General features: G+C 29.1%; 4 protein-coding genes and 1 pseudogene across 5 annotated transcripts in view; all 5 read left to right on the top strand.

The window, feature by feature from the left end:
- LOC124912884 overlaps positions 1 to 13,188 on the top strand; it is a 15,471-nt gene extending 2,283 nt beyond the window's left edge. Inside the window, exon 2 of the mRNA XM_047453520.1 lies at positions 13,124 to 13,188. Within this exon, the coding sequence (XP_047309476.1) occupies positions 13,124 to 13,188 (65 nt within the window). The remainder of the gene's footprint in view (positions 1 to 13,123) is intronic.
- Positions 13,189 to 17,556: 4,368 nt separating this feature from the next.
- Positions 17,557 to 21,234, top strand: LOC124912650 (receptor-like protein kinase). 2 transcript variants are annotated; one of them, XM_047453296.1, is made up of 3 exons: positions 18,123 to 18,297; positions 18,681 to 20,743; positions 20,830 to 21,234. In XM_047453296.1, exons 1-3 carry the CDS (start codon positions 18,272 to 18,274, stop codon positions 21,192 to 21,194), a joined length of 2,454 nt encoding a protein of 817 aa, XP_047309252.1. In that variant the 5' UTR covers positions 18,123 to 18,271; the 3' UTR covers positions 21,195 to 21,234. The 2 variants fall into 2 exon arrangements, with proteins under 2 accessions (XP_047309251.1, XP_047309252.1); XM_047453295.1 differs by having other exon boundaries at positions 17,557 to 20,743.
- A 9,395-nt stretch (positions 21,235 to 30,629) lies between these two features.
- On the top strand, positions 30,630 to 34,297 carry LOC124912883 (receptor-like protein kinase). The gene is made up of 2 exons (XM_047453519.1): positions 30,630 to 33,806; positions 33,884 to 34,297. The coding sequence occupies exons 1-2, from the start codon at positions 30,755 to 30,757 to the stop codon at positions 34,243 to 34,245; spliced, it is 3,414 nt and encodes a 1,137-aa protein (XP_047309475.1). The 5' UTR covers positions 30,630 to 30,754; the 3' UTR covers positions 34,246 to 34,297.
- Positions 34,298 to 46,364: 12,067 nt separating this feature from the next.
- LOC124912882 (receptor-like protein kinase) lies at positions 46,365 to 49,432 on the top strand. The gene is made up of 6 exons (XM_047453518.1): positions 46,365 to 46,404; positions 46,597 to 46,790; positions 47,065 to 48,515; positions 48,553 to 48,776; positions 48,863 to 49,285; positions 49,343 to 49,432. Exons 1-5 carry the CDS (start codon positions 46,365 to 46,367, stop codon positions 49,222 to 49,224), a joined length of 2,271 nt encoding a protein of 756 aa, XP_047309474.1. The 3' UTR covers positions 49,225 to 49,285; positions 49,343 to 49,432.
- Positions 49,433 to 52,600: 3,168 nt separating this feature from the next.
- Positions 52,601 to 71,855, top strand: LOC124912880 (annotated as a pseudogene).
- Positions 71,856 to 72,089: the final 234 nt, after the last annotated feature.

Genomic DNA, 72,089 nt, shown 5'->3' with positions numbered 1-72,089 from the left:
AAGATTAAATTAATGTTTACAGATATAAATGTTAGGTTTTGTAATAATGTGAGTCTGTATGTATTGCATATATTGTTTTCTATTTAAAATATTTTAATATTAAATAATAATTTATTATATTCATATGCAAATAAAGAAGTTCTTGGCCCAAATCAAGAAACCCTGATAATAAAAAACTCATTGCACCTCAATTTCATACTTTCTTGGCCCAAATCAAGAAATCCTAATAACAAAAGACTCATTTAGCCTCCATTTCTTACATTCATCTATAAATAAAGAACTTATTTTCTTTGATCAAATCAAGAAACCCTAACAAAAGAGTCATTGCGCCTCCATTTCATTTCTTAATTCAATTATTTCATTTCTAAGTGCTTCATTCTTATATCGATTTAATCTCACCATCAAATCTTGAGTTTTTTTTATACATATTAATTTTTTGTTGATTGTTTCTCGATAAAAAATTTCTTTTCCATCCGATGGCGTAAAAAAACATTCGATTTTGACAAAGAGAACCTCTTATCTTTGTACTTGTTCACATTCTTCACGTCACGATGCACTATCATCGATTTTTTAAGTCTTTGATTCTAAACTATCGATCATGGATCAAATTGGACCTATTCCTGAGTGAAATTATTATTTATCATTTTGTCCATAACCAGGTCTTAAGTTTGATTTTCATTGAAAAACACTCCGATAGGGAAAGAAACCTGAGGGATTATAATTTTAAAATAAAAACCCACTTGAAGGTAAATAAATAAAATTAAGTTATTCTACCTATTTGAATGTTGATTTTGAAAAAATTTTTTTATGAATGAAGTTTGCGCAGTAGTCATTTCTTAAAACTATATATTTATTTTTATGTAAAATAATTTGACCATTTATTTATTGTGAATGCAGAATTAACCTATATAATTCAAACACAAGAAGACTGATACCATAAATGTAATCAACCATTCAAGCTTATCAGCATAGGTGGATATCTTCATCCTCCCAAGATGTTGTGTTCGAGCTCGTTAAACAAAACAAAAAACATCAATATAACAGTAAAAATTATAAAATTGTATTTTTCTTATTCTAATATATTCCAATATATTTAATGATCTTTGAGTGAAGCTTTTAATATATTAAGTTCAGTACTGTATATAAAAAATCTTCAAATTGTTCTTCATGTTTGAGAATTTTTAATAACACACATCGATTGATCAGACTTTATTTTAAATCAAATTACAGACAAGTCACTATCATTATCAATGTTATCGAGCTCGTTGGTCTTCAAGAAGAGCGATTAACTCCCCGACCTATTTCATCATATTTCTGGAACAAATATCAGAAAGTGTCATAATAATATCATTATCAATTATACGCATCGAATGACTACAATCATTGAAAATTCAATGATTTTTCTCCAACCAGATAGTTCACCAAAAAATAATTTTGATGGTAACCAAAATATGTAGGTCTGTCATATCAGTTGCATCAATCAAAATTTACAACAACTACTCAAAGACTCGAACATTACATAGGTAATCTCAGTAATCACTAGTAAAAAAAGGTAAATGGTGACCATCTCTAGCAATTTGTTATAATATAACAAAATTGGTATTGAGCTAATAATAACGATTGATTATAATACAAATCAGTATTATTAGCTTAATACCGATTGATTATAATACCAATCGGTATAGCCCAGGGAAAATATTGATTGGTATTATAACAAATCGGTATAGACCCTAATAATATATAGGAAAAATGGGCAATAATCTTCCGCGTTTATTAAGTTATAGTACCGATTGGTAGAAACATCAATCGGTATTTCTCAATTAATTAACATAACCTAAGAGATCCTCTTCTTTCCCCATTTTTTAAATTTGTTTCTGAAATCCCTTGCGACCGTCGACCCCTACTAATGCGACGATCATCGTACATGCTGATGCGACGAAGGCTTTGTTTACTCGTCGTCTTCGTTGCCTTTGTCGTCTGACTTCATTTCGTTCACTCCAGTGATTTCCTCTAGGTAAGATCATACAACCTCTTCCGTTGATGTAGTAGATCCCCAAATTGATATATGTTTAGGTTTAAGTTTAAGTTTAGGTTTTGATATTTTTTTTTGATATGGATTAAGTTTAGATTTTGATATGACTTTTTGATATGAATTAGGTTTAGGTTTTGATATGGATTATGTTTAGGTTTAGATTTTGATATAGATATAGATTTTTATTATAGAAATTAATATAAATCTTGTATTAGATTGTCATTATTGATCTTGTATTTTTTCAATATATATAATGGATATCCCTAATAAAAAATGGATGATCTATACGGAAAATGATCGACATCTTTCTGAATATATTCAAGGAGTCAATTATTTTCTTACTTTTGCTATGAGTTCTGATCGAATTACCAACATTGCATCTTTCAAAAAATGATCGACATCTTTCTGAATATTTTGAAAAAAAAGCGTAAAAAAACATTTCATTTTGTAATGATAGTATTGTTGTACAGATTGATACTAGTACTAATGTACAAACTGAAAAAATAATTTGGGACAACTTCATACTGACACTATAGTGGATGTGAACTCGGAGCGCAATAATTTTGATGGGGATGATTGTATGAGAAATATCATAATGATTTCTATCCACATTGTATTGATGCATCAAATGTGGGTCTTACGGATAATATTGATTCGAATGAGGATGGGGCAAATGAGGATGTTAAAAAATTCTACACGGTCTTAAATGAATATAATGAAATGTTATATGAAGACTCCAGAATTATAGAGCTACAAACGTTAGGAAGCCGTCCCACACAATATGCGTCAAATTTTATTTGGTGTAAAATAAATGGATATAAATTCAACACTAGAAGACATGACCATGGATTGAAGACTCAAAATAGTGGGATACTCGTGATTGGTTGTCATGACACGAAAACACAAAATTATTATGGTGTTCTTATAGATATAATTGAAATGCAATACCTTAATGGTAATGAATTGTGGTATGTGCATTTGGTATGATGTACATTCTGGAGCTACAAGACTTCAAATTGATAAATACAAATTTGTTAACATAGATCGTAAACGGAAGTGTCAATACCAAAATGAGCCATTTATATTTCCAACCCAAGAAAAACAAGTTTTATATGTTAAAGACATTGGTAATAAACCGGGTTAGGATATTGTAACAAAGACAAATTATAAACATTCAAATGTATGATATTACTATTGTTTAGTATTGTTCAAATGTTGATGTTTAAATATTTTTTGTTATTGTTTCTTTCAGGTATAAATGTCACCTCCGAAGTGTTTTCAGCTAGGATTTTTGCAGTCACAACTCAATTTCTTCAAGAAGAAAAAAAATACGAGTGACTATTCATCACAGACTCTAGTGGAGGATCAGCTTGAGGATTACATGTCTACACCTAAGGATGTGTATAATCATGTTGAGGCGCACAATCCATTAATGAAGGCACAAATATAGGGTCTTCCAACTCCCAAAGAAGGCAAGAAAGCAACAACAACTTTGAATTGGACAAATTAACGGATAGTGGAGAAAAAGTGTGGGTCATATTCGACTCAATTGAAAGGAAGTCGTGCTGCAAGAATAGGGGTTTATGGAGTCGACATTTGGGGGCCACTATTTTAGAGAATACTATTAACCCCCATTGCAAAGTTCATTGGCGCCACCTCATCCCCACCACCTTAGATCATTTATGACAGTCCGTAATCGTAAATTAATCGTTTTTAATATAAATTTCCGTTTGAAATTAATCATTTGTTTCTTATAAATCGTTTATATTTCATGATAAATTTGATTTAGAGGATATTGAGATATCGAGACGACACTTTGAGACACATGAAGACAAAGTGATATGATTGGAGGTACAAAATAAATACCAACAAGATAAGGCCCTACGAGAGAAATGTGGACACAATCAGGGCTGGTAGGCCCAATGAAATGACCCAACAAGATTGTGAGTGACTGCTTAAGAACCATTATTTTACCGATAAATTTTAAGTTTATTCTTTCAAATTTTGTAATTAATATAAAATTTTAATTTAACATTATATTGATTGCAGAAAGGAAGCGCTACCAACATAGAAAACAAAAAAAATTAAAATATGTACAATAGTCTAGTAACAAAGCATTCACATAGATGTAGTGAAAATGATAAGACTTATTTTTTAACTTTATTTTTAAATAAATTAAAATTGAACTTTCAATCTTAGAAAGTAAAAGGAGTAGCTTCAAGTTAGGAAGATTTATTTTTGAAAATGAGGAACAAAAAGGATAAATATGTTGATCCGGACGTACTGGAGAAAGTGGTAAGTATATAACATGTTTAATTTACATTTTGTCTATTATTGGCATTAACATATTTTGTTGTAGGATGAGCTGAGATATATGTGAATTGAATGTCCCGACATTTCTAATGTGAATTTGATTGGAGAAGTTTTTGGCCCTCAAGACAAGAGAACAATTCTTGGGATGAAATTAGTTTTAGCTTCCCAAGTTCGAGGGTTAGCATAGTCTAAAAAATAACTCCGTCGGAATAATTTGACAATGCAACGAAGGCTCGATGATTTGAAAGACAAGATGAGTGCTCAACAAAGGACGTCGAAAATAAACCAGCTGAGAAGAAAGAACAGAAAGATATAGAACACAGTATGAGGTAGAAGAGGGTCGAGATGATGCGGATTATGTTGCAGTTTACTAATGTTGGTCAATAATCGGGCAAAAATTCATCAACGACAATTCCACCCGTGCAACCTCAATAACAACAACAAGACGACGATGATTTTAGGGAAGAAGACACAGATTAAATAAGGTAATTATGATTATAATTTTGTGTTTATTTAAGAATATTTGTTATGTATAATTAGAATTTAAATTTGGGTGTAGTATTGAAAAATTAATGTTATAAGATTTTTAATATGGTTCAATTTCATATTTTATTTTGATTTATAATTTAATTATATTTATATTAAAATTTATAATTTAATTAAAATATATATTTTTAATTACATTTCTATTTAAAAATATATATACCGATGGGTTAAAGTCCAATCCGTGTTTTTCTTTTCCCTATACCGATTGGTTAAAGTCCAATCGGTATTTCCTTATACCAATTGTTAAAGTCTAATAGATATGTCTTGAATTCGTATTACCGAGAGAGCTTTTAACGACCGGTGACGACTGTATTAAATTCAATCGGTATTTTCCTAAACCGATTGAAAATCAAGATATTACCGAGTGAAAAATCGGACAATATTGAGACTTTTTTACTAATGAATACTACACACAAGACTCTAAATACTAGTCATATCTCAATAATATAAAAATAAATGAGTTGTTTATTCAATCTTCTCATTACATATACGACAACGATCTAACCACTATTTTTTCATAAAAAAGTGTAAATTTTATATATCTTAATTCTCCTGTCACTCTTATTTGCTATTTATATCAAGTTTTGCTGATCGGTAAAAATTGTATATATCCTTGTCTAACAAATTAAATAGTGGAATCCTTCCTCTACTACAATGACTTTATTTTGTTTAGATAGGTGAGTGCGTTTCATTGATTATGTTACTGTTCCAACGGTTTCCACTAATAAAGTCCAAATAATTATTCATCTATATAATAAACAATTAGGGTGTATTTGACTCTCTTTAAAATTAAAATTAAAATTAAAATTAAAATTAGAATTAAAATTAAAATTAGAATTAAAATTAAAATTAAAATTAAGAGGTTTACTTTTAATTTTTAAGTTTAATACATCATTTAAGACTAAAAATTAAAATTTCAATGAAATTCAAAACAAATATAATTTAATTATACATTCTAGTCTATTAAGCTCAAAATTGTAATTTCAATATTTTTTTTATGTTTTTCTAAATAAAATATTTTATTATTTTATCATTTACAACATGAGAATCGTTCTCAATGGATCATTTTTTTTTATTTTAGAATATTAAAATTGATATTATTTTTAAATTTTAGTAAGTTCATATTTTGAATTTAAATAATATAATATAATAATATAATTAAATTATTTTTATTATATTTTTTTATAATAAGAATTTAAATTTAATTATAATTTAATATTAATTATTATAGAATTTGTTCTATTCTATTTTATTTTATACATACAATCACTAAATATACCCTTAACCTAAATTCTTAGGTCTATTTTGTAGGTCTATTTTGTGGGTATGTTTATTTTATTTTTTATTAATTTTTAATATACTTGTATCATTAAAACAAAATATTTATTCTCAATATTTGTGATTTTAAGGGCATAGTTCTATTAAAAAAAAAAACATTTTTCCATATGTTAATATATCGTTTAATTACCCTTGGAAGCTATTTATGCAAATAAGCGCTACATTGTAGATAAAATCATGTAGTGTATTATATTTGCACTAAAATTTTGAATTTGTTATATATCTTTTTTACTGAAATTTAAATTATTATTTATTATAATTTAAATTTGATATTATATATTATCTATTTTAAAATAATTAAATATAAGTTATTATTTTAGTAGGCATGGAACCACTATATATTAAAAATAACCTATAAAAGATAAAATCTTAATAAATTTGTTGTTAGAGATTTTAAAATGTGATTTTTATGTTTGAATAAAAGATATAAAGTATTAACATATAATAATAAAAAAATATTATTTTAATTAATAAATTAAATTCTGTAATTGATGATAATGAATTTTTAATAATTAATTTAAATAAATCCTACCCAAAACTTTTGACTAGATAATCTTCCAATAAATTTAAAATTATAAGATTTTTCAAATCTTCTTTACTTTATATATATATATATATATATATATATATATAATAATAATAATATATGATAATCATCAATCTTACCTTTATATTAACTATTTGCTTATTTTTAAATATTTCTTTATCACTTCCTTACTTTAATTCTTTTTTTCACATTTGTTTTTATCTCATTTATCTTTATTTTAAGAGATTATATTGTCACAATCTTCATTCTAATTCTTGGAATTTATTGTATTTATTTTGATAAAATAATATTTTTAAGTTTTTAAATTAATTTTGTTTATTTGTCTCATATTTTAAATAATTAATTCGATAATGAATTGATATAAAATTAGTCATGATTAAATTAATTGTCAATTTTATGCAATAAACTCATAAAAAATATTTTTTTTTATTTGAAACTACAGTATATAAATACTAAAAAATTAATTTTATTAGTTCAGAATTTAAAAAATATATAAATCTGAAAGATTAAATTAATGTTTAAAGATATAAATGTTAGGTTTTGTAATAATGTAAGTCTCTATGTATTACATATATTGTTTTCTATTTAAAATATTTTAATATTAAATATTAAATAGCCAAAAAATATTATAACAATATTATCATTATTATGCAATCTCAATAATTTATTACATTCATATTGTAAATAAAGAATTTCTTGGTCCAAATAAAAGAAAAATTAATAACAAAAGACTCATTATGCCTCCATTTCATACATTCATGGGTAAATAAAGAACTTCTTGACCCAAATCAAGAAAACACTAATAACAAAAGACTCAAATAAAGAACTTCTTGGCCCAAATCAAGAAACCCTAATAACAAGACTCATTGCGCCTCCATTTCATACCTTCATCTATAAATAAAGAGCTTATTTGCTCAAATCAAGAAATCCCAACAAAAATTCATTGCGCCTCCATTTCATTTCTTAATTCAATAATATCGTTTCTAAGGACTTCCTTCTTATATCGATTTAATCTCACCATCAAATCTTGAGTTTTTTATACATATTATTTTTTTGTTGATTGTCTCTCGATAAAAGAGTTCTTTTCCATCTGATCGCGTATAAAAACGTTCGATTTTAACAAAGAGAACCTCCTAGCTTTCACATTCTTCACGTCACGATGCGCTATTATCGATTTTTTAAGTCTTTGATTCTATACTATGGATCATGGATCAAATTGGCCTATTCCCGAGTAGAATTATTATTTATCATTTTGTTTATAACCAGGTCTCAAGTTTGATTTTCATTGAAAAACATTCCGATGGGGGAAGAAACGTGAGGGATTATAATTTTAAAATAAAAACTCATGTGAAGGTAAATAAATAAAATTAAGTTATTCTAACTATTTGAATGTTGATTTTGAATAATAAACCATGGTTTGATGAGTAGTCATTTCTTAAAATTAAATAAATTATTTTATGTAAATTAATTTGACCATTTATTTATTTTGAATGCAGAATTAACCGACATAATTCAGACACAAGAACGACTGATACCATAAATGTAATCGACCATTCAAACTTGTCGACAACATTGGATATCTCCAGCCTCCGTGAGATGTTGTGTTCGAGATCGTTAAACACAAAAAATCAATGTAACAGTAAAAATTGTAAAATTGTAATTTTGTTATTCTAATATATGTTTTCACCTTTTAAGTGATGATATGATTTTTTTCATATAAAATAAGATATTCCAATATATTTAGTGATCTTTGAGTGAAGCTTTCAATATATGTTCAATACTGTATATTCTTCATTGTCACTGTTTTTTCAAAAAAAAGTCTTCAAATTGTTCTTAATGTTGACAATTTTTAATAATACACATCGATCGATCAGACTTTATTTTAAATCAAATTACAGACAACTCACTATTATAAGCACGAGTGGGACATCACCTAACTCAGAGTGGACGAAACACTTGAAATAAAGAATCTCGCATGAAAGAAACACTAAACAAAGTGTTAAAAGATGTTGACAATTAAAATATTAGTCTATGTTTGGTAAAAAGTTATTATTATAATTTATAACTTTATTATTATTATAATAATCTGTCTCTATTTAATTTTCATTATAAACATTTAAAAATGAAGTTGTTGAAAAATTGAGACATCTTAACAAAACTTTGGATTAGAATTATTTTAATTTTTTAATTTGTAAACATTCTTTATATAATTTGAATAAAATATATATATATATATATATATATATATATATATTTAAATAATTTATGTATAACAACAAATTATGAGAGTTGTCTAAATATAATCGTTTATTTATCATGATGAAGAATATGACATAAAAGAAAAATTAAAAAATATAAAATATAAAAGAAAAATTAAAAAATACATTATAAAACAAATGTAATTCTTTAAAAAAATGTTCAAGATATATAAAAAAGATGAAAAATCGTTTAAGCACAACGACAAAACATGACATAAAAAAGTACAATATACAACCATATTACCCAATAGGTTATCGAGCTCGGTGGTATTCAAGAAGAGCGATTAATTACCCGACCAATTTCATCGTATTTTCGGAACAAATCTCAGAAAGTATCATAATAATATATTATCAATTATACGCACTGGACGACTAGAATCATTGAAAGTTCGATGATTTTTCTCCAACCAGATAGTCCACCAAAAAATAATTTGGATGGTAACCAAAATATGTAGTTATGTTATATTAGATGCATCAATCAAAATTTACAACAACTAACCAATGACTCGAACATTACCTAAGGAATTTCAGTAATCACTAGTAAAAAGGGTAAATGACGACCATATATAGCAATTTGTTATAATACCAATCGGTATAGCCCAGGAAAAATACGGATTGGTATTATAACAAATCGGTATAGACCCTAATAATATATAGGAAAAATGGGCGGTAATCTTCCGCGTTTATTAAGTTATATTATCGATTGGTAGAAACACCAATCATTATTGCTCAATTAATTAACAAAACCTAAGAGCAATTAACAAAACCTAAGAGCTCCTCTTCTTTCCCCATTTTTGTAATCTCTTTATGAAATCCCTTGTGACCGTCAACCCCTACTACTACGACGATCGTCATCCTTACTGATGCGACGAAGGCTTTGTTCGATCGCCATCTTCGTTGCCGTTGTCGTCTGACTTCATTTCATTCACTCCAGCGATCTTTCTCCAGGTAAGATCATACAACCTCTTCCGTTGATGTAGTAGAGCCCCAAATTGATATATATGTTTAGGTTTTGATATTGCTTTTTGATATGGATTAAGTTTAGATTTTAATATGACTTTTTGATATGGATTAGGTTTATGTTTTGATATAGATTATGTTTAGGTTTTGATATAGATTATGTTTAGGTTTAGATTTTGATATAGATATAGATATAGATTTTGATTACAGAAATGAATATAAATCTTGTATTAGATGGTCATTAATTATAGATCTTGTATTTTTTTTCAATAGATATAATGGATATCCTTGATAAAAAAAATGGATGATCTATACGGAAAATGATGGACATCTTTCTGAATATATTCAAGGAGTCAATTATTTTCTTAGCTTTACTGTAAGTTCTGACCGAATTTTCAACATTGCATGTCAATGCGTTAAATGTGGTAAAATATTTTGACAAAAGGCGCAAAAAACATTTAATTTTGTATGAATAAGGAAAAACTATACATTTTGGAATTGTCATGAGAAAAAATGACTACGTAATGACAGTATTGCTGTACAGATTGATACTAGTACTAATGTACAAACTGAAAAAGATAATCTGGGACAACTTCATACTGATGCTAGATGCTACAGTGGATGTGAACTCAGAGCGTAATGATTTTGATGGGATGATTTTATGAGAAATATCATAAATGATTTTTATCCACATTGTGTTGATGCATCAAATGTGTGTCTTATGAGTAATATTGATTCGAATCAGGATGAGGCAAATGAGGATGCTAAAAAGTTCTACAGGCTCTTAAATGAATATAATGAAACATTATATGAAGGCTCCATAATTATAGAGCTACAAACGTTAGGAAGCGGTCCCACACAATATGTGTCAAATTTTATTTGGTGTAGAATAAATGGATATAAATTATCAACACTAGAAAACATGACCATGGATTGAAGACTCAAAATAGTGGGATACTCATGATTAGTTGTCATGGAACGGACATACAAAATTATTATGATGTTCTTACAGATATAATTGAAATGCAATACTTTAGTGGTAAATGAATTGTGGTATTTAAGTGCATTTGGTATGATGTACATTCTGGAGCTACAAGACTTCAAATTGATAAATACAAATTTGTTAGCATAAATCGTAAACGGAAGTGTCAATATCAAAATGAATCGTTTATATTTCCAACCCAAGCAAAACAAGTATTATATGTCAAAGAAATTGGTAATAAACTGAGTTATGATTAGGGGTGAGCAAACGGGTAAACCCAACCCGTATTACCTAACCCATATTCAACCCAAATTAAATTCACCGAACCCATAATTCAACCCATATTATTTACTAATATGGGTTGGGTAACCCAAATTATTTAATTTTTATTTTTTCATTTAACATGCATTTGACTCATTTAACACATTTTTATTCGTTTAACACGTTATTGACATGTTTAACACGTTTTTCACACGTTTTTGAGGCGTTTAACATGTTTTTGACACGTTTAACACAATTTTGACACGTTTAACACGTTTTTCATATTTTTGGCATGTTCAACACGTTTTTAACACGTTTAACACGTTTGACACGTTTTTCACGATTATGACACATTTAACATATTTTGATACATTTTTCACGTTTTTGGCACGTTTAACATATTTTCCACATTCTTAACAAGTTTAACACGTTTTCACAAGTTTTTCATGTTTTTGACATGTTTAACACGTTTTGACACGTTTAACACATTTTCCACGTTTTTGACACGTTTTGACATGTTTAATACGTTTTTGACACATTTTCACGTTTTCGACACGTTTAATATGTTTTTCAAACGTTTAACACGTTTAACACATTTTGACACACTAGACACTGTTTTCATGTTTTGATATGTTTAACACGTTTTTGACACGTTTGACACATTTTTCACGATTATGACACATTTAACACATTTTGACACGTTTTTCACGTTTTTGGCACGTTTAACATGTTTATCACGTTTTTCACATTCTTGACATGTTTAACACGTTTTTGGCATGTTTAACACGTTTTCCATGTTTTTGGCACATTTTGACACATTTAATATGTTTTTGACACATTTAACATGTTTCTCACATTTTTGACACGTTTAATACGTTTTTCACACGTTTGATATGCCAAAACGTGTTCAATGTGCCAAAAACATGGTAACGTGTTAAACATGTCAAAAACATGTTAAACATGACACAAATGTGTTAAAACTTATCAAAACGTGTTAACGTGCAAAAAACATGTTAACATGTCAAAAATATGTTAAATGTGCAAAAACGTGTTAAACATGTTAAAATGTCAAAAACATATTAAATGTACTAAAAATGTGTTAAATGTACTAAAAATGTGTTAAATGAGCCAAAAACGTGTTAAACGTGTTCAACATGTCAAAATTGTGTTAAACGTGCAAAAAATGTGGAAAATGTGTTAATGTGTGAAAACGTGTCAAATATGTCAAAAACGTGTTAAACATTCCAAAAACGTGTTAAACGTGCCAAAAACGTGAGAATTGTGTTAAAATTATCAAAAACATGTTACATATGTTAAAAACGCGTTAAACGTGCCAAAAACGTAAAAACGTGTTAAACTTGTCAAAAACGCGTTAAACGCATTAAACATGTCAAAAACGTATTAAACGTGACAAAAACGTGAAAAACGCGTTATTAGTGTGAAAACGTGTTAAACATGTCAAAAACGTGTTAAACGTGCCAAAAACGTGAAAACGTGTTAAACGTGTGAAAAACGTGTTATAAGTATGAAACGTGTTAGACATATTAAAAACGTGTTAAACGTGTTAATAATGTCAAAAACGTGTTCGACTTAAAGTTAGAAGATGATTAGTTTATATTTGATTAATAATAGATAATTAAATTAAATTTATATAATTTTGGTAACCCTAACCCAACCTAAATTAAACCCAACCCATACTCAACCCAACCCATATTAACCAACCCATATTAATATTTTGGGTTAGGGTAAACCCAAATTATGCTCACCCTTAGTTATGATATTGTAACAAAGACAAATTCTAAACATTCAAATGTATGATATTACTATTGTTCAGTATTGTTCAAATGTTGATGTTTAAATATTTTTTTGTTATTGTTTTCTTTCAGGTATAAATGTCACATCTGAAGTGCTTCTTGCTAGGATTTTTGCAGCCACAACTCAATTTCCTTAGGAAGAAAAAAATTACGAGTGACTCTTCATCACAAACTCTAGTGGAGGATCTGCTTGAGGATTACATGTTTACACTTGAGGATGTGCATAATCTTGTTGAGCCCGCACCATCCACTCTAATGAAGGCACAAATAAGGGATCTTCCAACTCCCAAATAAGGCGAGAAAGCAACAACAACTTTGAATTAGGCAAATTGACGGCTAGTGAAGAAAATGTGTGGGTCACATTTGCCCAATTGAAAGGAAGTCGTGTCGTAAGAATAGGGGTTTATGGAGTCGACATTTGGGGGACACTGTTTAAGAAAATAATATTAACCCCCATTACAAAGTCCAATGGCGCCACCTCACCCCACCACCTTAGATCATTTATGATCGTTCGTAATCGTAAGTTAATCATTTTTAATATAATTTTCCATTTGAAATTAATCATTTGTTTCTTATAAATCGTTTATATTTCATGATAAATTTGATTTAGAAGATATTGAGATATCGAGACGACACTTTGAGACATATGAAGACAATGTGGTAGAATTGGAGGGACAAAATAAATAAATACAAACAAGATAAGGCCCCACGAGAGAAATATGGATGCAATCAGGGCAGCTAGGCCGAATGAAATGACCCAACAAGATTGTGGGTGGCTGCTTGAGAACCATTATTTCACCGATAAATTTCAGATTTCTTCTTTTAAATTTTATAATTAATATAAATTTTTAATTTAACATTATTGATTGCAGAAAAAGTGCTATCAGCATAGAAAACAAAAAAAATTAAAATATGTATATTAGTCTGGTAGCAAAGCATTCACATAGCTGCAACGAAAATGATAAAAACTATTTTTTAACTTTATTTTTAAATAAATAAAAATTGAACTTTCAATCTTAGGAAGTGCAAGAAGGAGTAACTTCAAGTTATGAAGATTTATTTTTGGAAAGTTTAAATCTGTTGATTCGAACGTACTTGAGAAAGTGGTAAGTATATAATATGTTTACTTTACATTTTATCTATTATTGTCATTAACATATTTTGTTGTAGGATGAGCTGAGACATATGTGAGCTGAATGTCCCTACATTTCTAATGTGGATTTGGTTGAAAAAGTTTTTGGCCCTCAAGACAAGAGAACAATTCTTGGGATGAAATCAGTTTTAGCTTCCTAAGTTCGAGGGTTAGCGCAGTCCAAAAAACAATTCCACCGAGATAATTTGACAATGCAACGAAGGCTCGATGATTTTGAAGACAGGATGAGTGCTCAACAAAGAACGTCGGAAATAAACCAATTGAGGGAAAAAATGGAAGATAGGATGAGGAAAGAACATAAAGATATGTAACACAATATGAGGGAGAAGAGGGCCAAAATGATGCGGATTATGTCATCGTTCATGTGTGGCGGTTCATCAATCAAAGATGCAGTGTGTGCACAGTTTACTAATGTTGGTCAATCATCGGGCAAAGATTCATCCACGACAATTCTACCCATGCATCCCCAATAACAACAACAAGACGACGACGATTTTAAGGAAGAAGACACATATTAAATAAGATAATTATGATTATTATTTTGTGTTTGTTTAAGAATATTTGTTATGTATAATTAGAATTCAAATTTTATAATAAGAATTTGAATTAAATTATAAATTAAATTGTAATTCAATATTAATTATTATAAAATTTGAATTCTAACCCTAATTCTATTATATTCTATTCATATAATTGTAACTTCTTAGATCTATTTTGTGGGTATGATTAAATTTTTTTATTAATTTTTAATACACTTGGACTATTTAAATAAAATATTTATTCTCAATATTTGTGATTTTAAGAGCCTAGTTAAAAAGACATTTTTTCATATGTTAATATATCAATGCTTGAAAGTTATTTATGCAAATAAGCGCTACATTTTAGATAAAATCGTGTAGTGTAATATAATTACACTAAAACTTTGAATTTATTATATATTTTTCTTAATAAAATTTAAATTATTATTTATTATAATTAAAATTTGATATTATATATTAATATATTATATATTTTAAAATAATTTAATATTAGCTGTTATTTTAGCAAGCAATATATATATATATATATATATATATATAAAAGATAAAATCTTAATAAACTTGGTTGTTAGAAATTTAAAAATGTGATTGTTTTTTGTTTGAATAAAAGATATAAATTATTAATATATAATAAAAAAATATTTATTATTTTAATTAATAAATTAAATTATTTAATTGATGATAATGAATTTTTGATAATTTGTTTAAATAAATCCTACCCAAAAGGACTATAGATAATATTCCAATAAATTAAAATTTATAAGAATCTTTACTATATATATATATATATATATATATATATATATATATATATATATATATATATATATATATGATAATCATCGATCTTAATTTTATATTAATTATTTATTTTAAATATTCCCTTATCACTTCCTTACTTTAACTCTTTTCATCACATTTATTTTTATCTCATATATTTGTTTATTTTATTATCTTATCATAATCTTCATTCTAATTCTGGTAATTTATTGTATTTATTTTAATAAAATTATATTTTTTTAACAATACACGAAACACTTTATATAAAGAATCTCACATGAAAAAACACTAATCAAAGTATTAAAGATATTCACAATTAAAATATAAGTCTATGTTTGGTACAAAGTTATTTCATTAAAAACATTTAAATCGAAGTTGTTGAAACAATTGAGACGTCATAACAAAACTTTGGACAAGAAAAATATTTTAATTTTGAAATTTGTAAACATTCTTTATCATTTGAATAAGACATATTTTTAAATAGTTTATGTACATTAAAAAAATTCATCCGTCTAAATATAATAACAATGATAAAAAAATAACATTAAAGAAAAATAAATAAACCAACAAAAGCATGTAAATTTTTTATAAGTGTTAATTCTCTTACCAGGGAGAGTTGATGGTAGAGTTTGAGACCATCCAAAAAAAAGTACAAATATGGTATTATCTTTAATTTTCATTTTTTTCCATTTTAATTCACTATTCTTTTGTAATTCTTACAATAAATTACAAAATTCAATTTCATCTAATTATTCTATTAAATCATACGTCTCCCATCACTCTCATTTGCCATTTATATAAAGTTTTTGCTAGTTGGTGAACATAATCATATAACTATATGTATCCTTACCTAACAAAATTAAGTGGACTCCTTCCTCCACTACAATGACTACTTTGTTTATATTGGTTTGGTGGATTTCTTTGATTATATTACTGTACCAACGGTTTTTCCACTTATAAAGCCTAATAAATTTTTTTAAAATTTTTTAAAATTGAATAGAACTAGCGTACCGCCGAACTCAGAGTTGAAGTCCAATACAAATTTTGTAACATCAGAAATTAAAATAAATATAATAGTGGTACATTTTATCATTAAAATATTAAATATATAACTAGATTATTGATTTCAAAAAAGTAAAAAATATCTATGGTAGTAGCTTTTGGTGATGTTAAGGCCTTCTTTAATAATATTGTGATATATTATGGATTAATGTTTCTATAATGAAAAACATATGATGAATATTTTAAAATGAGAAGAGATTATAAAGATAATATTAGAATAATAATAAATAATAAATAAATTTAAGATCGTTAAAATGTAATCTCAAAAATAATTTTTAGGTTAGGGTTGAATTTATCATAAAAATTTAAAATATTAGAGATGAAAAAACGACTACAATATAAAAAATATAATTAAGGTTACTCATCTAATATAAAAGAGTTATTGATAGATAAAAAAATAAACATAATATTAAAGTTAAAATATTATAAAAAAATAATAAAATTGATTATACAAAGAAAAAATTAATATATTATTATATTATATATAATAAAGAGAAAAAAATAATATATCGCAGAAATTTTTTTTATACATAATAGGAAGGAAGAAAAAGTTAGAGTATTATAATAAAATAAATATATAAAGAATATGATATTATATTATTAAAATAAATATTTTATAATATATAATAATATATATTAAAAATTAAAAGTTTTGGGATTCATGAAATTTTGGATCTATGCAATTACATTGGATTGGTTGCATTGTCCTTAATTCGGGTTAAACTCAAAACACTCTCACTTGAATTCGAATCCCGTGACATTTTGCTCTCTTAATAAAACTCTAATAATTATTGATTACTTAATATATTATTACAATAACTTTAACAATGATGAATCAAACTAGTCCTTAAAATTTCAAAATGGTGTCAGAGTGTGTGCCTGAGACTCTGAAATGGAAAATCCGGCCAACATGAAACCGTGTTGAAGTTTTTTTGTTTGTTTTCTGGGTTGTCTGTCATTACTGCCGACTGCCTTCTGACGGCGAACCATGAATATCTTCTCTCTTCAATAAAGAAGATAATCGGCAAACCCCATTGATGAAATCAAATAAATTCAGAGAATTTGTCCACTATTACTGAGTTTACTCACTCATAATGAAACCATTTGCTCCTAAGCTCTATTGTATTATTAACCTCGTCTCTCTGTTCTTCTGCTGGTTGTTATCGCCTTCATTCAACCCGGCCGTCTATGGCCTGAGTTCCGATGGAGAAACATTATTATCCCTCTCAACTCACTGGATCTTCACTCCTCCGTCTCTCAAAACCAGTTGGAATGCTTCAGATTCAACCCCATGTTCTTCCTGGCTAGGTGTTCAATGTGACCGCCACAACCGCCATGTCATTGCTTTAAGCCTCTCAAACTATCAAATCTCCGGCCAATTGGGTCCCGAATTAGCCAACTTAACTCGCCTCGAATCGATTGATCTTAGCTACAATTCCTTCTCCGGCTCCATTCCCTCCAATTTGGACAATTGCACTCTTCTTCAAGAACTTTATCTCTCCAACAACTTCTTTTCCGGCTCTATCCCGGTTACTCTTGGGAAATTGCAGAGATTAAACACCCTGGCCCTGCAATTCAACTTCCTAACAGGCTCGATTCCAATGGGTCTGTTTGGAATTCCACAATTAGATGCTCTTTATCTGAATTCCAACCAACTTCAAGGTTCAATCCCGGTAACAGTTGGGAATGCCACCGCATTGTCTGCATTTTGGGTAAGTAACAATAATTTATCTGGAGAAATTCCATTATCTATAGGAAATTGCAGCAATCTTCAAGAACTGTATTTGAGTAATAACCAATTGATTGGTGGGTTGCCGGAGACCATAAACAGACTACTAGATAAACTTGTTTCTTTAGATGTTAGTCATAATAATCTAGACGGTAACATTCCCATTGGAGATGGTTCTTCCTCTTGTAACCACATCGAAAATTTAGGACTGTCTTTCAACCGTTTTGTCGGTAATCTTCCATCATCTTTGGGTAATTGTAGTAATCTAGTTCAATTGGGGGCTGCCTATTGTCGTTTTACTGGTCATATCCCTTCCTCTCTCGGCTTACTTACTAAGTTAACGACTCTTTACCTCTCTGGAAACAGTTTTCGTGGCGAAATTCCTACCGATCTTAGCAACTGCAGATCCCTGGTGAACCTAAGTCTGTTGGAGAATCAACTTCAGGGGGAAATTCCTAGTGGATTCGGAAACCTGCAAAATTTACGCAATTTCTTCTTATATTCAAATGGGTTAACAGGTCAATTACCCACAAACTTCTGGAAAATTCCCAGCCTTGAAAATGTTCTAGTTTACAACAATTACCTTTCAGGTGAGCTGCCTTCTGAGATGTCTGAATTGAAGCAATTGAGAAACGTTTCTTTGTTTAATAACAGGTTTTCTGGTGTCATACCTTATGAATTAGGAGTAAACTCCAATTTGACGCAGCTCGACTTTACCAATAACTCATTCACAGGTGAAATTCCTCCAAATCTTTGTTTGAACAAGCAGTTGAGGAAGCTGAATATGGGTTTTAACTTTCTTCAAGGCAGCATACCTTCGGATGTAGGACTCTGTTCTAGCCTGACCAGACTTATACTCAAAGAGAACAACCTTTCTGGAGTTGTTCCGTTTTTCGTGGAGAACAAAAACCTTTTATACATGAATCTTGGTGGTAATAGCTTGTCGGGCATGATTCCTTCCAGCTTGGGGAACTTATCTGGCATTACAGAGATTGATTTTTCAATGAACAAGCTGTCAGGTGTTGTGTCATCTGAATTATTTGGAAACATGGTTAATCTTGAAAGATTGAATCTTTCTTACAATCGGTTAGAAGGTTTGTTGCCATCTGATCAACTGTCAAACTGTACCGAATTGTTTGACCTTGATTTGAGTTACAATCTTTTCAATGGCTCTATACCCTCTTTTGCTTTTAGAAGCTTGAAGAAGTTGTCTACACTGAATCTCAATGGTAACAAACTAGTTGGAGGTCTTCCTGCTTTTTTGTTATTTGAAATTGATTCCCTTTTGAATCTGCAGTTGGGCGGGAATATGTTGGGTGGGAGCTTTCCTTCGTTCGAAATGGAAGCAACACAACATCATTTGAAAAGACTAAATGTTAGCTGGAATGGTATGACAGGTGAGATTAAGGAACTAGGAAGATTGAGTGAATTGGAGGAGTTGGACATATCTCACAACAATTTGACAGGGACTTTGTCTTACATTGGTGGAACCGGGCCCAAGTTTGTTAAACTGAATGTTTCTTACAACCATTTCAGTGGCCAGATACCTGAAACATTGTTGAAGGTTGCCAATTCATTCCCTTATTCTTTTGTTGGGAATTCAGGTCTTTGTTTGATATGTCTTCTTCCTACAATCAACAACTCAAGTTGCCATGAAAATCCCATATTAAAGTCTTGCAGCCGGAAAACACCTTCTTCTTCTACTACTAAAATTGTTTTGATAGCTATTGGATCGTCAGTTGTTCTCATCATCATCCTTGTAGGATGTTTCATGTGTTTCTTTCAGAGGAAGAGGAAGAACCGAGATGATAGTAACTTGGTAGATGAAGAAGAGGGTGCATCCTCTGAACTGAATAGAATAATGTTAGCTACTGAGAATCTGGATGATAAATACTTGATTGGAAAAGGCGCCCATGGAAAGGTATATAAAGTTTCCCTCCCAAGTCCAGATCATGTTAAACAAGAGGGTGTGGTGCATTATGCTGCAAAGAAGCTGGTTTTTTCAGGATCAGTAAGAAAAAGTATGGTGAGGGAGATCGAGACAGTTGGGAGGGTGAGGCATAGAAACCTCGTGAAGTTGGAAAATTTCTGGTTGAGAAAGGAATACGGTTTGATCTTATACCAATATATGGAAAACGGAAGCCTTCATGATGTGCTCCATGAGATAAGTCCACCTCGGAACTTGGAGTGGAATGAACGTTATAGAATTGCATTTGGAGTAGCTAATGGATTGTCGTATCTTCACCACGATTGTGATCCTCCGATAGTGCATAGGGATATCAAACCAATGAATATATTGTTGGATTTGGACATGGAGCCTCATATATCTGATTTTGGCATAGCCAAACTTCTTCTTCTTGATCATGATCAATCCACAGCCCCAATTCAATCCAATGCAGTTCTAGGCACAATTGGCTATATAGCACCAGGTTCTTCTTCTTCTTTTTTGATTTTTTACCAAAAAGGTTCAACTATTGTTGATTTTGTTCTCATAGATATATGTTTGTGTGTGCAGAAAATGCATTTAGCATCAACAACTTTAGCATAAAATCAGATGTGTATAGTTTTGGAGTGGTCTTGTTGGAGTTGATAACAAGAAAGAAGGTATTAGATCCATATTTCTCCGACAAATCAGGATCTTCATCAGGGGACATAGTAGGTTGGGTGAGATCTGTATGGAGCAGCACTACTCAAGAAGAAGTAGAACAAGTAGCAATGAGGATAGTGGATTCAAGTATGATGCTGCTGATCAAAAATCATGAATTGTTGGATAAAATAATTGAAGTACTTGTGTTAGCTTTGAGATGTACAGAGAAGGAACCAAAACAAAGACCCACAATGAGAGAAGTAGTGAAGATGCTTCAGCATGCTAAATACTGACCAGATAGACAACAAACATCCAAATTCAAAAGCGAAATTTGCACTTATTATTCTTTATATTCTTAATTGAACAATTGTTATTGAAATGTTAGGCTCAACTTTGAATTGTGATATACATGGTTTGGTTTGATCTATCACAATTTTAATTATTTATAACTTTTCTCAAATAAAAAAATAAACATTGTCTTATTATTTTAACGTATATTTTTGTTTTTCTAATTGATTTGGCATTTTGTAAATGAAAATATATTTACACATATAGATTTTTTTTTTTTAAAATTACGTATTTTTTCTGAGATCTATGCATTTTTAATTTATGGAAAGTGATTTATATGGTTAAAAAAATGTCTTGATTTGCGAAAATTTAAAAAGTGATAAATTTTGTATTTATTTTCAACAAATTTTTAAACGATGTTACTTTGTCTACAGTTACCAATTTAAGTGTATATTACTTATATTTTAACTATATGACTATCGGACATCTTCCTCTTTTTCAACAATAATATTTTATTTTTTAGATTTTATTTTGAAAGCACAACACAAATACAATATCTAAATATGGAGAAGACGAACGAGAGTCATCTCAAGTCGAATGTGAAAACTTTGTCTGTTGCATATAAAACTTAGAAAAAAATAGATATTCCATGTATAAGAGGATTTAATTCATATTTTCAACACAAATTAACGATTTTATAACATTTTAAATTATTTTAGATACTTTGGGTATAAATTGAAATAAAAATAAATATATAAAGAGTAATTTCAAACAAAAATAAATGTATATGAAGCAATTCAAACAAAAAAGAAATGTACAATGAACTATTTCAAACAAAATTATGTTAAAAGATATTTAAAAGATGGTTAAATATATAGAGAACATTATACTTATATGCACTAAGAATCTACGCTCTAATTTATAATATTAAAATAATAATTTTTAAATAATTTTTAAATATATAAAATCAAAATAATTAATTCAATGGTCAAAAACGTATTTAAAACAATTAATTATGATTAATTATTGTACGAATTAATCAAATGAAGTAAGGGTTATGGCCTAAATAAAAAATAAAATTATTTGGAATAAATGTTGTTACCCATTTTATCTCAAAATAATTTTAGTTAAATTAAAAGATAAAAATAAATAATTTTGATGAATTGTTGTATCCATTACATCTAAATAGAATTATTTATTTAAATTCTAAAAATATAAAAAGAAAAATAATAATAAATTGATAAAATATATTGTCATATTTATTTTAATATTTTGTGTATTTAAAAAGTTCAAAATTAAAGTTAAAAGAGTGAAAAAAAAATCAATTTTAAATTTTTTTTTAAAGTTTTAAAATAAAAATAAAATATGTAACCGGGTATAGCCGAAAACAGAAGAGAAAGTTACAGCAGGAGCCAATGGACGCTGAAAACGCATCCAACGCTCCTCAGCAGCACGCATAGTCCGCTGTAATGAAATATTGAATACTACACACAATACTTTAAATACTAGTCACGTCTCAATAATGCAAAAATAAATGAGTTTTTTATTCAATCATCTCATGACACATACAACAACGATTTACCATCCTACCACTATCTTTTCATAAACAATGTAAAACTCTCCTTTCATATTTAGTAAAAATTGTATGCATCATTACCTAGAAAATTAAATAGTGGAATCCTTCCTCATTACATTGACATTATTTTGTTTAGATATGTGAGTGGGTTTCCTTGATTATGTGATAATAAACAATTAAGGTATGTTTGACAATCCTAAAGTTAAAATTGGAATTGAAATGGATGGTTCTAATTTCAATTATTAAGTTTAATACACTAAGAATTGAAATTAGAATGATAATTAAATTTCTAATGTAATTCAAAACAAAAATAATTTAATTGTAGTTTTTAGTTCAAAATTGTAATTTTAATATTTATTTTTTTAAATAAAATATCTTATTATTTTATTATTTACAACATTATAAATGTATTCAACCAAAATTTTATTTTTTTAAAATTAATTTAGGATTTTAAAATGAAAAATTATTATTTATTTTTGAAGTTTAGTATGTTAATATATATATATATATATATATATATATATATAATTTAGAAATTTAAAATGTTAAAACGATATTTTGTTTTTTTATTTCGAAAGTTAACATGTCGTGCCGATATTTTTTTTTAGTTTAGAAATTTATCATTCTGAATTGATATGTTTTTCAATGAGAATTGAACCATAGACAAAACTTTTGAAATGTGAGCTATCAAGAGTAGGTAGGGTAAAACTAATATTTTAATAATATAGGTAATATATTTAAATTATTTGTATTATATTTTTTTAAAATATAAAAATTCTAATTCTAATTCTAATTCTAATTCTAATTCTAATTCTAATTCTAATTCTAATTCTAATTCTAATTCTAATTCTAATTCTAATTCTAATTCTACACAACATATTTTTACTATAATTTCTTATATTTATGTTGTGAGTGTGATTAAATTTTTTTTTGTTAAATTTTAATATACTTGATTCATTAAAACAAAATATTTATTTTCAATATTTGTGATTTTACGGATCTAGTTAAACGAAAAAGGCCTTTTTTTCATATGTTAATATATCGTGTAATTGACTTGGGAGCTATTTATGCAAATAAGCTACATTGTAGATAATATCGTGTAGTGTATTATAATTACACTAAAATTTTGAATTTATTATATATTTTTCTTACTAAAATTTAAATCACTATTTATTATAATTTAAATTTGATATTATATATTATTGTAAACATGAAAATTTAAAATACCTCGATTTACTTTTTAATTTTAAAATAATAATTTGAATTTTTTAATTCAAAATAATCCAGAAGAGATCAAAATTAAATTAGGATTAATTATTGTGATAATCAAACACTAATTAAAAAAATTAATTAAAAAGACAAAAATAACTTTGGATTAAAATATTGTATTCATTTTACCTAAATTAAAACCAAAAAACGGTTGAGATAATTAATAATAATTTTAGACATCAATTATGTGTAATTTATGTCCTAAAGTAATTAAATAAATACCCCAAAATATCTAAAAAAATAAAATAAATGAATATAATTTTTATTATGTTTTAAAAAATATTTTTGTGTATTAATTTGGTGAAGAAAAATGAAAGAAATAGTTAAAAATTTGATTTCAAATAACTTTTTTATTAAAAATAAAAATTGATGATCTAGTGTGGCCAAAATTAAAAAAATATGCTACTGCCAGAATTTCATCCATTAGATGGACGTTCCTTGTAGCCGAGAAGACGTGCGCCCGGGTCGTAGCGGATCAAGAGACGTTCGTTAGCTGAAACGCTAATAGAACACCTAGAGTTGACGGATCGCCAAATGATCTCAACGGCGCGTTCCAATTTAAATGAAACGACATTGTTTTGGTCGCCTTCTTCGTTGAGATAATGCGATTGCCGAAGAGTCATATTTGACGTCGACGATCTTCCTGAAACCCTATCTTTGTCGTTCCTCATCCTTATTCCTACAAATTTCGCTCATGTGCACGTCTCTCCATCGCCATCATTTCACCTAAAAATCCTACCCTAGAACTAGGCCTACGAAGACAAAATAGAAATACGGAGGATGAACTTCAGAAGCCATATTGAATACGAATTCGGTTTCAAAACTGACCTAGCTTGGGTATAAATACTCCTTCGGTCTTCTTCTTTCAATCCAACAAAAATAATCCAAAAATCATAGCCTGCTCGAAGATCTTAATCGGAGATTTAGCGACTTTTTCGAAGAAACTTTCTAGTGTTCTAAGTTTTGATCTAAAGTTTTAGAAAGCTTCCTTAAGATCATAGGAGTGTTCTCCAATCACAATTGTAAAAATGTAACTTTAAACAAAATGAAGAACACTTGGTGTTCTTGGACCGAGTCTTGTAGGACTGAAGACCGAGAATCCTCGGTCTTGACCGAGACCAAGGACCAATGTTCTTAAGTTAGGACCGAGCCCTATGACCGGTGTTCTTAAGCTAGGACCGAGAAATCTGACCGAGGGTTTTCACATGAGACTGAGAAATCTAACTTGGGACTCAGACTTACAGGTCTTAGGCTAAGAGGTCCAACATTGGGATTGAGTTTCCCAAACCTAGGACCGAGTATCTCATCCCAGAGCTTGCCCCGGACCGAGAGGTTTCTACACCTCGACTGAGAAACCTAGCCCCGGGCTAGTCTAGGACCGATAGGTTTTTACGCCTAGACCGATAATTTAAGTAAAGGACCGAGAGTCCTTGGACCCTAACCTAGGCACTTCGGTCCTCCGACTAAGTATCCCGAACCCCGATCAAGAGCTCCATCGATTTAGACCGAGTCTCTCCGATCCCTAACCGACAAAAACGGATTCGACCCTTAGGACTCCAGTTCTAAAACCTGTTTGGTTCCACTCAATCCCTTTTTAAATGATCTTGAGAGGTTAGAAAATGATTTCAAAATATTTTCGGGATATTTCCCAAACAAATATTTTGACTTAGGTTCCGTTTGGGATTTATTTTTAAATTTTAACGTCATTTTCTAATATTTTTAGGTTCTTTACTCAATCTTTTCTAATCGCAATCGCAAGTACGCACATCTAAATAATTTTGTATACTTATTTACGTAATCAAAACTCATCCTTGTTTAGACCCCTTAACTACTAATTTAAAGAAAATAAATGTTATAAATAAATATTTTGATAACCAGACTTTTAAAAAATAAAATTGTTTTCAATTAGCACATAGGACATAGCGCGCAAGCCCTTTTCCGAGATAGCGCGCAAGTCCTTTTCCGGGCGTAACTAAATAACGAACTCCTTATGAAAACTCTAGTATAAAGTACGTTTGTACACGTACACCTTTTTATTGATTTTTTATAAATTTAATTGGCGACCCTGTCTTCAATTAAATTATTTTTTCTTAAATTAATTATATTTAATTAATTTAAATCGGATTTCAATCAAATTATCATATTATTATAACAAATCCTCATATTATTAAAATTTGAATAAAATTAATTATTTTTATATAATTAATTTTAAAAATTGTCATGTATTATCAAAATCTTTTTAAAAATAATGTGTACTTAAAAATATATTTGACACGCAAACCAAAGTTAAAACAATCGAATCTCGAGCAACTCTGGGTCTCCCGTATTACCACATGTCTTCCAGCACGTGTTAAGTTACAGAAGAGATTTTCGGGGAGTTACAATTATTTATTTTAAAATAATTGAATACCAGTTTATTTTAGTATGCAAGCAAAAACTACTAAAAAAAAATCTATAAAAGATAAAATCTTAACTTGATTGTTAGAGATTTTAAAATGTGATTTTGTTTTTGAATAAAAAATGTAAAGAATATTAATACATAATAAATAAATATTTATTATTTTAATTGATAAATTAAATTATGTAATCGATAATGAATTTTTGATAATTTATTTAAATAAATCCTACAGGGCTAGATAATCTTTCAATAAATTAAATATTAAATATTTTTTCAAATCTTCATTACTTTATTATATATATATATAATAATATATATATATATATATAATAATCCTATTTATTTTTAAATATCCCCTTATCACTTCCTTCCTTAACTTTTTTCCTCACATTTGTTTTTATCTTATTTATCGGTTTATTGTCGAGATTATCTTATCACCATCTTCATTTAATTCTGGTAATTTATTATATTTATTTTAATAACATTATAATTTTAAGATTTTAAATTATTATTTTTTTATTTGTCTCGTATTTTAAATAATTAATTCCATAATGAATTGATATAAAATTAGTCATAAATTATCTGTTAATTTTATGTAATAAACTCATAAAAACATTTTTTATTTAAAACTACAATATATAAGTACTAAAAAATAAATTTTTTAATTCAGAATTTTCAAAATTTATAAATCTAAAAAGATTAAATTAATGTTTAGAGATATTAATATTATGACAAATTACTTAGGAGGCCTTTAATTACTTCGATCGGTCACTTTTAGTCCTCAAATTAATTTTTGAAACAAATCGCCCTTTCAACTTTTAGAAAGGTCAGCAATGACCCTTCTATAAACTTTTTTGGTTAAAGATAACGGTTTAAACTTAAAATATATTTTTTTAAATATTATCTTTAATATTATTTTTTATATTTTAATTATTAAATCGTTTATATATAATATTATATATATATTATTAATTTTTATATTTATATAATTATTAAATTTTTTATATAATATATATATTATTTATTTTTATCTATATCTATATAAAATAAAGTTTAAAATAATTTATATAATAATCATTAATTTATATAATATATATTTTAAAAAATAATTTGAGGATTAAAAATAATTGAGTAGTTGAAGGTTACCATTACTTTTAACTCTCAAATTATTTTTTAATATAAATAAATGATTAAAGATAATATATATATATATATATTATATATATATATATAATAAAATTAAAGATAATATATAAAAAAAAAAATATTTTAAGCTTAAGCCGCTATGATTAACCACAAAGTTGACAGAATGGCCATTTGTGACCTTTTTAAAAATTGAAGGACGATTTGTTTTAAAAATTAATTTAAAAGCTAAAAGTGAGCGAGTAATTAGAAGGTGGTTCAAATAATTTGTCTTCAATATTATTTTTTTTAATTGTGTGAGTCTCTATGTATTGCATATATTGTTTTGTATTCAAAATACTTTAATATTGAACATTAAAATTAAATAGCCAAAATATATTTTACCAATATTATATAATCTCAATAATTTATTATATTCATGAATTATATATATATATATATATATATATATATATATATATATATAATAGGAATGTTTAACTATAAGCACCACACAATAATCTAGTCTCCAGGTATACATCATAAAATATTTTCTCTCCTTTCTTATACTCTATCTTTTTTAATTAAATTAGGAAAATTTTCAAAAATAAAAATAAAAATTATAATAATATGTATTTAATATTTAAAATTGTTAATAAATTACAAATAATATATTAAAATAAAAAAAAAACACTCTCATTTCATATTTTATTCACTTCGGTAAAACAACTCATATTCTCACATATTTAATCACATTTTTTTCCAATGAAACTCTTATCTCGTGACCTTACACTTTCACTTTGGTCTATCAAATATCTAGTTTACATTTTTTAATATTTAGCATCGTGACCTCACATTTTGGTCAATCAAATATTTAATTTATATTTTTTAACCACTTTCAATTGTTACCGGCATATTATCTCTCGGCAAACCACATCACAATTACACTTGGTTAAATGATTGTACTTGTTTTGTTAGGTTGCAAGTTTAAAACATACCTATAACATTTTTAATTTTATTTTTAACCGTTTTAAGTTCATGGACGGGTCAACCCAGAATCCGACTCAAGTATCCATTTACTCTCACATATATATATCCAAATTAATCACAACTCTCGACCTAGCAATACGGACACTTTAAAAATTAAGCATTATTATATATATATATTATATATATATAGTATATATAATTTATATATTTCTTTATCCTATATCATTTAAACAATTACTATATTAATATTAATTTAAAATATAAACAATTTTATTATAAATATTCCTAACTTCATCATTTTTATATTTATATATATATAAATATTTTTTTTATAAATACACTTATCTTTATAATTTTATATTTATTTTATTTATATATATAAACAAGTGATTTTTTTTATATATATAAATGAACCTAACTTCATTATTTTTATATTTTTATATAATATTATATATTTATTTTATTTATATATATATAAATATTTTTTTTATAAATGCACCTACTTTTCTAATTTTTATATTTATTTTATTTATATATATATATATAAATAATTTTTTTAGGATTATAAATGCACTTACCTTCATATATTACATATTTATTTTATTCATATATAAAAAAAATTGGTTATAAATGTGTGTACCTTAATAATTTTTATATTTATATATAATATTATATATTTATTTTATTTATATATATAAACAATATTTTATTTTGTTATAAATGCACCTACCTTTCTAGTTTTAATATTTATTATATTATTAATGTAATCGACCATTCAAGTTTATCCGCATAATATATATGGATATCTCCAACCTCCCTCAGATATTGTGTTCGAGCTCGTTAAAAAAAATTCTATATAATTATAAAAATTATAAAAGTGTAATTCTTATTCTAATATATGTTTTTACATTTGAAGTGATTATGGGATTTTGTCATATAAAATAAGATATTCTAATATATTGAGTGATCTTTGAGTGAAGTTTTCAATATATTAAGTTTCTTAATTTTCAATATATTTTTTCATTATCACTGCTTATTCGATAAAATATTAAAACTTAATTTAGAGAATCTCGCATGAACTAAACAAAGTATTAAAAGGTTGACAATTCAAATATTAGTCTATGTTTGGTAGAAAGTTATTTCATTAAAAATATTTAAATTGAAGTTGTTGAACAATTGAGACATCTTAACAAAACTTTGGACCAGAGAATTATTTTAATATTATAATTTGTAAACATTCTTTATATAATTTGAATAAGACATATATATATATATATATATATTTTAAAATAGTTTATGTTTAATAAAAAAACGATAAAAGTCATCTAAATATATTCGCTTAAGCACAATTATATAAACGGTAAAAGTCGACTAAAGTGTTAATTCTCCTACCAAGGAAGAATTTATGTTAGAGTTTGAACTCTTTTCAATTTTAATTCACTATTTTTTTTTTCTTTTTTATAAAACAAAACTATTTTCATCCACTTATTTTATTAAATTTCTTTTCATTCTCTTAAAGTCAATTCAAAACTTAGTAAAACTTACACCAATTCTAATTCATGCATTTATACCAAGTTTTTGCTAGTTGGTTACATAATAATATGTATCCTTACCTAACAAAATTAAGTGGACTCCTTCCTCCACTACAATGACTATTTTGTTTATGTTGGTTGGGTGGATTTCTTTGATTATACTACTGTACTAACGATTTTCCCACTTATAAAGCATAATATTTTTTTAAAACTTTTTTAAATATAAGTACAACTATTTGCCTACACACCAAAATAATGACCATCACTTCAACTTAAAGCATTTTTAGTTGGAATCGAGCACGTGACATTTTTGTCTCTTAAACCAACTTTGATCAAGGAGCTACCTCGGTGGGAATAAAAGTCTAATAATTCGTGATCACTTTATATATTATTACAATAACTTTAATAATAATGAATCAAACTAGACCTTAAAAATTCAAAATGGTGTCAGAGTGTGTGCACTCTCTGGGTGCGTTTGAAATGGAAAATCCGGCCATGAAACCGCATGTTGAAGTGTTTTGTTTGTTTGTTTTCTGGGTTGTCTTTCATTACTGCCGTCTGCCGGCGAACCATGTTTATCTTCTCTCTTAAATAAAGAAGACAATCGGGCAAACCCAATTGATGAAATCAAATAAATTCAGCGAATTTGTCCACTATTACTGAGTTTACTCACTCATAATGAAACTATTTGCTCCTAAGCTCTATTGTCTCTCTCTGTTCTTCTGCTGGTTGTTATCGCCTTCATTCAATCCGCCCGTCTATGGCCTGACTTCTGATGGAGAAACATTATTATCCCTCTCAACTCACTGGATCTTCACTCCTCCGTCTCTCAAAACCAGTTGGAATGCTTCAGATTCAACCCCCTGTTCTTCCTGGCTAGGTGTTCAATGTGACCGCCACAACCGCCATGTCACTGCTTTAAGCCTCTCAAACTATCAAATATCCGGCCAATTGGGTCCCGAATTAGCCAACTTAACTCGTCTCGAATCGATTGATCTTAGCTACAATTCCTTCTCCGGCTCCATTCCCTCCAATTTGGACAATTGCACTCTTCTTCAAGAACTTGATCTCTCCAACAACTACTTTTCCGGCTCTATCCCAGTTACTCTTGGGAAATTGCAAACTTTAAACTTCCTGGCCCTGCAATTCAACTCCCTAACAGGCTCGATTCCAGTGGGTCTGTTTCGAATTCCACAATTAGATGTTCTTTATCTGAATTCCAACCAACTTCAAGGTTCAATCCCGGTAACAGTTGGGAATGCTACCATGTTGTCTTCATTTTGGGTAAGTAACAATAATTTATCTGGAAAAATTCCATTATCTATAGGAAATTGCAGCAATCTTGAAGAACTGTATTTGAGTAATAACCAATTGATTGATGGGTTGCCGGAGACCATAAACAGACTACTCGAAAAACTTCTTTATTTAGATGTTAGTCATAATAATCTAGACGGTAACATTCCCATTGGAGATGGTTCTTCCTCTTGTAACAAAATCGTCACTTTAGGACTGTCTTTCAACCGTTTCGTCGGTAATCTTCCATCTTCTTTGGGTAATTGTAGTAATTTAGTTCAGTTGGGGGCTGCCTATTGTCGTTTTACTGGTCATATCCCTTCCTCTCTCGGCTTACTTACTAAGTTAACGACTCTTTACCTCTCTGGAAACAGTTTTCATGGCGAAATTCCTACCGATCTTAGCAACTGCAGATCCCTGGTGAACCTAAGTCTGTTGGAGAATCAACTTCAGGGGGAAATTCCTAGTGGATTCGGAAACCTGCAAAATTTACGCAATTTCTTCTTATATTCAAATAGATTAACAGGTCAATTACCCACAAACTTCTGGAAGATTCCCAGCCTTGAAAATGTTCTAGTTTACAACAATTACCTTTCAGGTGAGCTGCCTTCTGAGATGTCTGAATTGAAGCAATTGAGAAACGTTTCTTTGTTTAATAACGGGTTTTCTGGTGTCATACCTTACGAATTAGGAGTAAACTCCAATTTGACGCAGCTCGACTTTACTAATAACTCATTCACAGGTGAAATTCCTCCAAATATTTGTTTGAACAAGCAGTTGAAGAGGTTGAATATGGGTTTTAACTTTCTTCAAGGCAGCATACCTCCAGATGTAGGACTCTGTTCTAGCCTGACCAGACTTATACTCAAAGAAAACAACCTTTCTGGAGTTGTTCCGTTTTTCGTGGAAAACAAAAACCTTTTATACATGAATCTTGGTGGTAATAGCTTGTCGGGCATGATTCCTTCCAGCTTGGGGAACTTATCTGGCATTACAGAGATTGATTTTTCAATGAACAAGTTGACGGGTGTTGTGTCATCTGAATTATTTGGAAACATGGTTAATCTTGAAAGATTGAATCTTTCTTACAATTGGTTGGAAGGTTTGTTGCCATCTGATCAACTGTCAAACTGTACTGAATTGTTTGACCTTGATTTGAGTTACAATCTTTTCAATGGCTCTATACCCTCTTTTGCTTTTAGAAGCTTGAAGAAGTTGTCGACACTGAATCTCAATGGTAACAAACTAGTTGGAGGTCTTCCTGCTTTTTTGTTATTTGAAATTGATTCCCTTTTAAATCTGCAGTTGGGCGGGAATATGTTGGGTGGGAGCTTTCCTTCGTACGAAATGGAAGCAACACAACATCATTTGAAAACACTAAATGTTAGCTGGAGTGGTATGACAGGTGAGATTAAGGAACTAGGAAGATTGAGTGAATTGGAGGAGTTGGACATATCTCACAACAGTTTGACAGGAACTTTGTCTTACATTGGTGGAACCGGGCCCAAGTTAGTTAAACTGAATGTTTCTTACAACCATTTCAGTGGCCAGATACCCGAAACATTGTTGAAGGTTCCCAATTCATTCCCTTATTCTTTTGTTGGGAATTCAGGTCTTTGTTTGATATGTCTTCTTCCTACAATCAACAACTCAAGTTGCCATGAAAATCCCATATTAAAGTCTTGCAGCCAGAAAACACCTTCTTCTTCTACTACTAAAATTGTTTTGACAGCTATTGGATCGTCAGTTGTTCTCATCATCATCCTTGTAGGATGTTTCATGTGTTTCTTTCAGAGGAAGAGGAAGAACCGAGATGATAGTAACTTGGTAGATGAAGAAGAGGGTGCATCCTCTGAACTGAATAGAATAATGTTAGCTACTGAGAATCTGGATGATAAATACTTGATTGGAAAAGGCGCCCATGGAAAGGTATATAAAGTTTCCCTCCCAAGTCCAGATCATGTTAAACAAGAGGGTTTGGTGCATTATGCTGCAAAGAAGCTGGTTTTTTCAGGATCAATAAGAAAAAGTATGGTGAGGGAGATCGAGACAGTTGGGAGGGTTAGGCATAGAAACCTCGTGAAGTTGGAAAATTTCTGGTTGAGAAAGGAATACGGTTTGATCTTATACCAATATATGGAAAACGGAAGCCTTCATGATGTGCTCCATGAGATAAGTCCACCTCGGAACTTGGAGTGGAATGAACGTTATAGAATTGCAATTGGAGTAGCTAATGGATTGTCGTATCTTCACCACGATTGTGATCCTCCGATAGTGCATAGGGATATCAAACCAATGAATATATTGTTGGATTTGGACATGGAGCCTCATATATCTGATTTTGGCTTAGCCAAGCTTCTTCTTCTTGATCATGATCAATCCACAGCCCCAATTCAATCCAATGCAGTTCTAGGCACAATTGGCTATATAGCACCAGGTTCTTCATTGATTTTTTACCAAAAAGGTTCAACTATTGTTGCTTTTGTTCTCATAGATATATGTTTGTGTGTGCAGAAAATGCATTTAGCATCAACAACTTTAGCACAAAATCAGATGTGTATAGTTTTGGAGTGGTCTTATTGGAGTTGATAACAAGAAAGAAGGTATTAGATCCTTATTTCTCCGAGAAGTCAGGATCTACATCAGGGGACATAGTAGGTTGGGTGAGATCTGTATGGAGCAGCACTACTCAAGAAGAAGTAGAACAAGTAGCAATGAGGATAGTGGATTCAAGTATGATGATGCTGATCAATCATGAATTGTTGGATAAAATAATTGAAGTACTTGTGTTAGCTTTGAGATGTACAGAGAAGGAACCAAAACAAAGACCCACAATGAGAGAAGTAGTGAAGATGCTCCAGCATGCCAAATACTGACCAGACAGACAACAAACATCCAAATTCGTAAGCGAAATTTGCACTTGTCCTCTTCTTATTGGTACTATTTTAATCGAATCAGCGAAATTCCAACTAAAAATTTGACCACTTTTGACTTGTGTCTTGTGTTTGTCAGGAATGGACTGATCTGAATAGGATTCAAAATGGTTGGGGAAGGCACCATATTGAATCACAAAAGCAACAACATTAAGTAACAACATCAGGTTTTTAAACATGTCATTTGTCCCTAACCATTGTTTTATCTAGGTTTCATATGAACAACAAAATTCAAAACTTTGTATAACTAAAAGAAACAAGTTTTACCCCAAATATATGCAATGAAATGTTGTCTATAATGTTGTCTATAATGAAATATATTTGGTTTTAATTTGCTACCTTCATTAGATTACACCTTATTGAAACATAGTGAGTAAAGTTTGATGCTTTTTACATGTGGTTTGTTGTCCTGTTTTAAGTCTTGAAAAAACAAGTATTTGGTTTTAATTTGACAAATATAGAATCATTGTTCTCTATAATCTTTTATATGCATCAACAATCATGTCTTTTGGTTGTGTTTGATCATCTACTTGTTCCCTAGAAAGATTTATAGTATGATATTCTTTTTAACTATTTATTAATCTTTATTGATGGATTCTCACATGATGAAGAGTTAATCATAATTTCTCTCTGAAACAGTATTACATTTAGTGGGGATTATCTTCCACTAAAAGATAGTTTATTGTAAAATGGGGTGATTTTTATCAAGTTTCATCTTGATCTTTTTAAATTTTGTGTTTTTTTTTTGTGAAATTGTGTAATTTGTTAAAAAAAATTGTGAAAAGTATGTCCATGTTTCATCACGATGATATCAGAACATGAAGAAATGTGAACATTTTTTTCTCCTTTTAATTATATATTGTTTATTTTGTCTTTTTTTTTTTTGAAAAACGACTTAGCGTCATTTCATTAAAAATTCTAAAAAACGGGAAAAAAAACCACGAGTTTAAGAGATTATTCTAGACAGGCCTAGAATGATTTTGAAGTCGTAACATTCTGAATAAAAGCTAAAAATGTAAATGAATTATCTGTTTACAATGTTTTCAATTCTAGTGAGTTTAAAAAACGGTAAATTCCAGTTCCTGCAGATATTCCAGTTCTGCTCCGTGCTTGGAATTCTTCTCCACGTTCCCGCGAGGGCGCTGCAATCCGATACAATATCTTTCCATAACTCGTCAATACTCCTGCGGGTTCTGTCATATACACTTGCATTCCGTTCTTGCCAACTTAGCGTCATTTCATTAAAAATTCTCAAAAACGAAAAAAAAACCACGAGTTTAAGAGATTATTCTAGACAGGCCTAGAATGATTTTGAAGTCGTAACATTCTGAATAAAAGCTAAAAAGCTAAAAATGTAAATGAATTATCTGTTTACAATGCTTTCAATTCTAGTGAGTTTAAAAAACGGTAAATTCCAGTTCCTACAGATATTCCAGTTCTGCTCCGTGCTTGGAATTCTTCTCCACGTTCCCGCGAGGGCGCTGCAATCCGATACAATATCTTTCCATAACTCGTCAATGCTCATGCGGGTTCTGTCATATACACTTGCATTTCGTTCTTGCCAAATGTTATACACCACTGTTCCAAAGCCGCACTTGAACACACTTATTGCAAATCTATTTCCCTTGGCTTTGGGTAGTGTTGCTTCTTTGATTTTATTCCATTCGCTCGAGAAACTGATCAGCTTCAGGCTTTTATAGAATCTATTTCACTTGTTCATTTTGTCTTATTTTAAATGATATTATTATCTTTGTAATTATATATTTATCCTGAACTTTTACAATTAAATCATTGTTTTTTTATACTGGTAATTGAACAATTGTTATGGAAAGGATCATATTTAGGATTTTTAATAAATTAAGCTCGAATATTGAATTGAATTGTGATATAAGTAGTTTGAACATCACAATTTTAGTAATTTGAAACTTAAAAAAAAGTTTGTCTTCTATTTTAATGTTTTTTTTTTTTGTTTTTCTGATTGATTTGTTAAGTTTGTAAATGAAAAGATATTTACAAACATATAAAACGTTTTTTTTTATAAATTACGTTTTTTTTTCGAGATTTGTGCATTTTTAATTTATGGAAGGTGGTTTGTTTATATGATTAAAAAATGTCATGATTTGAGAAAATTTAAAGAGTGATAAATTTTGCATTTATTTTTAACATTTACAATTTTCCAATTTAAATGTATTTGTTTTATAAATTAAGTATTTTTTTTAAATATACATGTTTCAACCCGATAAATACGATTTCATTGCCTTACAAAATGTGTAACGCACTAGAATAGTTTAGAAAAATCGAAAAGATATAGAATTGTTATTATTATTTTTTAAAAATATAATAAACTAGTTAAAAAAAAAAAGAAAATACTACTCAAAGACAAAAGTTTATTTGTGAGAAAGTCTCAAAATTTTAAAATTGTGATGACTGATTCAAATTTTCTATAAAAAAAAATGACTAATTTAAGCCTCAATTCATTGTTAAAACTCAATTCTTTAATTAATAGACCAGAATTTGCTTTATGAACACATGTTAGTTTGATTTATTGCTGTTAAATTGACTATTATTAGTCAAGAATGAAAATAAATACTTTGCACGGATTCAGAAATTTACAATCTTTAAATTTATTGCTCAAAATATAAAATTAATTATGTTTTAAATATTTTTATATACATGATTTTGTTTGAAATTATTTTTTATACATTTATTTTTGTTTAAAATTATTTATTATATATTTATTTTTATTTGATAAAGTATAAAATAAAGACTCCAAGTATTAACAATTTGTATTCTATGATCAAAATTTGAATATTTTAAATAACTAATTTAAAACTATTGATTGTCTAAGATTTCAAATATGTTGTGTTTCTCATATTTTAAGTAATAAGCTCATTTCGTTTTCAAATCAAATTATATTCATTATCACTAAGGAAATAACTGTCTTAAAAGTGTAAGCCGTGTCTAGTTGGCCGATTCAAATATATTAAAAATTTTGTATTATTATATCATATTTTATATTTTTTAATCTCTATTATATTATTTATATTTTAACTATATGTCTATCCGATATTTTTCTCTCTTTCATTTTGAAAGCACAACACAAATACAATATCTAAATATGGAGACTAACAACTTCGTCGTTGACTTAGTCTGTAATATTATTGTCTGAAAATAAAACTTTGAGAATAAAAATTGAAAAAGTTATCTCAAATCTCAAGTTGAATGTGAAAAATTTGTCCATGGTAGAACTTTAATTATTTTAGATATTTATGGTACAAATTCAAATAAAATATAAATGTAAAGGAATAATTTCAAACAAAAATAAATATATAGGAAGCAATTTCAAATAAAAATAAATATATAACGAAGAATTTCAAACAAAATTATATATAGGTGGTTAAATATATAAAGAACATTCTACATATTATTTATTTAATTAAAATAAGTAAAATTTTAGAATCTATAAAAGATTTTTAAAATTACATTAAAAAAAAAAATTGATTCATTAATTAAAAATCAAAAATGTATGATATCCATATAACAAGTTTTTACCCCAATCTAGAAAAAAGATTTACACAATACTCTTTTTTCACATTTTTATAGTTATGGTTGTGTTTTGTGTGTACCTTAAATTCGAGAAAAAATATTACTTAAAAATACATTATGTGATAGTGGGTTAATAAGAAAAATTATATTAATTTAAGAGTGAATTAAATTTTTTTTTAAATATAGTGTAAAACTTAATGTTTAATTAACTTACACAAAATTCAAGCTCTTTTTTACATCTTGAGTTAAATACTATATTTACAAGTCTCCTATACTCAATTATCAAATTTCAACATACTACACCGTTTGGACAATCCATTTTACAACTTTTTATTTTATTTTATTTATAAAATATGGACAAAATTATAATTATAATTTCAATTCTACCAAATTGGAATTGAAATATATAAGTTAAGAAATCACAAATATAAAAATTAGAATTAAATTTTTAATTCAAATTATAATTCTATAATTTTCATCTTTTATTTATTATTTTCATTTCACATATTACTTTTTATATGGTTTTTACTTTTTTGTCATTGTAACATATTAATTACTTTGACCATTATTTTTATTTTAGATAATAACAATTCATTGAATTGAGTGTGTAAGTTAATAATACAATATATATATATATATATATATATATATATATATATATATATATATATATATATATATATATATATATGAGTAATATTTTAATTTATAATTTGAAATCAAAAAATTTTATGATTTTACCTTTTAAGTTAATATTGAAAGAATCTTAACAATAAAATAGATTATAATAATCTAATATAATTGATATCTTCAAATCTTATATTAGATTATTATAATCTATTTTATTGTTAAGATTATTTCAATGTTAACTTGTAAAATCATAAATTTTATATATAATATTTTAATTTATAATTTGAAATAAGAAAATTTATGATTTTACCTTTTAAGTTAATATATATATATATATAATATTTTAATTTATAATTTGAAATAAGAAAATTTATGATTTTACCTTTTAAGTTAATATATATATATATATATATATATATATATATATATATATATATAATATTTTAATTTATAATTTGAAATAAGAAAATTTATGATTTTACCTTTTAAGTTAATATTGAAAGAATCTTAACAATAAAATAGATTATAATATTCTAATATAAGATTTAAAGATTTATATATATATATATATATATATATATATATATATATATATTTAGATTCATTCATTATAATCCTTCATCATCTTTACAAAAATCATCCTACCATAACAATATGATGAAATTATTTTTCAATGTTTTTTTGATGTTAACTCTTCTTGTTTCACGTAAGTTTATTTAATGTTTTTAATAAAATTTACTGAAATCATTCATAATATAACTATATTATTATTTATTTTGCAGAAAATTATCTAGTGATATCAAAACCATGTGTTGGTACGGTTAAAAGTGGTACTTTCAAAGGCATATGCTTAATAAACCACAATTGCGTGCAACATTGCAAAAATGAAGGTCATATCGATGGAAGTTGTAACTATAAATTTGAATGTGTTTGCGTAAGAAAATGTAAGCTTAATAAACACATTCTTGCTAATTGAATGAATAATTATCCCTACTATTGTTATAAATAATAATTTATGTAAGAGTAGAAAAATCATTACATAAATAAAAGTTTCATGTTTTTATTTATTAATTAAATGATATAAGTTTTTTATAATTACAATGATATAGAGTTTGTCTGAATATTTAATAATAATTTAAATATTATTTCAATATTTTAATTTATTGCGAAGTAATTTGTATATTATTAAAAAAAGTAAAAATATTCCTTCACTGCAATTTAAAAATTTTAATGAATCGTCTTTATATTATTCCTTGACTTAGTACTAGTTTCATGTATTCAAAAATTAAAATTAAATAAAAATATGTTCTTAAAAAACCATTAAACTAGTAGGATTGAGATAGACATATAAAATTTGGTCAACCTCAAGAGTTTGTAACTTGTAAAATTTAAAGTTAAAATAGTAAGAGTTTCATTTGAAAAAATATTAGCGGTATATATATTATTATTATTATAATATATATATATATATATATATATATATATATATAACTTTTATACTTAGTTCAATTTTAAAATTTTATATATTTAAATATAAAATTTATTAAAAAATAATAATAAGTAAATAAAACTATAAAAAATTATATTTACAAAAATAGTTATATTAATTAATTTATTTGAATAAATAATAAAAAAATATTTATAAATATAATTTATTTTAAATAAAATAGTATGTTATTGTAAAATTAAAATTATTTATAAACTCGTAAAATTTTATTATCATAAATTAAAATGTTTACTCAAATCAAACTCGTTAATTTCTTATAAAATCGTAAAATTTTAAAATTAATTCAAAATTTTAAGAGAAATGAAAATAAGTGTAAGATCTATAATTAGGTTTTAAAAACATGAAAATTTAAATTGAGTGGGCTAAATGATTTGATTATATAATTCCATATATTGTTGAACGTGGGCTTAGACGAAATTGGATCTGCTATCCTAAGATAATGTCTCACTTGTTGTTTCATAGGAGAGAGAAGAGAGTGGAGAGAGAAAAAAGAAAATTAAATATTAAAATGAAATGTCATATATATAATTTTTTAGGGTTTAGAATTTAGGATTTAAGGTATAGAGTTTAGAATTTAGGGTTAAGGGTTTGAGATTTAAGGTTTATTTAATATATATAATTTTTTATTTGTCTAATTTATCAAATTTATCTTGTTTTTATAAATGCGACAACAAGTGACAACTTAACTTGGGACATCAGATCCTCACCCGACAGTGTCACCCGGCTTAGACAGGCCCGGCAACCTCTTTTTCAGAGTATTGAACTTTTATTTTATTTTTTATTTTTTATTTTTTAAAATAAATGCTCCCAAATGTGAAAGTATAAACTAAGTTAACTAACATAAATTGAGAATTTATCTTAGATGGCTTATATTTCATTTTATTGTTTGGGGATAATATTTCGTGGATGAAATAACCCACACATGATAAAATACTTAAGTTTTTTTTAATTATAAGTGAACTAAAATGATACCTCACAATTAATGTCTCCCGCTTAAACTCAAAACGTTTTCAAATAAAATCGAATCCGTAACATTTTAGTCTCTTAAGTTGACTATTACCACTGAGCTACATCGTTAGAGTTTTAATATGGTCACAAAGGGGTTTAACATATAGTCCGCAAACACATTTAAGCATTTAATCAGACGCAAAATTTGTCGTCTGACGGGCTCGAACTTAGGATCTCTTATTGACGCTAGGTTAGAAGAGAAGATAAAAATGTGACTAAAAGGGTTAAGTATATAGTCCATAAACACACTTAACCATTTAATTAGGCACAAAACCATTTAATTAGACACAGAACTTGTCGCCTAACCGGCTCAAACCCAAAATCTCATTGTACTCTTTATAAAAAGCATTGATATCATAATCTAAGGATTTTTTTCTTATTGATTTTTTTTAAATACTTATCGATCTTATATGACTTTTTATATTTACGATGATTTAATAATAAATAAATTCATTCAAATGATAAGAGTGATTCTTATGAGACTTAAGATCGCATGTTTTAATATTAATAAAAAAAATCAATAATATTATTATATATATATATATATATGTTTATGTTTTATGGTTCATAATGAATCAAAAAGATTTTTAATAAAAATAACTTTCAATGGATTCATTATGATTCATCTAGTTGATCTGGATTTATTCATATATAGCTATTAAAATAAATAATTAAAGTTAAAAAAGGAACTAACATTACTTTCATGGTTAAAGTTATAAATAATATTGACTTAGGTGTTACTTTTGAGAATAAACCACAAAATTTTTTGATCCCCAATATCATCAACACATCTAAAGATGAAAGAAAAACAGTTTATAATGTCTAAAATCATATGAAAATGACTTGTCACATTAAGAACCACCGTAAAAAAGAAATGAACTTCAATATAATATCAATTATAATATTTTGGGAATTTCTCAACTTTAAGCAACCTTTGTTCCAAGCAATTCCTTTATTTGCTCCCTTTCTTTTTCAAAAAGTTATTCTTTACCCTTTCATCTATAAAAATCTATACACAATCCATCTTCTATTCCTCATCTACATCATCCATGGCGAAGGCAATCACCCACGCCGATCTCACCCCGAGCCCCCATGTAGTTGAACTCGGCAGCAAAACCGGGGCCTTTCTCATGATTTTCTCTATACTCCTTAGTCTCTCGTGCTTCATCCTTCGTCTCATATAGCCGAAGCCAACCGTTCAGAGGTAATAAAATCATAAATTTCATTAAATCGCACATTAATTGTCAATGTGTTTTTAAAGAAGACACTAGAATTCGCTGCGATATTCTACATGCCGCCTCTCTCTATTTGACTCCTCCTCGCTCACCGATTCCTCGGCTGGAAATCACAACCATGCAAGATGAGAGTCGGTAATAAGAAATATGCATTCAACCGAAAGACCCTTATCCGAATATTTATCATTTTTTGGAAAGCCCAACACAAATATTCAAGTTTAAGCCAAAGAAATGTAAGGAGGAAAAATGTTATGAAAGACAATAACATGATTTTTGTGAATTGTTAATTAATTCTTGAACTATTTATACCTGTTTACTTATTACTCTTACGGTTAGATAAATAATTGTTATAACACATAACCATTTTTACTCTATTATTTAAATTTGAACACCTTCTATAACTAATTTAAAATTATTGATCATCTAAAATTCTAAATATGTCGTGTTTCTCATCTTTTTACTAATAAACTTATTTCGTTTTCAAATCAAATTATATCATTACCACTTAGGGGATAACAGCCCTTTAGGTGTAAATCGTGTCTAGTTAGCCGATTTAATATATTAAGGATTTTGTATTACGATGTCATATTTTATATTTTGTAATCACTATTATATTATTTATATTTTAATTATATGACTATCGGACATCTTCCTCTTTTTCAACAATAATATTTTTATTTTTAAAATTTTATTTTGAAAGCACAACACAAATACAATATCTAACTATGGAGAAGACGAACGAGTAACAACTTCATCGTTGACTTAGTCTGCAACATTGTTGTCTGAAAACAAAACTTTAAGAATGAAATTGAAAAAGTCATCTCAAGTCGAATGTGAAAACTTTGTCCGCTGCAAATAGAACTTCGAAAAAAAATAGATATACCATGTATAAGAGGATTTAATTCATATTTTCAACACAAATTAACGATTGTATAATATTTTAAATTATTTTAGATACTTAGTTAGGGTATAGATTGAAATAAAAATAAATGTATAAAGAGTAATTTCAAACAAAAATAAATGTATATGAATTAATTAAAACAAAAAAGAAATGTACAATGAACTATTTCAAACAAAATTATGTATAAAGATATTTAAAAGATGGTTAAATATATAAAGAACATTATACTTATATGCACTAAGAATCTATACTCTAATTTATAATATTAAAATAATATTTTTTAAAATATTTTTAAATATATAAAATCAAAAAAATATACTAATGGTCAAAAACCTATCTAAAACAATTAATTAAGATTAATTATTATACAAATTAATAAAATTAATTAAGAGTTATGGCAAAATAAAAAATAAAATTATTTAGAATAAATGTTGTACCCATTTTTTCTCAAAATAATTTTAGTAAAATTAAAGGACAAAAATAAATAATTTTTGATGAATTGTTGTATCCATTTCATCTAGATAGAATTATTTATTTAAATCTTAAAAATATAAAAAAGAAAAATAATAATAAATTGATAAAATATTTGGCATATTTATTTTAATATTTTTTTATTTAAAAAGGTCAAAATTAAAGTTAAAAGGGTGAAAGAAAAATCAACTTCAAATAATTTTTTTAAGTTTTAAAATAAAAATAAAATATGTAACCAGGTATAGTCGAAAACATAAGAGAAAGTTGCAGGAGGAGCCGCGTCCATTGGATAGACGCTGAAATCGCATCCAACGCTTCTCAGCAACACACATAGCCCGCTGTAGCGGAATAGTGAATACTATACACAATATTTCAAATACTAGTCACATCTCAATAATGCAAAAATAAATGAGTTATTTATTCTATCTTTCTCATTACACCTATCACAACTATGTACCATCTTAAAACTATTTTTTCATAAACAATGTAAAACTCCCGTTTCATATTTAATATTTAGTAAAAAATGTATGTATCCTTACCTAACAAGTGGAATCCTTCCTCCACTACATTGACTTTATTTTGTTTAGATAGGTGAGTGGGTTTCTTTGATTATGTGAATGTTCAACGGTTTTCCATAAAGTCCAAATAATTATTCATCCTATAATAAAACTTAAGGTTGAAATTGGAATTGAAATAAAAATGGAGGTTCTAATTTCAATTCTTAAGTTTAATACACTAAGAATTGAAATTAGAAGGATAATTAAATTTATAATGTAATTCAAAACAAAAATAATTTAATTGTAGTTTTTAGTTTAAAATTATAATTTTAATATTTATTTTTTTTTATGTTTTTTCAAATAAAATATCTTATTATTTTATCATTTATAACATTATAAACGTGTTCAATTGAAAATTTATTTTTTTAAAATTAATTTAGGATTTTAAAATAAAAAAATGATATTGTTTTTTTTTAAGTTTAGTATGTTAACCTTTTTGAAATATAATATATATATATATATATATAATTTAGAAATTTAAAATGTTAAAACGATATTTTGTTTTTTAATTTTAAACGTTAATCTGTCTTGCCGATATTTTTTTTTTATTTTGAAAGTTAACCTTAAGTGCCGATATTTTTTTTAATTAAAAATTTTATCATTCTATATGTTTTTTAGAATTGAACTATATACAAAATTTTGAAACGTGGGCTATCGTGTGATAAGTAGGGTAAAAGTAATATTTTAATAATATATATAATATATTTAAATTATTTGTATTATATTTTTTTCAAAATATTCTAATTCTAATTCTAATTCTAATTCTAATTCTAATTCTAATTCTAATTCTAATTCTAATTCTAATTCTAATTCTAATTCTAATTCTAATTCTAATTCTAATTCTACGCTCACTAAATATACTTTTACTATAATTTCTTATATCTATTTTGTGAGTGTAATTAAAAGATTTTTTTTATTTTTAATATACTTGGATCACTAAAACAAAATATTTATTTTCAATATTTGTGATTTTACTGGCCTAGTTAAATGAAAAGGGCATTTTTTCATATATTAATATATCGTTTAATTACACTTGGGAGCTATTTATGCAAATAAGCACTACATTGTAGATAAGATCGTGTAGTTTTTTCATATATTAATATATCGTTTAATTACACTTAGGAGCTATTTATGCAAACAAGCGCTACATTGTAGATAAGATCACGTAGTTTTGAATTTATTATATATTTTTCTTACTAAAATTTAAAGTACTATTTATTATAATTTAAATTTAAATTTGATATTGATATTGATATTATATATTATTGTAAACATGAAAATTTAGCGTACCTCAATTTACTATAATATTTTTAATTTTAAAATAATAATTTAAATTTTTTAATTCAAAATAATCCAGAAAAGAGGTTAAAATTAAATTAAGATTAATTATTTTGATAATTAAACCCTAATTAAAAAAATTAAATAAAAAGAAAAAAATAATTTTGGATTAAAATATTGTATTCATTTTACCCAAATTAAACCCAAAAAGTAGTTGAAATAATTTAATAATAATTTTAGACATCAATTATGTGTAATTTATGGCCTAAAATAATTAAATAAATACTCCAAAATACTTAAAAAATAAAATAAATGAATATATATTTAATTAATTTAAATCGAATATCAATCAAATTATCATTTGATTATAACCGATCCCAAAATTATTAAAAGTTAAATAAATTAATTATTTTTATATAGATAATTTTAAAATCTGTCAAGTATTATAAAAAAAATTAAAAATAATATTTTACTTAAAAATATATTTCACAAACAACCCAAATTTGAAACAATCGAATCTCAAGCTACTCCCGTGCTTCTTTCAGGAAACTCTTTCTTATGTTTTCAGACTTTATGTCCATCCACCACCATTGCTGCATGAAAAGACTCCTTTTCTCCAACTCCAACTAGTAGCTTTCATAATGAAGAACAAGGGCTGAAAAATCTGGAAAAAAAGAGTTGATTTTTTTGGTAGGCAGGACTCGTTTTATGGATTCCAGTGAATGATCTGGATCTTATCCTGCGGGGTGGAACCCATGAAATTTTATAACAGGGCCTTGTTAGGGTAGGGTTTGGCTTGCCCTTTCCCCCAAAAGTAGGGGGCTTGTACTTTCTATGTAGTGGTCGGCCTTCGTTAAGCTTCGGCAAGAAAGAAGGGACTAGTCGCTTCCTTCCACAGTCTCAAGGAAAAAGCATTCTCACGATAGGAGATGGGAGGATACCTCAAGGCAAAGCCAATGGATAATGGAGGTTTCAATCCGACGGATCCGCCGTAATTGGCAGGTAAAATGAGGCTTCGACGGAGATAATGGATGGGACTACTCTGAAGTTGCGATCTCTAAGCGGGATTTTCAACCAATACGGATAAGAGCCCTTTCAGTCAGTCTTCCCAGACTACCTTTATCAAAGAGTACTAGAGAGATTGCCTTTTCGATACTTTAGGGCAAGGCCAAGGGCATGGTCTCGACTCTCCCTGGTTCAATCTAGCAGCTGCCTTAAAGCCCCTCGCTTCTTGGACATTTTGGCGCAGGTTGGAGCCCCTTCATTCAATCGAAAAGCCGGTCTTCTTCCGTAATGAAATTCCAAAGACAATAATTGCCAAGTTTGAAACCAGACTAACGCGCTCCATTCCTTCTGTAACAAACCGTAAGCTCGAGATAGCTTTCAGCCGACTCTCGTTCTTTGGACCCACCTATGACTAAACAAAAAGGAGTTCGTCACTCTTTTTCACATACACCGGGAGAAAAGGTTACGATAGCAAGCCCCTCCCGGCAAAAGTGCTTTTTTATTTTTTATCTTTAAAAAAGAAAAAAGGTGTTTAATATTCTAGTTTGCCTCTTTACAATTATCTTGAGAGTTACAATTATCTATTTTAATATAATTGAATATTAGTTTATTTTAGTAGGCTAGCAACAACCACTAAATCTTTGTTTGAACAAGCAGTTGAAGAGGTTGAATATGGGTTTTAACTTTCTTCAAGGCAGCATACCTCCAGATGTAGGACTCTGTTCTAGACTTATACTCAAAGAAAACAACCTTTCTGGAATTGTTCCGTTTTTCGTGGAAAACAAAAACCTTTTATACATGAATCTTGGTGGTAATAGCTTGTCGGGCATGATTCCTTCCAGCTTGGGGAACTTATCTGGCATTACAGAGATTGATTTTTCAATGAACAAGTTGACGGGTGTTGTGTCATCTGAATTATTTGGAAACATGGTTAATCTTGGAAGATTGAATATTTCTTACAATCGGTTGGAAGGTTTGTTGCCATCTGATCAACTGTCAAACTGTACTGAATTGTTTGACCTTGATTTGAGTTACAATCTTTTCAATGGTTCTATACCCTCTTTTGCTTTTAGAAGCTTGAAGAAGTTGTCTACACTGAATCTCAATGGTAACAAACTAGTTGGAGGTCTTCCTGCTTTTTTGTTATTTGAAATTGATTCCCTTTTGAATCTGCAGTTGGGCGGGAATATGTTGGGTGGGAGCTTTCCTTCGTTCGAAATGGAAGCAACACAACATCATTTGAAAAGACTAAATGTTAGCTGGAATGGTATGACAGGTGAGATTAAGGAACTAGGAAGATTGAGTGAATTGGAGGAGTTGGACATATCTCACAACAATTTGACAGGGACTTTGTCTTACATTGGTGGAACCGGGCCCAAGTTTGTTAAACTGAATGTTTCTTACAACCATTTCAGTGGCCAGATACCTGAAACATTGTTGAAGGTTGCCAATTCATTCCCTTATTCTTTTGTTGGGAATTCAGGTCTTTGTTTGATATGTCTTCTTCCTACAATCAACAACTCAAGTTGCCATGAAAATCCCATATTAAAGTCTTGCAGCCGGAAAACACCTTCTTCTTCTACTACTAAAATTGTTTTGATAGCTATTGGATCGTCAGTTGTTCTCATCATCATCCTTGTAGGATGTTTCATGTGTTTCTTTCAGAGGAAGAGGAAGAACCGAGATGATAGTAACTTGGTAGATGAAGAAGAGGGTGCATCCTCTGAACTGAATAGAATAATGTTAGCTACTGAGAATCTGGATGATAAATACTTGATTGGAAAAGGCGCCCATGGAAAGGTATATAAAGTTTCACTCCCAAGTCCAGATCATGTTAAACAAGAGGGTGTGGTGCATTATGCTGCAAAGAAGCTGGTTTTTTCAGGATCAATAAGAAAAAGTATGGTGAGGGAGATCGAGACAGTTGGGAGGGTGAGGCATAAAAACCTCGTGAAGTTGGAAAATTTCTGGTTGAGAAAGGAATACGGTTTGATCTTATACCAATATATGGAAAACGGAAGCCTTCATGATGTGCTCCATGAGATAAGTCCACCTCGGAACTTGGAGTGGAATGTGTTGGAATTATAGATTCTAACAGAATGAACGTTATAGAATTGCAATTGGAGTAGCTAATGGATTGTCGTATCTTCACCACGATTGTGATCCTCCGATAGTGCATAAGGATATCAAACCAATGAATATATTGTTGGATTTGGACATGGAGCCTCATATATCTGATTTTGGCATTGCCAAGCTTCTTCTTCTTGATCATGATCAATCCACAGCCCCAATTCAATCCAATGCAGTTCTAGGCACAATTGGCTATATAGCACCAGGTTCTTCTTCTTCTTCTTTGATTTTTTACCAAAAAGGTTCAACTATTGTTGCTTTTGTTCTCATAAATATATGTTTGTGTGTGCAGAAAATGCATTTAGCATCAACAACTTTAGCACAAAATCAGATGTGTATAGTTTTGGAGTGGTCTTATTGGAGTTGATAACAAGAAAGAAGGTATTAGATCCTTATTTCTCCGAGAAGTCAGGATCTACATCAGGGGACATAGTAGGTTGGGTGAGATCTGTATGGAGCAGCACTACTCAAGAAGAAGTAGAACAAGTAGCAATGAGGATAGTGGATTCAAGTATGATGATGCTGATCAATCATGAATTGTTGGATAAAATAATTGAAGTACTTGTGTTAGCTTTGAGATGTACAGAGAAGGAACCAAAACAAAGACCCACAATGAGAGAAGTAGTGAAGATGCTCCAGCATGCCAAATACTGACCAGACAGACAACAAACATCCAAATTCGTAAGCGAAATTTGCACTTGTCCTCTTCTTAGTGGTACTATTTTAATCGAATCAGCGAAATTCCAACTAAAAATCAGATGTGTATAGTCAGGAATGGACTGATCTGAATAGGATTCAAAATGGTTGGGGAAGGCACCATATTGAATCACAAAAGCAACAACATTAAGTAACAACATCAGGTTTTTAAACATGTCATTTGTCCCTAACCATTGTTTTATCTAGGTTTCATATGAAACAAAATTCAAAACTTTGTATAACTAAAAGAAACAAGTTTTACCCCCAAATATATGCAATGAAATGTTGTCTATAATGTTGTCTATAATGAAATATATTTGGTTTTAATTTGCTACCTTCATTAGATTACACCTTATTGAAACATAGTGAGTAAAGTTTGATGCTTTTTTTTTGGAAAATTAATTTTTTTTTTTTTTTTGGATCATAGTGGTTTGTTGTGCTGTTTTAAGTCTTGAAAAAACAAGTATTTGGTTTTAATTTGACAAATATAGAATCATTGTTCTCTATAATCTTTTATATGCATCAACAATCATGTCTTTTGGTTGTGTTTCATCATCTACTTGTTCCCTAGAAAGATACATGATATGATATTCTTTTTAACTATTTATTTATCTTTATTGATGGATTGTCACATGATGAAAAGTTAATCATAATTTCTCTCTGAAACAATATTACATTTAGTGGGGATTATCTTCCACTAAGAGATAGTTTATTGTAAAATATAGGTGATTTTATCAAGTTTCATCTTGATCTTTTTAAATTTTGTGTATTTTTTTTTTTGTGAAATTGTGTAATTTGTTAAAAAAAATTGTGAAAAGTATGTTCATGTTTCATAATGAAGATATCAGAACATGAAGATATGTGAACATTTTTTTCTCCTTTTAATTATATATTATTTTTTTTATCTTATTTTAAATGATAATATTATCTTTGTAATTATATATTTATCCTCAACTTTTACAAATCAAATCATTGTTTCTTTATATTGGTAATTGAACAATTGTTATGGAAAGGTTCATATTTAGGATTTTTAATCAATTAGGCTCGAACATTGAATTGTGATATACTTAGTTTGAACCATCACAATTTTAGTAATTTGAAACTTAAAAAAAAAATGTTTGTCTTCTATTTTAATGTATTTTTTTTTGTTTTTCTGATTGATTTGTTAAGTTTGTAAATGAAAAGATATTTACAAACATATATAACGTTTTTTTATAAATTACGTAATTTTTCCGAGATTTGTGCAATTTTAATTTATCGAAGGTGGTTTGTTTATATGATTAAAAAATGTCATAATTTGAGAAAATTTAAAGAGTGATAAATTTTGCATTTATTTTGAACAAATTTACAATATCCCAATTTAAATGTATTTGTTTTATAAATTGAGTATTTTTTTTTGAAATATACATGTTTCAACCCGATAAATACAATTTCATTGCCTTACAAAATGTGTAACGCACGAGAATAGTTTAGAAAATTCAAAAAGATATAGAATTGTTATTATTATTTTTTACAAATATAATAAACTAGTTAAAAAAGGAAAATACTACTCAAAGATATAAGTTTATTTGTGAGAAAGTCTCAAAATTTTAAAATTGTGATGACTTTGATTCAATTTTCGTCTCTCATTCGATAAAAGTGACTAATTTAAGCCTCAATTCATTCTTAAAACTCAATTCTTTAATTAATAGACCATAATTTGCTTTATGAACACATGTTAGTTTGATTTATTGTTGTTAAATTGACTATTATTAGTCAAGAAAATAAATACTTTGCACGGATTCGGAAATTTACAATCTTTTAATTTATTGCTCAAAATATAAAATTAATTATGTTTTAAATATTTTTATATACATAATTTTGTTTGAAATTATTTTTTATACATTATTTTTGTTTAAAATTATTTATTATATATTTATTTTTATTTGATAAAGTATAAAATTAAGACTCCTAAGTATTAATAATTTTTATTCTATAATCAAAATTTGAATATTTTAAATAACTAATTTAAAACTATTGATCGTCTAAGATTCCAAATATGTTGTGTTTCTCATATTTTAAGTAATAAGTTCATTTCGTTTTTAAATCAAATTATATTCATTATCACTAAGGAAATAATCGTCTTAAAAGTGTAAGCCGTGTCTAGTTGGCCGATTCAAATATATTAAAGATTTTGTATTACTATATCATATTTTATATTTTTTAATCTCCATTATATTATTTATATTTTAACTATATGTCTATCCGACATTTTTCTCTCTCATTTTGAAAGCACAACACAAATACAATATCTAAATATGGAGAGTAACAACTTCGTCGTTGACTTAGTCTGTAATATTATTGTCTGAAAATAAAATTTTGAGAATAAAAATTGAAAAAGTTATTTCAAATCTCAAGTTGAATGTGAAAATTTTGTCCATTGTAGAACTTTAATTATTTTAGATATTTAGGGTACAAATTCAAATAAAAAATAAATGTAAAGGAATAATTTCAAACAAAAATAAATATATAGAAAGTAATTTCAAATAAAAATAAATATATAATGAAGAATTTCAAACAAAATTGTATATATAGGTGGTTAAATATTTAAAGAACATTATATATATTATCTATTTAATTAAAACAAGTAAAATTTTAGAATCTATAAAAAATTTTTAAAATTACATTAAAGAAAAATAAATTTTGATTCATTAATTAAAAAAATAAAAATGTATGATATCCATATAACAAGTTTTTACCCAAATCTAGAAAAAAAGATTCACACAATACTTTTTTTCACATTTTTATAGTTATGGTTGTGTTTTGTGTCTACCTTAAATTCAAGAAAAAATAATACTTAAAAATACATTATGTGATAGTCTGAAAACTATCTAGGGTTAATAAGAAAAATTATATTAATTTAAGAGTGAATTAAATTTTTGAAAAAAATATAGTGTAAAACTTAATGTTTAATTAACTTACACAAAATCTTGACTGCAGAAAGAGGAAATTTGGAGATATTGACGATGGAGTTCCTCATAAAAAAACTGTCATGGGGAAGAAAAGACAAATTACTCCAGCCAAAGCCAAACCTTCCACAAGAAGAAGAACCCGCAACCCTACCCCCAGCACCAGCACCAGCAGCTCTTATTCTGTCGAGAGCGCCACGAGTAGAAAAGACGAAGACGAAGAATCCTCTCCCCACGATAGATGTAGATTGGATGAACTTTCGAAGGAGCTAAATGAATTCAAAACTGTAATGAGAAACGAAATAACTCTCATCAAAACTGAAATGAGAAATGAAATAAGTCTCATCAAAACCGAAATGAGAGATGAAATAATTCTCATTAAACGGATGTTAAAGCAACTACAACAAGACTTTTCCACACAAGGGGAGAAAAAGAAGGAGAATGATGAAGAAAAGGACGAGGGGGATTTTGAGATGAACACTGAGGTATGAGTTTGAATGATGATAAATTTCGTGCATTTGGCATTTATTGCATTTGGTCTAATTAAATAATTTTTTCTTTTTTGTAGGATGGGAAGGGAGACAATGTTGTGCTGATTTTGGAGAAAGACAATGTTGGGCTTGTGGAGGAGAATAAAGTTGAGGTATGTATTTCTTGCATTTCCTTGCATTTGGACTAATTGGTGCATTTCTTGCATTTGGACTAATTGAAGGCTTTTCTGTTTATTGTAGGATGGACAGGATGAAGACAATGTTGGGCTTGTGGAGGAGAATGAAGTTGAGGTATGTATTTCTTGCATTTCCTTGCATTTGGATAATTGGTGCATTTCTTGCATTTGGACTAATTGAATGATTTTCTGTTTATTGTAGGATGGACAGGATGAAGACAATGTTGGGCTTGTGGAGGAGAATGAAGTTGAGGTATGTATTTCTTGCATTTCCTTGCATTTGGATAATTGGTGCATTTCTTGCATTTGGACTAATTGAAGGCTTTTCTGTTTATTGTAGGATGGACAGGAGGAAGACATTGTTGGTCTCTTGGAGAAAAACAATGTTGGGGAGGACAATGAAAATGAAGAGAAGACAGTTGAAGATGGTGAAAAAAATACTGAGGTATGCATTTCTTGCATTTGGTGCAATTCGCGCACTTTGCCTATTTCTTGCATTTGGACTAATTGAAGGGCTTTTCTGTTTATTGTAGGATGGACATGAGGAAGACATTGTTGGGCTCTTGGAGAAAAACAATGTTGGGGAGGACAATGAAAATGAAGAGAAGACAGTTCAAGATGGTGAAAAAAATACTGAGGTATGCATTTCTTGCATTTCTTGCATTTGGTGCAATTCGCGCACTTTGCCTATTTCTTGCATTTGGACTAATTGAAGGGCTTTTCTGGTTTTTGTAGGATGGGCCGTTGTTGGAGATGGAGAATGTTGGGACTTTGGAGGAGAAGACAGATGAAAATGGTGAATTGAATATTGAGGTATGCATTTCTTGCATTTGGTGCAATTCGCGCACTTTGCCTATTTCTTGCATTTGGACTAATTGAAGGGCTTTTCTGGTTTTATAGGATGGGCCGTTGTTGGAGATGGAGAATGTTGGGACTTTGGAGGAGAAGACAGATGAAGATGGTGAATTGAATATCGAGGTATGCATTTCTTGCATTTGGTGCAATTCGCGCACTTTGCCTATTTCTTGCATTTGGACTAATTGAAGGGCTTTTCTGGTTTTTGTAGGATGAGCCGTTGTTGGAGATGGAGAATGTTTGGACTTTGGAGGAGAAGACAGATGGTGGGAATGTTGAGGAAGCTGTGGAGGAGCAGGTGGAGAAGCAGGTGGAGGAGCAGGTTGAAGATAATGAAGATGAGGTTGAAGAGAAGGTTGAAGAGAAGGTGGAAGAGAAGGTGGAAGAGAAGGTTGAAGAGAAGGTTGAAGAGAAGGTGGAAGAGAAGGTGGAAGAGAATGTGGAAGAGAATGTGGAAGAGAAGGTTGAAGAGAAGGTGGAGGATAATGAAGATGAGGTATGCAATTCTTGCATTTAGACTAATTGAAGACTTTTCTTGCCTAATTCAATGATTTCTTTGTAGGTGGACGATGATTTCGTTGTGCAGAGGGGTAGGAAGGGGGTCCAGAGGGGTAGGAAGGGGGTGCAGAGGGGTAGGAAGGTGGTGCAGAAGAAGGTGGACGATCATTTCGTTGTGCAGAAGAAGGAGGACAAGCAGATAGATGAGGATGTGGTGGTACTGGAAGATGCATCCCACATCCTATTTAAGAGAAAGAGGACGGCGTCGAAAGCTGTACTTAGTCCCTACATCGTCCCTCGTCCAAGAAAGAAGACGATTGGTGTCGATCCTTTGTCGACTTGTAATGAGAAACTGAAGAACGAGTTCAAGAAAGAATTTGCGAAAAGGGCTAATTTTAAAGACATCCAACTCTCTGGAGACCTTAAGTTCTTCACTACAATTCTGAGGTTAAATAGGTGGCTAACTGATGTGGAGATGAATGCCGCAATTTGTCTGCTAAGAGCAAGAGCATTCGCCTACCCTAAGACGTACCCGGCGGATTTCACCATCTTAGATTGCCAGTTTGGCCCTTTGATTACTTCATACTATGACGAATTTTTTGCTGACTCGGTTGATCCAGAAAAACCAGCTGGCCATACTTTCGCTGAAATCATTTACCACTACTACTGGGGTAGAGAAGATAAACATATGCCCGGTTGGAGCAGTGTTGATGTTATTTACTTCCCCCTCAACCTCAACAACCTACACTGGGTACTGTGTGTTATTCGATTGCAAGAATGGAGAATTGATGTTTATGATTGCAATCAGACAATTTTCAATGATGAAGAATTAGGAAAATACATGAAAGCCATTTGTGAGATGTTGCCGCCCTTCCTTCATAAAGCAATGTCTGAACTTGAAATAGCCAGGTATCCTAACATGATAAATGAAACTTTTAGATTTAAGAGAATCCCACATCCTGAAGTACCAAAAGCAGAATGGAGTGGGGACTGTGGCGTTTTTGTATTAATGTATGTAGAGTACCTGACTGCTAAACTTGGTCTAGAAAATTGCGTATCAAACAATATGCAATTATATAGAGAAAAGTGGGCAGTCAGGTTATACCACCAGATTTTAGAGCCATGAAGTTGTAAACACTGAATTATTGTTGTAACATATTTTGTAAACACTGAATTATTGTTGTAACATGTTTTGTAAACACTGAATTATTGTTGTAACATGTTTTGTAAACACTGAATTATTGTTGTAACATGTTTTGTAAACACTGAATATTGTTTATCATCATCATTTCAGACATGAATGTTGTAATAGGTATCATAAAATTCACGTGTATTGTAATATAATTCACGTGTATTGTAATATAATTCACGTGTATTGTAATATAATTCGCGTGTATTGTAATATAATTCACGTGTATTGTAATATAATTCACGTGTATTGTAATACGCGTGATTCATAACTCACGCGTATTACAATATGACTCACGCGTATTGTAATACACGTCAGTTATGAATCACGCGTATTACAATATGACTCATGTATATTACAATATGTGTGAGTTTAGCATTGTGCAATATATATGCGTGAGTCACTGTATGGCCAACCTGGATGTATTATACAATCTATATACAACTTTCAAATAAAAAAACATAGACAATATTCATGTAATTGAAAACCAACAATCAATCAGCATACAATATTCGAAAACCAACAATCAATTAGTATACAATATTCAAAATTGCACAGACAATATTCATGTTTGTGGCTGAGATGATGGCGGCTGAGATGATGATGCTCTTGCAGCTCTTGCAGTAGAGGGTGCAAGCATTACTGATTTGCATGTTGCCCTGTTGTGACCCTGACCACCACATGAGCTACATCTTCTCGGTACCTTACGAATTTCACCTTGGGATGACCTACGCTTTGTTTGAGGTCGCCCTTTCTTAACCTTAACAGGTGGTTTAAGGCACACTCGTTGCTTGATATGTTCTGGAATATCCCAATACTCTTCATGACAAACTGGATATATTGTTTCCGCATAAGCATTGATCCACATTTCACTTGAGTAATACCTGAAAGATAACAATTGAACATGTGAGAAATAAAGTTAGTTAGATAAATTCAATAGCAAATAAAGTAAAGTAAATCCTAAACCTTGAGCAGAACTCATAGGCATCCAATCTATGGGTACGGGAAGCAGCCAGGGCATGAGTGCAAGGAAGACCAGATACATCAAATACCCTACAACTACAACTCATTCCTCTCAAGTCAACTTTATAATCAGATTCACCGTCATGGACATAAAACTCGAATCGGTTAAGTGGATGAACTTTATATAATCTGGCCTTCTCAGCTTGATCACGTAAGAACTTTTCATAATAAGAAGATAAACGTTCATTGTGATTGGAAGCTTTTTCTCTTCGACTATTAAACCAATCTTGTAATGTGAATCTTAAATAATCAGCTAAGATTGATATGGGATACTTTCTAGCTTCCCTACTTTGACTATTGAAGCTCTCAGCGTAATTGCTTGTCATTTGATTGTATCGTTTACCCGGAAAAAATGCACGACTCCATCTCTCAAACCCAATATCTGCCAAATACATAGCAATACGAGGGTCCTTAGCATTGATCTTGTCAAAATGCTGATTAAACTTCAAGATTGTGTATGCTTGAGAAGCCAAATCAAACTCGGCGTGGCAGTGATCGGTTTTGAATTTGGCCATAATATTCATCTTGATGTGATATGTGCACGCACCGTGGTCAGCTTCTGGAAAAACAGCACACAAGGCATTGGCGATGCTTGGGTGTCTATCAGATACAAACACGAGATCATCAACCAATCCAATTGCATCTCTAAGTTTTTGCATGAAATAAGTCCAGGAGTTGTTATTCTCCGAATCAACAACGCCGAATGCAGCAGGATAGAGTTGTTCATTCGCATCTAATGCTATCGCCACCAATAGCTGACCTCCAACCTTGTGCTCAAGAAAACTGGCATCGACGCACAATACTGGACGACAACAGTTTTTGAAACCCCTAATTGAGCAGCCTAAGGACATGAACATATACCTGAAATGACCGTGCTCATCCGTCTGGATGTCTGTTATGGTACCCGGATTGTTCTTCTCCAACATGTACAGGTATGATAGCAATTTACCGTAAGAATCTTCTACAGTTCCTCGCACCGCCATTAGGGCCTTTTCTCTAGACCGCTAAGCCTTATTATAAGACAACTTTATTCCATAAGTAGTCTGTATGTCTTCCATTATTTTCTTGGGCATGTGGTCATGGTGATGGTCCATGTACTTTCTCTTCATGCATTCCCCAAACACCCATGTTGGTGTTTGCCTTTGATTCTCTTGCCTCGTCACAATTGAACAGGTATGATCTTTTACGAATTTACGAATCTCAAACATTTCCGAGTAATTTACTCTGACAGCACGCAGTCTCCACTTGCAATTCTTATCCAAACATTTCACAACCCAAAGTTCTTTTTTTGACTTCACCACTTTGAATTCAAAATGATTAGTCATGGCATATTTATATAACCTCAGCTGAAGTTCTTTTTTATTCTCAAACAAAGAACTGACTTCCAATCCGATTCCGGTACTTACTGCCTCATGTATAGGATTTTCACTACTTGGTATGTTACTAGCAACCCATTCACTGCAGCATGGTTGAGTACGAACAACAACATTGTTTTGTTGTGTACTAGGAACCCAAGAACCGCTTGGATTTGGATTGGTACTAGGAACCCAATCAGAACTACTAGGTTGGGTAATAGGAACCCAATCATCATCAGCATCATCCCCCACATTCAGACGCAAATGTTCATCTTCAATGTCATTTTCAAAGAAAACCTCACGCTGCATCGGGAAGACGTCGGGGTCATCAATTTATGGAACCGCTACACTTTCTTGAGTTGGTAGTGACTTCTCTACTAAGGATACACACAATGGAGTGCGGTTGTGGACTAAAACTGCTTCATGTAAAAAGAACTCCACATCCACATCTTTTTTTATATCAGTTATATAAGAAAATTTGGCAATCATGCTAGGAGCATTATACTTGGCTTGAAGCAATAAATCATATCTAGATTTGTCAACATCGGTATCAGAATAAATTTGATCAACTAATTGGGCATAAGTAGAATTTTGGGGAACAATCATACCGCTGTTTGACTTTGCAGAAAAATGAGTAAGATCATCCGTAGTTTTCCACTCTCCATCAAAGTAAAGAAGTACAGGTACTTGAGCTGCAATTGAAAACAGTCTAACAACATCACAAGAATTGAAAACAGTTCAACAACATCACAAGAATTGAAAAAAGTTCAACAACATTACCATAACCGAGGAGAGTTTGCTCGTAGAGTTTCAGGAAATCCAATGCCGCAACTTTTACCATAAGTTTGCTTCAATGAATCTAATGGGATAAGAGCTCCCTATCCAATAGGTCCATTGAAGCAAACTTGTGGTTAATTCTTGGAACATTGTATCTCCACGAAACATACCAGTAAACTCTACCTCAAAGCTTAATTGGCGTGAGTGAGAATCAATAAGCGTGAGTGAAATCAACTACACTATGCCAGCATGCAAACCCTAAACCTTAATACTAGAATAACAACATAGTATTGATTCCCATTCAATCGAATACAACCCTAAGCCTTAATACTAGAATAACAACATAGTATTGATTCCCATTCATTCGAATACAACCCTAAACCTTAATACTAGAATAACAACATAGTATTGATTCCCATTCATTCGAATACAACCCTAAACCTTAATACTAGAATAACAACATAGTATTGATTCCCATTCATTCGAATACAACCTAGATAAACTATAATTTAACTAACCTAGTGTTCATAATCACTAAAAACCATAAAATAAACATACCCATTTTGAGAACGAAGAGTAGTGGGTCAGCTGCTGCTGCTCGTGGTCGAGTTCTTCAGGGTCTCGTGGTGTCGTCGTAGTCGTCAGCTGCTGCTGCTCGTGGTCGAGTTCTTCAGGGGAGGGTCGAGTCGGAGTGGCGAAAGCGAGAGAAGAGAGAAGGGGAAATTAGTGATTCGTGGTTTTGTTATAAATTAGGGCACAAAAATATTATATACGATGAAAGACGAGAATTGTTATTCACGCGTTTCATCTAAAACGCGTGAATAAACTCACGCGTTTTAGATGAAACGCGTGAATGCATTTCACGTTAAAATGCGTGAGTTTATTCACGCGTTTTAGATGAAACGCGTGAATAACAACATTGTTCCTTGTTCCTTGTTGTTTGAGTTATGTGGCGAATATGCGTGAATAACAACATTGTTCCTTGTTCCTTGTTGTTTGAGTTATGTGGCGAATAACAACATTGTTCCTTGTTCCTTGTTGTTTGATTATACACAATACGCGTGAGTTATGAGGATAAGTTATGATATTGTTAACAAAAGTAATAAACCATAAATAGAAGAATATTCAGTAATATAAACCACCATAAATCATAAATATCCAAATTAAGTATTGTTATAAACCATAAATATTATAAATATCATAAATAACCCATAAATAGAAGAACAATAAGTCTAAACAACTCCAAATTAAGTAAGCAAATGTTGCAAATCACAAGCAGCAACAGATTGAAGCAACTTTGTATGAGGAACAACATGTTCATCCAATATCCATGACATAGCAGCCGCTGTCTCATAAAGCCAATTGTCGGGAAGAACATCAAAATCCTTTTCAATTGGTCGACACCTGCTGTATATCTCGAAATATACTATTATAGTTTTCGCATCCCTTGGCTCAGCAAATGGATAATCTGGATTATCCGATTCTTTAATACTACCACCTCCAACAACTATTAACTCAATGAGATCCTGTTTGTAAAGTGTGTTGAAATTCCCTATAAATATAAAAATGTAACCGTCGAACAGTTTCAAACGCTGAAAAACAAACAAAGAAGATAATTTCAGTTATCATGCAAAATAAGAAAAGTACAGATAGGAGGAATAAGACCAAACTCACATTATTCAACAACAGAAGTCTGCCTTTTCTAGGACCACATTGGGCTCCATGATTATCATGTTTAACCTCATAAGGTTCCTCATCAACACAGTTTTGGGTTTTTAATGATGATTTTATCCCTAAACAAAACAATTTTTATATTAATTTAACAGACATATGTATGAAATAATCGTGTTAACAGAGACTCACAATCAATAGTAAGGACCCATTTCCCGTTCAGAATTGCCTTCAATACTTTTTGAGTTCGGTCGCATGCACCATTGGGATCAGTGTAAGCAATAACATGGGTTACATCTTCTCTCCACTTCGGAGACACCCTTGCACCAAAAGTGCGAGCAATTCAACTATCAACAACTGTGTAAAACAATAATATAATGGTTATTACATACAAAACTAGTTAATATGGACATAGTAGAGAGAATAGAACATACATTATTTTCAGGTGATAATTGATTGGGACATAAGGTCATAACAGTGTTTGTTGCCTGCATATTATAAAAAAAAGGAGTTTTGTTATTAAATACATAAATATGAACATTTCAATTCAATATAACAACCATTTTATTACATACCATTTTGTTGAACGAACTGAGAAAACCACAACGGCAGCTCCTGATCTAAATACTACAATATCCATCATTATAAACAGCAGAATATACATCAATAGCTAACCATACAATATTCATGTAATTGAAAATCAACAATCAATCAGTATATATAGGAAACGACATAATATACATCAAAACCAAACCTTAAACCCTAAATACAACAATATCCATGAATATAAATGGCAGAATATACATCGAAACCTAACCCTAAACCTAAATACTATAATATCTATCAATATAAATGGCAAAATATACATCGAAACCTAACCCTAAACCTAAATACATCAATATCCATTATAAACGGCATAATATACATCAAAACCAAACCCTAAACCTAAATATATCCATATAAATGGCAGAATATACATCGAAACTTAACCCTAAACCCAAATACTTCGATATACATAGGAAACGGCATAATATACATCAAAACCAAACCTTAAACCCTAAATACACCAATATCCACGAATATAAACGGTATAATATACATCGAAACCTAACCCTAAACCTAAATACATCAATATATATAGGAAACGGCATAAAATACATCAAAACCAAACCCTAAACCTAAATACATCCATATCCATGAATATAAACGGTATAATATAAATCGAAACCTAAACCTAAACCTTAAGCCCTAAACTGACCTGATGATGTTGAAGAACGATGATGTTGGAAGGATCCCGATGATGTTGAGGAACGATGATGTTGAGGAACGCTGATGTTGAGGAACGATGATCTTGATGGATGTTGAAGGATGTAGGAATGGAAAGTCGGCCGCAGTCGGAGTGGGAGGGAGAATCGGGGTTTTGTTTTAAATTAGGGCTGGAAAATTATATATAAGACTAAAGACGTGAATTACCATCCATGCGTTTCATCTACAAACGCGTGAGTTCATCAACGCGATTTAGATGAAACGCGTGGATGGTAATTCACGTACATTTAAAAACGTGAATTTCCATTCACGCGTTTCATCTAAATCGTGATGATGAACTCACGCGATTTAGATTAAATCGCGTGAGTGGTGATTCGCGTCAATGAGCGTAAAATCTGGGGCCGGAGGGGTATTTCTGACATTTCGCAGGGCAAAAGGGCCCTTCTTGCCAACATTAGCAGGCGTCGACCTTTTTTGGAATTTCACCTGTTATGGGGGCCATTTCATCAAATTTCCCCTTTTTTACATCTTGAGTTAAATACTATATTTACAAGTCTCCTATACTCAATTATCAAATTTCAACATACTACACCGTTTGGACAATCCATTTTACAACTTTTTTATTTTATTTTATTTATAAAATATGGACCAAATTATAATTATAATTTCAATTCTACCAAATTGGAATTGAAATATATAAGTTAAGAAATCACAAATATAAAAATTAGAATTAAATCTTTTAATTCCAATTATAATTCTATACTTTTCATCTTTTATTTATTATTTTTATTTCACATATTTCTTTTTATATGGTTTTTACATTTTTTTGTCATTGTAACATATTAATTACTTTGACCTTTATTTTTATTTTAGATAATAACAACCCATTGAATTGAGTGTGTAAGTTAATAATACAATATATATATATATATATTATATATATATATATATTTAAAAAAAAAATAGTACATTTAAAAAATATAAAAGAAGATTATCAGAATATTTGATATATATATATATGAGTAATATTTTAATTTATAATTTGAAATAAGAAAATTTATGATTTCACCTTTTAAGTTAATATTGAAAGAATCTTAACAATAAAATAAATTATAATAATTTAATATTTATAATTTGAAATAAGAAAATTTATGATTTTACCTTTTAAGTTAATATTGAAAGAATCTTAACAATAAAATAGATTATAATAACCTAATATAAGATTTAAAGATATCAATAATATATATAAATAGATTAATTCATTATAATCCTTCATCATCTTTACAAAAATCATCCTACCATAACAATATGATGAAATTATTTTTCAATGTTTTTTTGATGTTAACTCTTCTTGTTTCACGTAAGTTTATTTAATGTTTTTAATAAAATTTACTGAAATCATTCCTAATATAATTATATTATTATTTATTTTGCAGAAAATTATCTAGTGATATCAAAATCATGTGTTGGTACGGTTAAAAGTGGTACTTTCAAAGGCATATGTTTAATAAACCACAATTGCGTGGAACATTGCAAAAATGAAGGTCATATCGATGGAAGTTGTAACTATAAATTTGAATGTGTTTGCGTAAGAAAATGTAAGCTTAATAAACACATTCTTGCTAATTGAATGAATAATTAGCCTACTATTATTATAAATAATAATTTATGTAAGAGTAGTATTTATAATAATAGTAGAAAAATTATTACATAAATAAAATTTTCATGTTTTTATTTATTAATTAAATGATATAAGTTTTTTTATAATTACAATGATATAGAGTTTGTCTGAATATTTAATAATAATTCAAATATCATTTCAATATTTTAATCTATTGCGAAGTAATTTGTATATTATTAAAAAAGTAAAAATATTCCTTCACTCCAATTTAAAATTTTGAATGAATCATTTTTATATTATTCCTTGACGCAGGACTAGTTTCATGTATTCAAAATTAAAATTAAAATTAAATAAAAAATATTCTTAAAAATCATTAAATTAGTAGAATTGAGATAGACATATAAAATTTGGCCAATCTTTTTGAGTTTGTAACTTTTAAAATTTAAAGTTAAAATAGTAAGAGTTTCATTTGAAAAAATATTAACTGTATATATATATTATTATTATTATTATTATTAATATATATATATATATAACTTTTATACCTAGTTCAATTTTAAAATTTTATATATTTAAATATAAAATTTATTAAAAAATAATAATAAGTAAATAAAACTATAAAAAATTATATTTACAAAAATAGTTATATTAATTAATTTATTTCAATAAATAATAATAAAATATTTATAAATATAATTATTATAAGTAAAATAGTATGTTATTGTAAAAATCAAAATTATTTATAAACTCGTAAAATTTTATTATTATAAATTAAAATGTTTACTCAAATCAAACTCGTTAATTTCCTATAAAATCGTAAAATTTTAAAATTAATTCAAAATTTTATGAGAAATGAAAATAAGTGTAAGATCTATAATTAGGTTTTAAAATATGAAAATTTAAGTAGAGTGGGCTAAATGATTTGATTATATAATTCCATATATTGTTGAACGGGGTTTAGACAGGCCCGGCAACCTCTTTTTCAGAGTATGAACTTTTATTTATTTTTTACTTTTTATTTTTTTAAAATAAATGCTTAAAAGTATAAACTAAGTTAACTAACATAAATTGAGAATTTATCTTAGTTGGCTTATATTTCATTTTATTGTTTGGGAATAATATTTCGTGGATGAAATAACCCACACATGATAAAATACTTAAGTTTTTTTTTTAATTATAAGAGAACTAAAATGATACATCACAATTAATGTCTCCCGCTTAAACTCAAACGCTTTCAAATAAAATCGAATTCGTAACATTTTGGTCTCTTAAATTGACTATTACCACTGAGCTACCTCGGTAGAGTTTTAATATGATCACAAAGGAGTTTAACATATAATCCGCAAACACATTTTATCATTTAATCAGACGCAAAATTTGTCGTCTGACGGGCTCGAACTTAGGATCTCTTATTGACGCTAGGGTAGAAGAGGAGATAAAATGTGACTAAAAGGGTTAAGCACATAGTCCATAAACACACTTAACCATTTAATTAGACACAGAACTTGCCGCCTAACAAACTCAAACCCAAAATCTCATTGTACTCTTTATAAAAAGCATTTATATCATAGTCTAAGAATTTTTTTCTTATTGATTTTTTTTAAATACTTATCGATCTTATATGACTTTTTATATTACGATGATTTAATAATAAATAAATTCATTCAAATGATAAGAGTGATTCTTAAGAGACTTAAGATCGCATGTTTTAATATTAATAAAAAAAATCAATAATAATATTATATAATATATAATATATGTTTATGTTTATATATGGTTCATAATGAATCAAAAAGATTTTAATAAAAATAACTTTCAATGGATTCATTATGATTCATCTAGTTGATCTCGATTTAATCATATATAGCTATTAAAATAAATAATTTAAGTTAAAAAAGGAACTAACATTAAAAAAGGAACTAACATTACTTTCATGGTTAAAGTTATAAATAATATTGACTTAGTATTACTTTTGAGAATAAACCACAAAAAATTTTGATCCCCAATATCATCAACACATCTAAAGATGAAAGAAAAACAGTTTATAATGCCTAACATCATATGAAAATGACTTGTCACATTAAGAACCACCGTAAAAAAGAAATGAACATGAATTATAATATTTTGGGAATTTCTCAACTTTAAGCAACCTTTGTTCCAAGCAATTCCTTTATTTGCTCCCTTTCTTTTTCAAAAAGTTATTCTTTACCCTTTCATCTATAAAAATCTATACAAAATCCATCTTCTATTCCTCATCTACATCATCCATGGTGAAGGCAATCACCCCCGCCGATCTCACCCGAACCCCCATGGAGTTGAACTTGGCAGCAAAACGGGGCCTTTCTCATGATTTTCTCTATACTCCTTAGTCTCTCGTGCTTCATCCTTTGTCTCATAGCCGAAGCCAACCGTTCAGAAGTAATAAAATCATAAATTTCATTAAATCGCACATTAATTGTCAATGTGTTTTTAAAGAAGACACTAGAATTCGCCGCGATATTTTATATGCCGCCTCTCTCTATTTGACTCCTCCTCGCTCACCGATTCCTCGGTCGGAAATCACAACCATGCGAGATGAGAGTTGGTAATAAGAAATATGCATTCAACCGAAAGACCCTTATCCGAATATTTATCATTTTTTGGAAAGCCCCAACACAAATATTAAGTTTAAGCCAAAGAAATGTAAGGAGGAAAAATGTTATGAAAGACAAGAATATGATTTTTGTGAATTATTAATTAATTCTTGAACTATTTATACTTGTTTACTTATTACACTCACGTATTCTTACATGAGATAAATAATTGCTATATCACATAACAATTTTTACTCTATTATTTAAATTTGAACATTTTCTATAACTAATTTAAAATGATTAATCGTCTAAAATTCTAAATATATCGTGTTTCTCATATTTTTACTAATAAGTTTATTTCGTTTTCAAATCAAATTATATCATTACCACTTAGGGGATAACGACCCTTTAGGTGTAAATCGTGTCTAGTTAGCCGATTTAATATATTAAGGATTTTGTATTACGATATCATATTTTATATTTTGTAATCACTATTATATTATTTATATTTTTAACTATATGACTATCGGACATCTTCCTCTTTTTCACAATAATATTTTATTTTTTTTAGATTTTATTTTGAAAGCACAACACAAATACAATATCTAACTATGGAGAAGACGAACGAGTAACAACTTCGTCGTTTGACTTAGTCTGCAACATTGTTGTCTGAAACGAAACTTTAAGAATGAAATTGAAAAAGTCATTTCAAGTCGAATGTGAAAACTTTGTCCGCTGCAAATAGAACTTAGAAAAAAAAATAGATATACCATGTTATAAGAGGATTTAATTCATATTTTCAACACAAATTATTGATTGTATAACATTTTAAATTATTTTAGATACTTAGTTAGGGTATAGATTGAAATAAAAATAAATGTATAAAGAGTAATTTCAACAAAAATAAATGTATATGAATTAATTTAAACAAAAAAGAAATGTACAATGAACTATTTCAAACAAAATTATGTATAAAGATATTTAAATGATGGTTAAATATATAGAGAACATTATACTTATATGCACTAAGGAATCTATACTCTAATTATAATATTAAAATAATATTTTTTTAATATTTTTAAATATATAAAATCAAAATAATATACTAATGGTCAAAAACCTATCTAAAACAATTAATTAGGATTAATTATTGTACAAATTAATAAAATTAATTCAGAGTTATGGTCAAAATAAAAATAAATTATTTAGAATAAATGCTGTACCCATTTTTTCTCAAAATAATTTTAGTAAAATTAAAGGAAAAAATAAATAATTTTGATGAATTGATGTATCCATTTCATCCAAATAGAATTATTTATTTAAATCTTAAAAATATAAAAAGAAAAATAATAATAAATTGATAAAATATTTGGCATATTTATTTTAATATTTGTTATATTTAAAAATTCAAAATTAAGTCAAAAGGGTGAAAGAAAAATCAATTTCAAATAAATTTTTATAAGTTTTAAAATACAAATAAATATGTAACCAGGTATAGTTGAAAACAAAAGAGAAAATTGAATCGCATCCAACACTCCTCAACAACACGCATAGCCCGCTGTAGCGGAATAGTGAATACTATACACAATATTTGAAATACTAGTTACATCTCACTAATGCAAAATAAATAAGTTATTTATTTTATCTTTCTCATGAGAACGTTGTACCATTTTTAAAACTATTTTTTCATAAACAATGTAAAACTCTCATTTCATATTTAATATTTAGTAAAAGTTGTATGTATCCTTACCTAACAAGTGGAATCCTTCCTCCACTACATTGACTTTATTTTGTTTTTGATTATGTGAATGTTCCAAAGGTTTTCCATAAAGTCCAAATAATTATTCATCCTATAATAAACAATAGGGTATGTTTGACAATTCTAAAGTTGAAATTGGATTTCTTTGATTATGTGAATGTTCCAAAGGTTTTCCATAAAGTCCAAATAATTATTCATCCTATAATAAACAATTAGGGTATGTTTGACAATCCTAAAGTTGAAATTGGAATTGAAAATTCGTAAGTTAATACACTAAGAATTGAAATTAGAAGGATAATTAAATTTATAATGTAATTCAAAACAAAAATAATTTAATTGTAGTTTTAGTTTAAAAATGTAATTTAATATTTATTTTTCTATGTTTTTTCAAATAAAATATCTTATTATTTTATTATTTTATAACATTATAAACGTGTTCAACCGAAAATTATTTTTTTTAAAATTAATTTAGGATTTTAAAATGAAAAATTAATATATTTTTTTAAGTTTAGTATGTTAACCTTTTTTGAAAAATTAATGTTAACACCATTTTCTGATTTTTCAGGTCTTTTACTCAATCTTTTTTAACCGCAATCGCAGGTACGCACATCTAAATAATTATGTATAATTATTTACGTAATCAAAACTTATCCTTGTTTAGGACCCTAACTACTAATTTAAAGAAAATAAACAATATAAATAAATCTTTTTGATAACAGACTTTTAAAAATAAAATTGTTTTCAACTGGGACGTAGGACCATACGCACAAGCCCTTTTCGAGCGTAACTAAATAACACCCGTTATGGAAACTCTAGGATAAAGTATGTTGTACCATACACCTTTTTATTGATTTTTTTATAAATTTAATTGCCGACCCATTCTTCAATTAATATTTTTTTTCTTAAATTAATTATGTTTAATTAATTTAAATCGGATATCAATCAAATTATCATTTGATTATAATAAATCCCAAAATTATTAAAATTTAAATAAAATTAATTATTTTTACATAGATAATTTTAAAATCTGTCAAGTATTATAAAAAAAAAAATTAAAAACATATTTACTTTAAAATATATTGACACGCAAACCAAATTTGAAACAATCGAATCTCGAGTACTCCGGTCGGTCCTTCTTTCAGGAAACTCTTCTTCTGTTTTCAGATACTCACGTTCTGTCCATCCACCACTATTCCTGCATGAAAAGACTCCTTTCTCTCCAATCAGTAGCTTTTATAATGAAGAACAAGGGCTGAAAAATCTGGAAAAAAAGAGCTGATTTTGGGTAGGTAGGACCGTTTTATGGATTTCAGTGAATGATCTGGATCTTCCTGCGGGCTGGAATCCCGTGGAATTTTATACGGGGCGTTGTTAGGGTAGGTTTGACTTGCCCCCTTTCCCTTAGATGTAGGTAGGGGGCTTGTACTCTCTATGCAGTGGTCGGCCTTCGTTAAGCTTCAGCAAGAAAGAAGGGACTAGTCGCTTCCTTCCACAGTCTCAAGGAAAAAGCATTCTCACGATACGGAGATGGGAGGATACCTCAAGCAAAGCCAATGGATAATGGAGGTTTCAATCCTACGAATCCGCCGTAATTGACAGGTAAAATGAGAATGAGGCTTCGACGGAGATAATGGATGGGACTACTCTGAAGTTGCGATCTCCTAAGCGGGATTTTCAACCAATACGGATAAGAGCCCTTTCAGTCAGTCTTCCCAGACTACCTTTATCAAAGAGTACTAGAGAGATTGCCTTTTCGATACTTTAGGGCAAGGCCAAGGGCCTGGTCTCGACTCTCCCTGGTTCAATCTAGCAGCTGCCTTAAAGCCTCTCGCTTCTTGGACATTTTGGCGCAGGTTGGAGCCCCTTCATTCAATCGAAAAGTCGGTCTTTCTTCCATAATGAAATTCCAAAGACAATAATTGCCAAGTTTGAAACCAGACTAATCGCGTCCCATTCCTTCTGTAACAAACCGTAAGCTCGAGATAGCTTTCAGCCGACTCTCGTTCTTTGGACCAACCTATGACTAAACAAAAAGGAGTTCGTCACATCTTTTTCACATACACCGGGGAGAAAAGATTACGATAACAAGCCCCTCCCGGCAAAAGTGCTTTTTTATTTTTATCTTTAAGTTTAAGAAAGGAAAAAGGTGTTTAATATTCTAGTTTGCCTCTTTACAATTATGGAGAGTTACAATTATCTATTTTAATATAATTGAATATTAGTTTATTTTAGTAGGCTAGCAACAACCACTAATCTTTGTTGAACAAGCAGTTGAAGAGGTTGAATATGGGTTTTAACTTCTCAAGGCAGCATACCTCCAGATGTAGGACTCTGTTCTAGCCTGACCAGATTTTATACTCAAAGAAAACAACCTTTTCTGGAGTTGTTCCGTTTTCGTGGAAAACGCGAAAACAAAAACCTTTTATACATGAATCTTGGTGGTAATAGCTTGTCGGGCATGATTTCCGTTCCAGCTTGGGGACTTATCTGGCATTACAGAGATGATTTTTCAATGAACAAGTTGACGGGTGTTGTGTCATCTGAATTATTTGGAAACATGGTTAATCTTGGAAGATTGAATATTTCTTACAATCGGTTGGAAGGTTTTGTTGCCATCTGATCAACTGTCAAACTGTACTGAATTGTTTGACCTTGATTTGAGTTACAATCGTTTCAATGGTTCTATACCCTTTTTGCTTTTAAGAAGCTTGAAGAAGTTGTCTACACTGAATCTCAATGGTAACAAACTAGTTGGAGGTCTTCCTGCTTTTTGTTATTTGAAATTGATTCCCTTTTGAATCTGCAGTTGGGCGGGAATATGTTGGGTGGGAGCTTTCCTTCGTTCGAAATGGAAGCAACACAACATCATTTGAAAAGACTAAATGTAGCTGGAATGGTATGACAGGTGAGATTAAGGAACTAGGAAGATTGAGTGACATTGGAGGAGTGGGACATATCTCACAACAATTTGACAGGGACTTTGTCTTACATTGGTGGAACCGGGCCCAAGTTTGTTAAACTGAAGTTTCTTACAACCATTTCCAGTGGCCAGATACCTGAAACATTGTTTGAAGGTTGCCAATTCATTCCCTTATTCTTTTGTTGGGAATTCAGGTCTTGTTTGATATGTCTTCTTCCTACAATCAACAACTCAAGTTGCCATGAAAATCCCATATTAAAGTCTTGCAGCCGGAAAACACCTTCTTCTTCTACTACTAAAATTGTTTTGATAGCTATGGACGTCAGTTGTTCTCATCATCATCCTTTAGATGTTTCATGTGTTTCTTTCAGAGGAAGAGGAAGAACCGAGATGATAGTAACTTGGTAGCTGAAGAAGAGGGTGCATCCTCTGAACTGAATAGAAATGTTAGCTACTGAGAATCTGGATGATAAATACTTGATTGGAAAAGGCGCCCATGAAAGGTATATAAAGTTTCACTCCCAAGTCCAGATCATGTAAACAAGAGGGTGTGTGCATGATGCTGCAAAGAAGCTGGTTTTTTCAGGATCGATAAGAAAAAAAGTATGGTGAGGGAGATCGAGACAGTTGGGAGGGTGAGGCATAGAAACATCGTGAAGTTGGAAAATTTCAGTTGAGAAAGGAACCGGTTTGATCTTATACCAATATATGGAAAACGGAAGCCTTCTGATGGCTCCATGAGATAAGTCCACCTCGGAACTTGGAGTGGAATGAACGTTATAGAATTGCAATTGGAGTAGCTAATGGATTGTCGTATCTTCACCACGATTTGTGATCCTCCGATAGTGCATAAGGATATCAACCAATGAATATATTGTTGGATTTGGCATGGAGCCTCATATATCTGATTTGGCATTGCCAAGCTTCTTCTTCTTGATCATGATCAATCCACAGCCCCAATTCAATCCAATGCAGTTCTAGGCACAATTGGCTATATAGCACTAGGTTCTTCTTCTTCTTCTTTGATTTTTTACCAAAAGGTTCAACTATTGTTGCTTTGTTCTCATAAATATGTTTGTGTGTGCAGAAAATGCATTTAGCATCAACAACTTTAGCACAAAATCAGATGTGTATAGTTTTGGAGTGGTCTTATTGGAGTTGATAACAAGAAAGAAGGTATTAGATCCTTATTTCTCCGAGAAGTCAGGATCTACATCAGGGGACATAGTAGGTTGGGTGAGATCTGTATGGAGCAGCACTACTCAAGAAGAAGTAGAACAAGTAGCAATGAGGATAGTGGATTCAAGTATGATGATGCTGATCAATCATGAATTGTTGGATAAAATAATTGAAGTACTTGTGTTAGCTTTGAGATGTACAGAGAAGGAACCAAAACAAAGACCCACAATGAGAGAAGTAGTGAAGATGCTCCAGCATGCCAAATACTGACCAGACAGACAACAAACATCCAAATTCGTAGCGAAATTTGCACTTGTCCTCTTCTTAGTGGTACTATTTTAATCGAATCAGCGAAATTCCAACTAAAAATCAGATGTGTATAGTCAGGAATGGACTGATCTGAATAGGATTCAAAATGGTTGGGGAAGGCACCATATTGAATCACAAAAGCAACAACATTAAGTAACAACATCAGGTTTTTAAAACATGTCATTTGTCCCTAACCATTGTTTTATCTAGGTT

Source organism: Impatiens glandulifera, chromosome 8, assembly GCF_907164915.1.
Source record: "Impatiens glandulifera chromosome 8, dImpGla2.1, whole genome shotgun sequence".
Lineage (NCBI taxonomy): Eukaryota > Viridiplantae > Streptophyta > Magnoliopsida > Ericales > Balsaminaceae > Impatiens > Impatiens glandulifera.
This window is presented reverse-complemented; position numbering and strand designations above follow the sequence as displayed.

What these genes read in the sequence shown, in the direction of transcription:
- LOC124912650 (XM_047453295.1), top strand. Translation starts at nt 17,680, where the DNA reads ATGAAACCATTTGCTCCTAAGCTCTATTGTATTATTAACCTCGTCTCT. An exon ending in AATTGGCTATATAGCACCAG is followed by an intron (nt 20,744 to 20,829) that starts GTTCTTCTTCTT and finishes TTGTGTGTGCAG; the next exon opens with AAAATGCATTTAGCATCAAC.
- LOC124912883 (XM_047453519.1), top strand. Translation starts at nt 30,755, where the DNA reads ATGAAACTATTTGCTCCTAAGCTCTATTGTCTCTCTCTGTTCTTCTGC. An exon ending in AATTGGCTATATAGCACCAG is followed by an intron (nt 33,807 to 33,883) that starts GTTCTTCATTGA and finishes TTGTGTGTGCAG; the next exon opens with AAAATGCATTTAGCATCAAC.
- LOC124912882 (XM_047453518.1), top strand. Translation starts at nt 46,365, where the DNA reads ATGGGAGGATACCTCAAGGCAAAGCCAATGGATAATGGAG. An exon ending in CGGAACTTGGAGTGGAATGT is followed by an intron (nt 48,516 to 48,552) that starts GTTGGAATTATA and finishes TGAACGTTATAG; the next exon opens with AATTGCAATTGGAGTAGCTA. An exon ending in AATTGGCTATATAGCACCAG is followed by an intron (nt 48,777 to 48,862) that starts GTTCTTCTTCTT and finishes TTGTGTGTGCAG; the next exon opens with AAAATGCATTTAGCATCAAC.